At 40.1% G+C, this 72,089-nt stretch overlaps 2 protein-coding genes, 1 long non-coding RNA gene and 1 other non-coding gene across 4 annotated transcripts in view; all 4 read left to right on the forward strand.

Annotated features, from left to right (window-relative positions):
• Positions 1-1,611: 1,611 nt before the first annotated feature.
• trnav-aac (transfer RNA valine (anticodon AAC)) lies at positions 1,612-1,684 on the forward strand. The gene has a single exon. It is a non-coding gene; the product is annotated as a tRNA-Val (tRNA).
• Positions 1,685-9,490: 7,806 nt separating this feature from the next.
• On the forward strand, positions 9,491-29,721 carry zfand3 (zinc finger, AN1-type domain 3). Its single transcript, XM_058385922.1, has 6 exons — positions 9,491-9,868; positions 21,893-21,933; positions 22,968-23,132; positions 23,836-23,901; positions 26,862-27,023; positions 27,954-29,721. The coding sequence occupies exons 1-6, from the start codon at positions 9,792-9,794 to the stop codon at positions 28,106-28,108; spliced, it is 666 nt and encodes a 221-aa protein (XP_058241905.1). The 5' UTR covers positions 9,491-9,791; the 3' UTR covers positions 28,109-29,721.
• A 15,384-nt stretch (positions 29,722-45,105) lies between these two features.
• LOC131345486 (uncharacterized) lies at positions 45,106-61,551 on the forward strand. The gene is made up of 2 exons (XR_009203485.1): positions 45,106-45,666; positions 59,032-61,551. It is a non-coding gene; the product is annotated as an uncharacterized LOC131345486 (long non-coding RNA).
• Positions 61,552-65,050: 3,499 nt separating this feature from the next.
• Positions 65,051-72,089, forward strand: part of LOC131351081 (MAM domain-containing glycosylphosphatidylinositol anchor protein 1) — a 200,064-nt gene continuing 193,025 nt past the window's right edge. The window contains exons 1-2 of the mRNA XM_058386253.1: positions 65,051-65,744; positions 66,587-66,676. Of these exons, the coding sequence (XP_058242236.1) occupies positions 66,610-66,676 (67 nt within the window). The 5' untranslated portion in view covers positions 65,051-65,744; positions 66,587-66,609. The remainder of the gene's footprint in view (positions 65,745-66,586; positions 66,677-72,089) is intronic.

Genomic DNA, 72,089 nt, shown 5'->3' on the forward strand with positions numbered 1-72,089 from the left:
TTCTTCTTCTTCTTCTTCTTCTTCTTCTTCTTCTTATTATTATTATTATTAAACATAAATGGTAAAGAATGAAGAAAAGACAGATCGGGTCTAGTCACGAGTCATAAACAGGGGTGTAACGGGGGAAAATAGGATTCAGAAAACAGTGTAACATTGATTTATAAGACAACATCTGAATTTATTTAAAAAGGAAATTGGTTAAACAGTAATACTGGTGTTGAAATTCTATGCAGATCCCTGGGAGTGTGTGTGTGTGTGTGGGAGAGAGAGAGATGGGATTAAAAATTAGCTTTTTTACGTTTGATCAGTTTGTAGTCACGTTTAATGTTGTGGAAATGTGAAACTACTACTTCCTGTTTAATGTCATATTTCCTGTTATCAGTTAAGTTATAGAAATTATAGTCTATGTAATTTCTATTATTAAAAATGGGGACAGTATTATTAAAAAAGGACAGTTATTTAGCATTTTCAAACGGACTTTACATCGTCTGTGCTTTGTAACAGTTTACAGAGGTAAAGCTGTAAAGAAGGAAATAAGAAAAGAATGTTTATAGCTGTTCTGTCATACACTATATTGCCAAAGGTTTTGGGACACCCCTCCAAATTATTGAATTCAGGTGTTGGGCTTAATGGGCTCGTAATGCTTTAGTATACCAAGACATTTTGGACAATTTCATGCTCCCTTCTTTATGGGAACAGTTTGGGGATGACCCCTTCCTGTTCCAACATGACTGCACACCAGTGCACAAAGCAAGGTCCATAAAGACATGGATGAGTGAGTTTGGTGTGGAGGAACCTGACTGTCCTGCACAGAGTCCTGACCTCAACCTGATGGAACACCTTTGGGATGAATTAGAGAGGAGACTGCGAGCCAGACCTTCTCGTCCAACATCAGTGCCTGACCTCACAAATGCGCTTCTAGAGGAATGGTCAAAAATTCCCATAATCACATAATCACTCTCCTAATCCTTGTGGAAAGCCTTCCCAGAAGAGTTGAAGCTGTTATAGCTGTAAAGTGCTGACCAACTCCATATTACGTTAAAGGCAGACCCAAAATTTTTTAGTAATATAGTGTAAGTGATATTGTAACTATTGTCTAGAAGACTCTGGAAAGTCGTGAAAATAATTAACCCCTAGTATTGTTTTAACCATTTTTATCCGTTCATCACACCCCTATTTCCTTTTCGTTTATAATTAGGGATTAAAATGAGGTTCATGTGCGAGGACGTGAGCTAATAATTACAATTCTGATCCGATTCATTTGCTGAATCCTGAATCATTCTGTAACGTATAGAAAGAATTATAAAGCGATTCCTTTAGGCTTTTGGACCTTTTTGTACAGTAATGATGGTAAAATCCGACTGTATTTTTAAGCCTGTCTGGTGATTCGGTGAACTGGTTCAGATGACTTGAATTTTTTGACAAGAACAGGAAAGGTTCAGCCTCTACTTTTTAAAGAATGTGTTTAAGCTTGTATGTTTAAACAACAACTATAAATAAATCAACAAAAACAGTATAGTAAAACAAATAAATAATAGCACTATAAAAATTTTAATAAATAATAATAATAATGTGTATATTTGTTGTTGTATGGAACCCCCTTACTCATAGGTTTCCGTAGTGTAGTGGTTATCACGTTCGCCTAACACGCGAAAGGTCCCCGGTTCGAAACCGGGCGGAAACACGCTTTTCTTTTTTCTTTTCTTAAATACATGTTATAAATTTGTCATTAATAAAACATTGTAGTGGATGTACGAACTGTACAAAGATAGGGCGGAAATGTAATCACCGTTCTGGACTTTTGCATTATAGGTTGTATTTAAAATAATTGAGATTGTAGTACCAGGTTTATAAAAAGTATAAAAATTATTATTAGTTATTATTTTTAACTTCCAAACAAAAAAAGTATATTCCCTTGTGAACAGACTATCTGCTGAATAACTCAAAACAAAGACAACAACCCGGGTCTGGTAAAACTGTTGTTTTTTTATTCATTATAAATCCACAAGATGGCGCACAAAACTGCAGCTGGGATTTTCTCCACGCTTCCCAATTCAATTCAATTCAATTCAAGTCTTTCAATTTCAGATTTCAGAGGTTCATAACTTTGAGCAAACATGATCAAACTACCCTGGATCTTTTATTTGTTTTTTATATACCACAGCTGAATTCTCAATCCGAATACCGTATCGTTTCCATAGCAACGGTTTATCGACAGAGAACGCACGTATTGCGGCTAATAATAAACAGATTTTAAAAATGTGTTGTTATTTAACAGGATAGTCAGTAAGTGTCAAGATAGAGGGTTTTGCATCTTACTTTTTTTTTGTCTTAATACTTTAAAGAACGAGAAAAAACTGTAGCAGCTCTAACTTAAGTCGAACTAATTTGTCTTGCAGATGTTCAACAACATTAATTGTCACCATAATGAGGTAAAATAAAAATGATGCCATGTTGTTCTTTAATAAATGACGCACATTGTGGAAAGTAAAGACTTTCTGTGGTAACAGTGCCTCAGTAGCATTGATAAATTTCCCATAACCGCATGTCCCTTCTTATATGATACTGAGTTAGACTTTTTTTATCTATTAGTTCCTCTGAGTTCAGCAAGTGACTTTAAATCAACATGGCTGCTCACAGTAAACAAAGTAGCTTTTAACCTGTTTATACTTATTGTATTTGCTTTAGATCAGTCAACAAACAGAAATATTTGTTTGTACGGTTCACTATTTTGAGGTGAAACTGTCTCAATACAATTAGCTGGCTAGCTTCTTGCTATCAATCAATGGAGGCATTCCTCACTTTGTAGCTTGAATGCTCAGATGTGAAAAATAACTTCCTAAACCTAAACCTTCCCACTTCTGAAGTAAGTCGAATGCAGCCCGATCCCATTACTTATTGACAGTAACATGTTGTTGCTAGTTAGGAGCACAACTAAACTGAAGATTATGGCTGCTAATATAATGTGCTAGCTCTCTCCTGGAAAGCACACTTCTCTTTGTGTTTAGTGTTAACGTCTCACATGGACGCACACATTTGTTATGTAAACCTGAGGTAGCTTGTTTAATGAATATATTTTGCTAATGCTGTGGTGCATTTGCTTGTGCAGCAGTTGACTAGCTGACCCAGAACCTTGACATTTTTATTTTATTTATTTATATATATTTTTTTACATGATTAAAAAACGAGAATAACTTGTTCCGCATGCTCCTTTGCTTGCTCTTGTATTTTTAGAATTAGCAGAAAAGCTACTTCAATGATAAAGGTAGCTTGAGCCTAGTGAGGATACTCTTGTCATGTAGCTTGTAGTTGGCTTCATTTCTGTGGTAGCTCTAAAGTAGCTGAACTCCATTTTGTAGCATTTTTTTTAGCAGCTCTCCACTTCGCTAACTACAGTTTTTTTAACTGTAGTTTGTAGATCATCACTAACTACGTTTTTTTTTTTTTTTTGTAGTTTGTAGATCTTCGCTAAATACAGTTTTTACTGTACAAAATGTTTACTGATCTAAATTCACAACAACAGATATGACAGCTAGCTACTAGCTTTCAGGTGGTCAGAGTAGTTATGCTAGCTAACTAGACTGTAAATAAACCTGTTGCTAGTTAGCATTATCTACAATTTTCCTTTTTTTATTGTTGGTAAAAATAGACCTTCAATTTTCTGTTGTCAATCTTTCTTCTACTTTTACTTTTAAGTTTAAGAGTTTAGCACATCGAGTTGAGTCGACGCTTCAGCTTTTACCTTTTGTTTTATGATCTATTTAAATAAGTAACTGCATTTTAGGTTGCAGTTTAAGTTCTAAGTGTAGCATCTGGTGAATTTCTCCGTCTTTATTTACACTGAGATTGCTCTATGTATTTGTTATCTTACTTGTTAACCTCTAATAAAATGATGTGATCTTCAGTACAGAAGGCTTGCATCTTTATTAAGGAAAACTGAGAAATACTTCACAATCCATCATGATCATCAAGCAAGCTGCTTAACCTAAACTATTCCTTAATCCAACTCCAGCTTCTGAGATACTGTAACCCTGTAATTTCATTGTTTCTCAGCTCTATACACCTTCCTCTTCTCTTTCTTAGCATTCACAAGGAGGAGAATTCCCTTTTGTGTCGCAGTTACTGGCTCCAGTTTCACTTGCAGTCAAATTCAGGTCCATGGGACAACAAAGATGGGCGCCAGGTCCGTGTCGCACTCCTTCACACGGGCTTGATTTTATCCTCTGTGGAATTTGCGAAGTGAAGCGGAAAAAAAGACGCTCAGCTCTAATTGAGCTGAGTGCACCAGCTTTCTGTAGTTTGTGGTACTTTAGCGATGCTTTGATCAGCGGATTGAGGGATCACAAGCTCACAAGCTACATGAGCTCCAGTCGAGGCGAAACAACTTGTGTTAAACGGGAGAAATTTAACATTTATACAGTTTTTTATTTTGGTTAACAAAACTGCAGTTATAGATTTAAAGACAAGATTGAACATCTGTTAATATAATCATATCTTATACACTGATCAGGCATAACATTAGTGAATGTTATATGAATAAGTGGATTATTATGTGAATTATTCACTTAAAAAGTTAAGTGAATAACACTGCTTATCTCCTCATCATGGCACCTGTTAGTGGGTGGGATATATTAAGCAGCAAGTGAACATTTTGTCCTCAATGTCAATGTGTTAGAAACAGGAAAAATGGACAAGTGTAAGGGAAATTGCAGCTCTTGTGGGGTGTTCCCAGTCTGCAGTGGTCAGTATCTGTTAAAAGGGGTCCAAAGAAGGACAGTGGTGAACCAGCGACAGTCGTCATGGGCGACTAAGGCTCATTGATGCATGTGGGGAGTGAAGGCTGGCCCTTGTGGTCTGATCCAAAAGACGAGCTACTGTTGCCCAAATTGCTGAAGTAGTTAATGCTGGTTCTGATAGAAAGGTGTCAGAATACACAGTGCATCGCAGTTTGATGCCTATGGAGCTGCATAGCCACAGACCAGTCAGGGTGCCCATGCTGACCCCTGTGCACTGCAAAAAGCACCAACGATGGGTATGTGACCATCAGATCTGGACCACGGAGCAATGGAAGAAAGTGACCTGACCTTATGAATCACGTTTTTTTACATCACGTGGATGGCTGGGTGTATGTGTGTCGCTTACCTGGCGAACACATGGCACCAGGATGCACTCTGGGAAGAAGACAAGCCGGTGTTATGCTTTGGGCAATGTTCAGCTGGGAAACCTTGGGTCCTGCCATTCATGTGGATGTTACTTTGACACGTACCACCTACCTAAGCATTGTTACAGACCATGTACACCCTTCCATGGAAACGGTATTCCCTGATGGCTGTGGCCTCTTTCAGCAGGATAACGTGCCCCAAAGAAAAAATGGTTCAGGAATGGTATGATGAGCACAACAGTGAGTTTGAGGTGTTGACTTGGCCCCAGATCCCCAGATCTCAATCCAATTGAGCATGTGTGGGATGTGCTGGACAAACAAGTCCGATCCATGGAGGTCTCGCAACATACAGAACTTAAAGGATCTGCTGCTAAAAATCTTGGTGCCAGATACCACACACCTTCAGGGATCTAGCGGAGTTCATGCCTCGATGTTTCAGGGCTGTTTTGGCAGCAAATGGGGGACCAACACAATATTAGGCAGGTGGTCATAATGTTATGCCAGATCAGTGTATTTTACTTTTCAGCCTCCTGTAAAAGCCGTAGTTAATGCAGACATGATCAGTGGAATTAGGATTATTATACTTTTAGGTCTGTGAAAAAATGAAATTTCTGAATTTCTGAGGATTCTCCCATATGATTTGTTAAAATTTTCTCCTTTCTCCTTTCTAGGGAAATAAAAAGGTATGAACTCAAAAAATGAATGATAAAGAGAAATACTGGATTCTCATTCACTTTTAGAATTTTTATTTAGCAATTTTTTAAAATACCATAAGTGTGGTAGTGGTGGGTGTGGGGGATGAGGTGTTAGCTTGGTAGCATGGTAGCTTGGTGGTTTCTCTCTTTCTCCTCTGACACTCTGACAGGTTTTGTGTTTCAGTTTCTGCCTGTACCCTATGTGCTTCCTCTGAGTGGTCTGGTTTCCTTCCTCAGTCCAAAGACGTGTTCTGTAGGCTAATTCGTATCTCCAAATTGTTGTTAGCGGTTGAATCAGTGTGTGTGTGTGAATGTGCCCTCTGATGATTTGCCACCCAGTCCAGGGTGTCCCCCATCTTGGTGTGCCCTGGGATAGGCTCCAAGTTCATTGCGACCCTGTGTCGGATAAGCGGAACAGAAAATAAATGGAATTTTACAGAATAATTTGCTTGCAGAATTGGTCGATCTTATCTAATGTGCACAAAATTACCTCCATATGGATGGCTTTGAGTGCAAAACAAGCAGCTTGCGAGGGCGAGTCGGGTGGCCTGCTTTTTTATGCAGTGTGTCCTGATTTTTATCATGTAGCAGTAGTCTGGTGAATTTCTGACTCGAACACTGCATTCACACACGCTATTCTGTATTATTTTCATTAACATCTCATTTAGTTTTTTGTAGCACTTTTTTTTTTTACAATTATTAAATCAGGTGAGATTAAATTGGATTGGGATTAGTTGGAAATTTGTTTGCTTACATCAAACGACAGCTCAGACATATCGGTTGTGGGAACTTTTTTGGCAGGCTGAAGAAAGAAAACACAGAATAGATAGTTTACATAGTTTTGTTCTCTACACACTGTATATTAGCTAGATAGCTAGATTTAGCACAATAACTCCAACACTGAGCATCTCAGAAATAATAATAATAATAATAATAATAATAATAATAATAATAATAATTCCACAATATATCTATATTTTGAACATAATCCAACTCTTTGAAAATTAAACTTACTGTTTAAATTTGTGCAAAAATATTCTGGCTATTTATTAGAGAGTTACAGAGAAAACATTTAGCAATTTATTTATTTTAAAAATGTTATATGTAGGCCAACATGTGTTTGAGTCACTGTGCCTTGCATTAAAGCCTTTCCATTCAACATAATATTTAATATTTAATAATCATTTTTAAAAACGCTGACCCTTAGGTCAAATGCTTTCTTGAATTTCTGTTTGTGCCCCTGGAGAAACATGTACAGGTTTTATGTCAAAATAGAGTTTCATTTAGTAAAAGTTTATTTAACAGTTTATTTCTGTGAGTGTTATTATTCACTTTAAGAATAAGGATTTTATGCTATTCATAGGTAAAATTGGATTTTCTCAATGCAGCAATCTGTTTTTCATAAAACAATGTGCGCCAGACATTTTTATAAATCTCCATATGTGTGTGTGTGTGTGTGTGTTTATTGCACTGCTTCTGAGAGGCCTTCACACTCTACTGCCTGATATCTTCCCTTCATATTAATCAAATCTCCTTCGTGCTGCTATTTCAGTCTTTGCTGTTTGAACACAATATCTAATTAATTCCTTAATTCATTGAGGTTATAGCCGTGTGTGTATATATGTGTGTTGCATTGCATGAAGGGCAAAAATATATTTGAAGTTGCTTGGTGTAGTCTCAAGAGGCTCCTAGGCCTGAACCTGGACTAGGCAACTAATGCAAAGAAAAGCTACGCACTGAAAACTAATCGCTCTATTTGTATGCATATAACCAGTGGTCACTTTATCAGGCACATCTAGCTCAATGCGCAATATGCAAAACCTCATATACAAATGGATCACTTCTGACCAGGTGTTATTTGGATGAACATATAATTCTTGGCACATTTAGACATTCATTAGGAGAGGAATAAAACAATTGGGAATGCTACATTAAAGAAAATGAATTAATAACATAGTGGTATGATTCAGCATGATGCAAAGCATTTTATTTCTATTACACCACATAGACCTTTCATCAGTTTCTATTTACATTTAATGTTGAAATCAGGTAGTTCCTATGATTACTTATGTATAGCTGCTATAAACAATCACTCCATCATCATCACGTCATAATCATTCATTACTTCCTTTTCTTTCTTGAAATTAATAAGACAAAAAAGCAGCTTCTCAAGCTTCCAAGAAACCGGAGAGTGCAAATCCACGTGTTCCCCAGGTAATCCCTCCATCCTGAAGAATTTCTCAGTTTCTGTTACTAGAGACTCCTAACAAAAATGTTAAATAAACATCTCCATACAGAAAACATCACAGCAACAACAATTATATGTTTGTCTTTGTAAAATAACAGCACTCCACAATCAGATTCCTATTACAATAGAAAAGGTAGTGTATCAGAAAAAGTACATTCATGTAAACCTTTGATTTGCCTTCCATCTGGAACTGGAGTTGCTGTTGTATATAACAATGTGGAAATTTCCCTACTGTGGGACGAATAAAGGTTTATCTTATAATAAAGACCTTCTGACCAACAAGATTCAAGAATTCGATAGCGCTGTGTTATAAAATGTCTTTGTTAGATAAACTAATAATGGTCATGAGTCTAATAAAGTGGCCTGAATGAATATGGTGTTTAAAACCATGTCGGTTTCAATGCTCTGTCTTGAGAATAATGTTTTCTAGTGTGGTCACTTATCACTGAGGGATCGGACAAAAAGCAGCTAATGGACAATGACTTAAAAGTATTCAACCCTTTAATGATTCCGCATTTTGTAGTACTAAAAGCCGGAACTGAAACAGAGTTACCTGGGATTTTATTACATTAATCTAAACAAAATTAAAACAAACACAATAAGGAATAAAAATAATTTATTTAAAAGTTTTGATTGCATAATCATCATACATCTGTATGGAACCCATAAACTAGTTCCGTGGCAAACAGTTACCATTTGAAGTCACATAATTAGTTGAACATTGTCCAGTGTGCAATTACAGTGTCACTATATCATCATTATGAACACCGTGAAGCATGGTGATGGTAGCGTCACACTGAGAGTGACTTATTTATGGCACTGTATTGCTTCGAAGTGTCCCTGGACAGTAGGTTTGTCTGATAAACTATTAAAACTGAAACTAAGTACCTATTTATGTGAAACGAGCAAATAATATAATAGGATGATTTTTTTAAGGTAACCAAGTACACAGTAAGGAACAATGGGATAACAGCAGAACAGCTCGTTCCTGGGACAAAAAATATAAAGAAATGAATCAAATATTCACGGCTTGTGTTTTATTCTACATTCCTGCATTAATATCATGGAAAAGGTTAAACCCAAAGGTATGGTTAAGCTTTAAAAACTACATGTGAGGATGAGAAGCCATGAGCAGAGCTTTTCTAAAAGATCTTCTCAATCACAAATCGCTTTACAAACAAGGAATACAGCTTGGGCTGTTCCACTTTATTCCGGGGGGGACAAAGGAATTGTTGCGATCAAAATGTCATTTAGGATTAATCTCTGTGTATATAGACTTGTGGATTTTTAAATGTATTAAAAGTGCAAGCTTGGAGATATGTTCGATCTTCAAATACAGCGGAATTTCAATTTTCTAAACTTTTTCCACAAGAAGCAAGGAACCCTGTAAATGTCTTGGTAGCGCTCACACTCCAGCTGATCGGCCTCGGCTCCCGGTGCGGTCCGACGGACTGTACGCGGCTGTTAATAAATTCTCGAGTTATTTTTGCCCGTTAATCTGAAAACATAATATCAGCCCGTGCTCTCGGTGACGTGAGCGTCGTGTGTTGAGTTCTTTGAACCGAGGATTATATTATAAAGCGCACTTGGGGAAACGGCTGGCTGAGGAATTTCCCCCACAACAAACAGGCCGCTAGCTCATCCCCGGTCTTTCTTTAGAGGAGGTCGCCGATTTTCACACTTCGCCATGGGGGACACAGGGAGCGAACGGAGCAAGCCACCGAGTAACGTTATACCTCCGCGGTGTCCTTGTGGATTTTGGGGGTAGGTCCAGTGTTTTTTTTGGAAAACGCTGTCTCTATGGAGCCCTAATGCAAGAGCACTGAATAAAACTTGGTCAAAATGGGAGAAGGAAATCCGTCCTGTTAGCAAAACTAGCTAACCGTTAGCTCCAGGGGCTACTGTCAGTTGGTGCCCATTGTTTGAGTAGGCCAGGATGGGGGTGGGGAGGCTTGTCTGTTTTTTCAGCTGTCCCTTTTCACTTTTATCTCAATGTACACAAAACGTTTCAAAACCAACACGTTTTCTCGAAGCAGAATATTCACACCGGCCTGAATTGAATCGATTGATTTAATTAGCTTAGGCTAGCTAGCAAGCAAGTTGACAGGTTATATATCCAGCTCAACACTGTGGGGCTCAGTGGCACAGCTGCTGGCTTTTCAACATAATAGTACGATCTCTAGGGAAACGAGCGAGCCTGAAGCATCCGTTAGATAATAATTATAATGGGAAAAAAATGACAAAGTACTGGTTTATTTGTCCACTCTGGCCATCATTGATCACAAGCTGTCAGTTGCACAGGTGGAGTCCTTTTGCGCAACGCTGTAAAAGCCCATCAGATAGGGATGGGGGAGGGTAAAGCACTCAGCCTCTTTCTCCATTAGACACAAGAAAAATGTATTAGACTTATATTCCTGCTAATAGTGTATTGTCTACTCTGTCTGATATACATATGAACTGTGAGTACAGATTGATCATGGTAGGTAATAGTGAATTCTTCACTGCAGAGTTCATCATCAGAGGTCCTCTGGTTTGGTGTCTGTTATAAAGGAATTAAGTAATCCTCAAGACATGTAGGAAAGGACATTTTGGGTACAACAATAATGGCTGATCAAAACTCAACAGGAAAATTCAAGTTCATTGCGCTCGGTTTTAGTGCTTTCAAGCTTTTGAAACTTTCCGGGAGTATATGCAAACGTACATACATCTGCTTATGTCGTGGAGCCACCCGGAAGACGCTCAAGACGTGTTCCTCTAGTTACATGTGAGTCAACTGGCTTTTCACTCTCTTGAAGTTAAACCAAGCTTGTCACGTCACCAAGAAACCACAAAGCACATCCTGAAAACTTTCCCATGGTGGAAAACCTGACCCCGACATTGGAGACTCCTTCCCTGAACGTAAAGAAAACATATCAACGGTTATGCATTTGTTTTTGTTACACAACAGCGTTGTTATTGCTACTAAAGAAACATTAAAATGAGAGAAATTAGACTAGAGCGAGTGTGTTAATATAAACCTGTCAGTTTGAATTATTGTCAGTGCATCTGGCCAGTTTGCAATGGTATAAGTGAATTAATACGTAGTTAATAGTGATTTATAATTTCGCCTGACTAGAGCGTAAATACAAATCCCGCTTATTTTATAAACTGAACTAAAAATGTTTTTTTGAAATTTTCAGCAATAAAAAAAAATTTGCACGCTAATTCCTATTTTAAATATTACAGAATTTCACAAGTTTAAAAAAATTAAGTATTTTAAACCTAACAGTGTGAAAAGACTAGGTTTATTATTATTATTACCGGTATTAATAATAATAATAATAATAATAATAATAATAATAATAATAATAATATTCACACAGGTTTACTCCAGACAGAGCTTTATATGCATAAAGAAATGTAAATGTTTTCCTTGTAATAACATTAGCAGCTGATTGACTGGGAGATCATTTTGTTACCAAATTAACCTGTTCATTTGTAAAGTTTTAACATAGAGTTGCGTTGTTACTTAGAGAAAACTCGAAAAAAGTTCCAGTGGTCTATATATATATATATATATATATATATATATATATATATATATATATATATATATATATATATATATCTCAGCTATGGCCAATATAATAAAAGTAGTTTGGCTCCAGATAAAGTCCATGTGAAGTCTTCGTGATCTGCAATAAATTTATCATTTTAGGAAAAAAAAAATGCTAGTGTTTCTAAACATTTGGTCCAATAATTTATAGCTTTAGTGACTTTGTTGACACAGTAACACTAACGTTGGGTCTCGGATGATAAGCAGAACACCTTGTGCTTCTCTGATGGGTCTTTATGCCGCTAAAAAGGTTGCCTAGAATTACATTTCTACTTTGGCAGAGTTTTAAACAGAAAAGCTTTAATTACCCAGTGCCAGGTATCCGCTGTCTACGTTACAGGTCACAGAGAAAACCTCTTTCAACACTAGAAACGCTTTGTTCTGGTTTCCTTCGTGACGAATTTGCGGTCATTTTAAGTTACTAAATGAAACATGTCCACAAACTGAACAATGTCTGGTGATGATTCAGCTCTTTAACCAATGATAACACGAGCCGCTTTGTAAGAAGCCTTGCCATTGGGTTACCTGAGAGGAAATGCTTTGACTGAAGGACTGGGCAGAATGACCGTATGCCATATGTTATTATTGCTAAATGACTTCACAGTAACTGTAGCATGAGCAACTCGCTAAAAATGTGGAAGTATTTTATGCATGAGGACAGAAGGATGAATGTTATAGCTGTAAATGTGGACTTGCTGACAGTTTATCACGAAATGCTGTGTTAGATGAAGAGATCTGTTGAAGAGAACAGTAATCATAAGCATGTTTGTTTCTCCTGTCGGTTTTCCAAATCTCACCATGTGTTATTACTTTCTAGTAGTTTTCAGGCAGCTTAAAAACATGGGCAGCACTCTGAAGCTCATTCATCCGACAGGCTCAGTGAGAAACGTATGATTTGTTTGGACTCCCGAGTCGTCCTTTGTACAGCGGTGTTAAAAAGTTTTTTTCCCTGCACAGAAACGTACAGAATCCGACCTCAGATTTGAGCTGTGGCTAGAAGATGTAGGAAAAGCACATGCGGTATCCAGCTAGCTCACTTATTTACATAAGAACAAACCCAGATCACAGTCCCAGCTGTACATGAAAGGCATGTTGGTACATGGCATATCAGCTGTAGGCGTATCGAGCGGAACGGAGATTGTTTGTATAGCACATAGCACAAGGGAATTTTCATAGACCTGACGGTTAAGATATTTTTGGCCTTATTTCAGTTTTCTCTGAACTGGTTGGATGGCTAGAGCTCAGCACTCACAGACCTCTCTCTCCTCTAGTCCAAAAAGTAAAATTAGATACTATGTCTATTATTTACTGAAAAGCCTGTTAAAGGGAACAACTTTATACAATATATGTCTTTATATTTTATAATGCACCTCTCACTGATGTATTGTTCATCCCCATATGATGGCACGCTCCTCTCCCAATTTAAAGCTGACATCCTGCACCTGGGAATTTACATCCATTGTTTCATTCATGAGCCGCAGCTCGTTACTGCGGCTTTTTAAAGATCCAGAAGTTTCCAAATTGCAATCCTATCATCAATATCAGCTCTCGCAGTCTAATGAGACCGAGTTCTGCTTGGAAATTGGCTCAGCCTAGCGCAATTATTATGAAAATATGGAACTTCGTTCACGGCTTATCGAGTTCTGAAGAAAATTGCCAATGCTCTCCATTTGGTTTCAGGGCTGCGTTCAAGCACATTCGAGTATCACTTCTGACCACACAGGTTTCTAAAGATTCGTGCGACAATTTCCTGCATTTCCTTGACTGAAAGAAAGTTTAATGTGGCCTAAATGTTAGACAAGCTAGACTCCATTTTACACGTGTGTTACATACATACATTTCACTGTGTATAAGTTTAGAGGTTAAAACTTAGTGTAATGAGTTCTTTATGTGGGAAGTGTTTTTTCTTTATCTTCAAGTATCTTTTACTTCCACCTTGCTGAAATCAATCCGCTAATTATCATTATTTTTAAAACTATTATACACATCATTGTGTCTAACTCAGCTAGCGCAGAATTATTGGCAACCTTCCTCACACAATATATAAAACATTTTACCGTTAACATGGTTATTTTATTCATTCTGTCACTGCAAGATGATCTTTGAAGCCGCTTTATCTTGTGGTTTGCTACTAAAATGCTGCTTTGTTTCCGCACATGAGATATGAACAGTTTGAGTTTTTTTTTTTTTACTAAAGCAGTGAACTATAGAGGCAGACCTTGCTAACCGCTTCTTCATCACGGGTTTAGTTCTTCGTTTTTCCACGCGCATCTCGTCACAGTTTTCAAACCCTTGACTAATTTTAGCTACAGGACGTATGGATTAGGTTCGATGTTAGCTTGTTCGAGTTCGAGTTGAGCGAAAGCTACTGGCTGCAGATGCAAAGCACAGAGCCGCTGTAAACTGTTTGTCTACGTTACGTTCTAACATATTGTCATTGTTCTAGTGGTGCTGAAACAATGGAAATGATTCCTTTCTCGCCCATCGTTGAAATGGGAACAATTAGTATCTGGCAGTAGAGTTAAATAATACATCGAATTAAGTCAGTCATGTATGTTTCCTAACATTTGGTGTTAAACCTCGTAAGCCAGCAGTCTTGTTCCTTTCTTACCTGCCTCAGTGTTTTGTTAGGAATTGAACCACTTGTAGCATGTGCCTGGCATTTTGTAATGTTGTCTTGAATGTATTAGATAATATTCATGAACCTAATTAATATAATATTAATAAGTCCTCCATCTGACAAGAGGAAACAGCCTGGGGTTTGTTTTACAACTTGTATTATTCTGTTCATAACCACAATTCAGATGTTAAACAAGTTTGTACTGATAATTTTGGAGATAAATAGTGCTTGAGCAAGTAACAGTGCTTATAAACTCTGCTATTGTTGCCTTAATGGAGCAGTTTGTAATTTACAGCACTCCCTGCTGCATGTGAAATGAATTGCACTTGTAATGAAAACACTGCCAGAGCTTCTCCGTCTCTCCACCTGAGCCCACTCCAGCATATAGCTTCCGTACCAGTGCAGGAAAAAAACAAAACAAAACAATGCACAGAGCCGAGCTCCTGTGGTCCAGCTGGGGCATGGCACTGATTTCCAAGCTGAAAAATGTAAACAGAAGCCTGCAATAAGGAACCTGAGCAAAAACCTCGAATGCATGTGTTTTGAATTATGGTTCCTGAAAGGCATTTTTGAAATTGTATGAAAATTTCCATGGCTTTATTTCCATAGCATTACATGTTGTACCTTTTACAGGAAGTCAGGTATGTGTGTGTAAGAGAGAGAGAGACAGAGAAAGCACACAAACATACATGTATGTATACATACACTGACCAGGCATAACATTATGACCACCTGGCGACTATGGTCCACCTTTTTCTGCCAAAACGGCCCTGATCCGTCATGCACTGTGTATTCTAACACCTTTCTATCAGAACCAGCATTAACTTCTTCAGCAGACTGAGAAACAGTAGCTCATCTGTTGGATCAGACCACACTTCTGTGCATCAATGAGCCTTGGCCACCCATGACCCTGTCGCTGGTTCACCACTGTTCCTTCCTTGGACAGATAGATACTGACCACTGCAGACCGGGAACACCCCACAAGAGCTGCAGTTTTGGAGATGCTCTGATCCAGTGGTCTAGCCATCACAATTTAGCCCTTCGTCAAACTCACTCAAATCCTTACACTTGGCCATGTTTCCTGCTTCTAACACATCAACTTTGAGGACAAAATGTTCACTTGCTGCCTAATATATCCCACCCACTAACAGGTGCCATGATGAGGAGATCATCAGTGTTATTCACCTCACCTGTCAGTAGTCATAATGTTATGCCTGATTGGTGTATATACTAAAAAAATGCATCCTGTGAGAAATTATAGTATTTTTATTGCTGAATTTTTGTAAAGATCAACAAATTGTTACTTATAGACTGACACCTGAGCTATTTCCTGTACTTTGGATGTGTTTTTTTTTTCTTTCCTGTCTCGGTACAAAGCTGCAACTTCCAAAAACATGAAACGTACTGAACACAAAAATTTCTGCCATAGTGTAACTACTATGAAAATGATCCCGGCCGCAAAGATTAGTCGACGTAATCGCTTATGTCAGTTACAAAAGTGACGAGTGTTTACTTTACACACAAACGAGCCTCGATAGGTGCAGAGGCGACACTGCTGCTGTTGCACCACATAGAGCTGTGCACAAAGCTGTTATCAGGTGCATACATGATCCCAAACCTAATACACACACCTGCAGCACCACAAGATGAAATAAAATCACACAATGCCGACAGACTGATGATGGCAGCAGCAAGAGAACAGCTACACTTGTTCATTTCATGCCAGGAAACAAAAGTAAACAATGCCGAGCGCTGATACAGAGCAGCAAACGGTCTGCTTAGAGTAATGATGTTTTGTACAGTTTTAATACAAGCATTAGAATAGAAAGTCAGCAAAACAACAAGATTTGACTAACACGAGTTTTAAAAAGATGTGGTCCGGCCCTTCTGATGTTTAATTCGTTGAAGTAGGAAAAGATCCAGCAGAATAAATAGCAGAAAATGTTGAGAAACCTGTTGATTAAACAATAACAAAATGAGCATAAATGCATTCAGACGTTTTTATAAGTTCGAGTTTTATATTAATGTTCAGTTTCATTAATGCGTTCGTCATGCTGAGAAAATGATTTTTATATTTATTTTGTTGGGATAAAAAAGTGTAAAATAGGGCTGAACAATTAATTAAGGATTTTATCTCCTGTTTAATTTCTGGGAAATAAAAGCCTTTAAACTCCATTAGTCGCTTAGCAGCAGAGCGAGGGCCATACACTGGACTTTTGTGTTTGTGAAGGTAGATAAGGTCATCAGGGCAGAACAGAGAGAGAGAGAGCGTGGTGAAGTGTTTTGTATAAAACATGTCTGAATGATGTGTCTCTGTTTATTGAAATAAATATAGATTTTCAAGATTAGTTTTAACGCTTGGTTGAGTAAATGTCTTAAGGTGCACATGATCAAGGTAGAGAGAACAGGCCAATGTTAAAATTGTATGTAGGAATGGGGAAAACTGTGATGGTGTGGTTGTTCATGCCAGGTTATTGCTGTTTGGGTATTTCAGAAATCTCCTGGCATGTTCACAAAAACATCCACAGTGTTGATGAGAGAGATGAGAAGACCAGATGTCACAGGAAGGCTACAGTGACTTTAACCACTCTTTGCAGCCGTGCTGAGCAGAAAACAGTCTCCGAATGCACAACATGAGCTAGATGGTCGTTCAGCCAAACACTGTGCTGTGGGTACGGGATAGGGCTGTCGCATTTTAACCGATATTCAAGCATGATGTGAAAATATCATATTCGTGAACGAATGTTAATATTACAGCCTTAGTGCATTAGACAGCTTGTTGTTCAGCATCTAATCCAGCAGGGGGCGCCCTATAAGTATCGAATGCTCTCTTGACCCATCAGTAAATTAAGCTAATGATACAAAAATGGAAGATAATAGCTAGCAAGCAGTTATGACCTCAAATCATCGAAAAAGCAGCGTGTGGATGTATTTTAGGTTACGGTTAGAGATAAGGCTGTTTGTTGTATTGTCCACCACGGCGAGGCAGTAGAAAGTCGGACAGAGGCACAGATGAGCAGTGCCAACCTTTTATGACTGCATGTTATTCTGTGACGTAGTACAGGGTGTTGACAATTTACTGTAAAGAATGTTTGTGGCGTTTTTCTTTTCTGAGATGGAGACATTTGAACATATTCTAACAAATTGCGTGACATTTGAAATAGTACGGAAAGATTGTGTGGAGTGGGGTAGGATTCTTGTTCAGTTGTTCAGCTCTGTGTAATTTGGTCTCCAGTACAACCTTTCAGAGGTTGCATTTCAGTGATGGAGACATCCGGGACGTCTGGGGGTGTGTGTGTGAGAGAGAGAGAGAGAGAGAGAGAGCGAGAGAGCGTGAGCACATAGCTAGACGGTACTCCTTTGCTCTTCTCACAGATCGACTGGCAGATTGTTTTGTCCTCATTGCTTGTCTCCGGGGTGATATTTGCGTTCCCCTCCGCCTCCTGTTCGGTTCTCGCCTTTTCCCTTGATTTCGCCCCGCAGAAGGTAAAGGTTTGTGTCTTGATTGGTGCTCTCGCTTTCCTTCATAAGTTAATTGCAGCTGACATTTAACAGGAGATGTCAAATTAATCCTCTTCCTGTCTGTGCATGCCCCCGGAGACCTTGATTGGCTCAGAGTGATGTGAGGGAGAAAGTGGAGAGAAGTGCGCAAGAGAGGCTGCGCTACAACACACACACATACACACACACACACACACACACACAGCAACTTTTTTGTTTACTATTTCTCACTCCACCCGTCTGTCAGGATAGAAAAACTTTCTTGCTTGAACTGTCACACCGGGTTTTTTTTGGTTTTGTTTACAATTTCCGACAGAAAATTTCTTCTTAATTGACCAAAAAAACAAAACGCTAAAATTATCTTAACCGTTAAAGCGAGGGCTCATTACCGCACACAGACCCACGATTGACTCGAAGTAGCTAAATTTAATAGAAATCTCATGGCTTCATGTTCCAGACGAACAATAGCAGCTACGTAGCCGCACTTTGTCGACACATCACGTCTCACTCTGAATTAAAATAAACTCCAGATGCCGTGATGTGTCGTGGTTAAAGGTTGGCCTGTGTTAATTAGGTCCACACAGACAGAATGTGTTAACGTATTTATACACCACAGCGCCGGCGAGTTCTCCATTCCGATTGGTCAGATGATGTCGATTCATTTTGTTTCACACAAGCTCTACAAGTTCCAGCTCCAGGTTCTCCAAAACCTCAACGCGAGCTTTGAGAGATCAAGTTGAGTATTAAATGTAATATTGTCATTGTTGTTGATTTTGATGAATAAAATTTCAGGATGTCTGTGTATTCAGAAGTTTTTTAGTTGGCTAAATACACTATATTGCCAAAAGTATTCGCTCACCCATCCAAATAATCAGAATTGGGTGTTCCAATCACTTCCATGGCCACGGCATGCAGACTGTTTTTACAAACATTTGTGAAAGAATGGGTCGCTCTCAGGAGCTCAGTGAATTCCAGCGTGGAACTGTGATAGGATGCCACCTGTGCAACAAATCCAGTCGTGAAATTTCCTCGCTCCTAAATATTCCACAGTCAACTGTCAGCTGTATTATAAGAACGTGGAAGTGTTTGGGAACGACAGCAACTCAGCCACGAAGTGGTAGGCCACGTAAACTGACGGAGCGGGGTCAGCGGATGCTGAGGCGAATAGTGCGAAGAGGTCGCCATCTTTCTGCAGAGTCAATCGCTACAGACCTCCAAACTTCATGTGGCCTTCAGATTAGCTCAAGAACAGTGCGCAGAGAGCTTCATGGAATGGGTTTCCATGGCCGAGCAGCTGCATCCAACCCATGCATCACCAAGTGCAATGCAAAGCGTCGGATGCAGTGGTGTAAAGCACGCCGCCACTGGACTCTAGAGCAGTGGAGACGCGTTCTCTGGAGTGACGAATCGCGCTTCTCCATCTGGCAATCTGATGGACGAGTCTGGGTTTGGCGGTTGCCAGGAGAACGGTACTTGTCTGACTGCATTGTGCCAAGTGTAAAGTTTGGTGGAGGGGGGATTATGGTGTGGGGTTGTTTTTCAGGAGCTGGGCTTGGCCCCTTAGTTCCAGTGAAAGGAACTCTGAATGCTTCAGCATACCAAGACATTTTGGACAATTCCATGCTCCCAACATTGTGGGAACAGTTTGGAGCTGGCCCCTTCCTCTTCCAACATGACTGTGCACCAGTGCACAAAGCAAGGTCCATAAAGACATGGATGACAGAGTCTGGTGTGGATGAACTTGACTGGCCTGCACAGAGTCCTGACCTCAACCCGATAGAACACCTTTGGGATGAATTAGAGCGGAGACTGAGAGCCAGGCCTTCTCGTCCAACATCAGTGTGTGACCTCACAAATGCGCTTCTGGAAGAATGGTCAAAAATTCCCATAAACACACTCCTAAACCTTGTGGACAGCCTTCCCAGAAGAGTTGAAGCTGTTATAGCTGCAAAGGGTGGACTGACGTCATATTGAACCCTATGGATTAGGAATGGGATGTCACTTAAGTTCATATGTGAGTCAAGGCAGGTGAGCGAATACTTTTGGCAGTATAGTGTATCAAGGATTTCAAGTTCTGAGTAAGAAAGAAGACTAAATGTACTGAGAAATGTTTGCATTTTTATTTTGTTGGAAAGGGAAAAAAAAAATCTAATTAGAGCTTGAGAAGGATCTTAATGCCGACTAATATCGTCTTGACTAAACGTCGAAAATCAATCCTTCATTTCAAATCTCTTTACAGTGTGAGAGTGGACAAAGAATCGGCCCTTACCACAAGGATTTGTGCGTTTGATGGAAAACAGCCTCCTCAGTGGTTTGCTATTGCTGGTGTATCAGGGTTGAATTGCAATTAGGAGTAAAGACAACCTCAAATCAAAGCTGACCTTTATTCCCCGCGAGCATTTCGTCGAGTGCATGATTCATCCGTACTAATCGCTTTAAAAGATAAAATGAATTTCTTTTTCCTTTCTTTCTTTCCTGTGATCTTCAGCTGAAGTGCAGCAATGTTTTCTCATTTCTAAACCTTGTCCTTGTAATTGTAAAAAGAAATATCACTCAGCAGAGATGCTCCAAGTTTACTCCAGGTCCATGCAGACGTGGTGTTGTACTCAGAAATGTGTCGGAAAAATGGTCACTTTGTCTTTGTAAATGTTATCTGCTGTTGGATTACTGTGCTGCATAAATAAAAACAATTTTTATTCGATGCTTTTGAAAAAGATTATTGTTTCCCCTGTTTAAATTTCCTCCAACGTGTCCAGAGCAAATCATCCCTTCAGCTGCCCGAAGGCTCAGTTTAATAGGAATAAAAGCTAAATGTCCCTTAATGTCACCGAAAGCATTTTGTGCTTTCAATTCAATGTATTTGTATAGGGTATAGGTATAGAAGCAAAATAAACGATAAAGTTTTAAGTTAAATAACTATTTTATCCCTAATGAGAAAGCCTGAGGTGACGGTGGCAATGGAGGAAAAACTCCTTGATTAATGATAAGAGGAAAAAACCTTGAGAGGATCCAGACTCAGAAGAGAACCTCAATCCTCATTTGGGTGACACTGGACAGTAAATTGTGACAGCTGTCCCCTGCTCACAGGCTGTCCACACACCACCAAGCAACGAGACTCCAACCAGGGGTAGAGCGCCAGGATGGATCAGGCAGGTCCGGAAAGAAGAAATGGTCACACTGGAATCCCAGAACACTGGGAGCTCGGGAGTGAGACGTCTTCATGAAGCATATCAATACTCTGTTCAGGGTTTTCATACTGCCAGTTTAATCCAAATCAGAGCAGTGTTCACATGAATAATCGGGTTAGAGTTATTCCCATATTCGTGTTCAAGGAAGTAAAGTAACCTGCGTATGCGTTTTAGCCGATGACAACTTCACGTGAGCGGAACACAGAAGAGGTGACGTGATTTATTCTTACTGTGTATAATAGCACCAAAATTATGATTAAAAGAAAATATGCTGAGTCATGTGTTCTCGATGTGTTTTCGGTGATGTAAGATAAACACAAATGCATCAGGGTTCAGTAAAATCAAGAGATCAACGATGTAGGAGCCACTGGGAACAATCACACACTCGGATTCAGTAACACACTTCATCGTAACTAGGCACGTTCCACAGGCGTGTGCTTGATTTGTATTCTTTTGAATGAAAATGTATTCCAGTATGCACCTGTCTATAGGAAGTTTTCCCAATCACACACACAGTGTCTTACTTCTTACTTGTACTACCCACTTAATATGCATTATTTGTCCCCAGAAAGCCGTTATCTCTCTACGCGCCATCATCCGCCTTCTTGATTGGGTGGTGATTATGATTGCGGTTGATTATGATGAGGGCCGATCGTCTGTGTTATGTTTGGTCGCTGTTTGTGCCTTGCTCTCCGAGGAACTTAAAGAGCATGGGAGAAAGACAGAGACGGCGAAGGGAAGAAGAAGGGAGTCTGTGAGACAGAACGTCGTTTAGTTTAACGAAACCTTTTCATTTGACACAAACTGAATGTCGGCTTGAAGAGTAGAAAATGTTCAGAAATAGCAAGACGCTGTTATTTACCTGTCTGTGTTTCTGTTTTTAGGTCGAGCAAAACCATGAACCTCTGCTCCAAATGTTTTGCAGGTAAGAAAATGTGTGAATGCAGATCTGGTTTCATTAAAATCCAAGCACAATGGTGTGACCTTTCAGTGACACCTCGAAGAGATCCCCAGCATGCACGTCCTCCTGCCAGGTTTAATAAGTGGGCCAGAAAAGGGAAATGACTCAAGTGTGATTCAGTCTAGAGATCAGACGAGTGATATGAAAATGAAAAACTTACAGCTAAACATTTCTTCTTTAACTTAATAGTCTGTGCTATCTGCGCGCCAAAGTGATTACAATTCCAAATAACCATTGTGGATCTGTTCATCTTGCCCCTTTATAAGCTTACTCTGTTTTAAATCTTTAAACAGAATTGACAAATACTCGGATTTGCAGGCTGCAGAGAGTTTAGTGTTCTCCAAGCTCATTTTTGCAAGCCCTCAATGTTGTTTTTCATGCAGGTAATTAGGCGATTATATAAACAACAGCTTGAAATATTGTGTCTCATCCAGCGTATATCTTCTTAATTCTACACTCTGTCTAACAGCTCGTATCTACCCGAAATCCACAGCACCACTAGGGTTCGCTTCCTGTAGTCGTGTTGTTTTCTCCCTGCAATAGACCCATGCTAGACTTCTCCTCACCTCACACCTTCTGTGTGGTGGTTGTTGCGTGCTTAAAGGAAATGCATGCAAGGGGAAAACCCAGCAGGGAGCAATTCCAACTGACTAAACGCTGCATATGTGAAAGTGTCGTTCAGGCAATTAACCAACGATGGATATTTGTAGGAAGTTAAAATACCATTAAGCACAATCTGAGCCAAAACACTTTAAAAGTCTGGAACAGTTGCCAGAGAAAGAAGAATACGCATGAGATTATAGGCACCTCTTTAAAATGGCTTTCTCCTATGTCAAAGGTGTGTGTGTGTGTGTGTGTGTGTGTGTGTGTGCTGGCATGTAAGAGAAAAGCTCCATCACTCTTTGCTACTTTAAGCCTTCTTTAGACTTCCTTTTTTTCTATGGCTCACTTGATCTTTCCCCTCTCGCATGCTCACCCTCTCTCACTCTCTCGATCAGACATCCAGAAGAAGCAACCAGACTGCGCTTCAGAGCCCACCCCCAGCTCCAGCAATAGCCAATCAGCCGTCTTCTGTAACGAGACAAGCAGCAGCAGTAGCCAAACCATGTCCTCCGGCTCCGAGGGGCCGTCCACAGATGCCACGCCTCTCTCCAAACAGGAAGGTGAGCGATGGAAATATTATTTTCTACTCCACATGCTGTAGTATTTCATAGCTTGTTTACTATATTACAGGGAATACAGGAAGAGGTGACATGTGGTATATCACACCAGACCATTGTTGTTTATTTTCCAATAAACTGCTTGGTGCCTTGGTGTGCTGGGCTTGGGGTTGTTATAGCATATCCATAAAAAACACAAACACATTTTGAAGCTTTAATTAAGCAAAGGAGAGCACACCAAACAAGTAAATGTGATCATTAAGAGCTCCGTCATGCAGGGAGCTAGGGCTCATGCATTTCTGTATTACATCATTAAACAGACATATAGCCAAGGTGTGAGGTATTTATTGACCATAACAAATTGGTCATTTGAAAGGAATATCAGCTACTAAATTATTAACAACATGCGCACGGGTCATTTTATGTGTCCAGAGCACCCAGATCTAAATTTACTTGGAGATGCACTTAATGTGCACCAGTTACAGTAATTTGTAGCACTGTGTGCCTGGACATATAAAGCCACCAGATGTTCTCTCTCTCTCTCTCTCTCTCTCTCTCTCTCTCTCCCATGAGGCAATACTGTTCCTCTTCAGATGGCCCAGCACTTTTCCACACTCATTTCTGTGCATTTTTTCTAGTTTTATGAGGATTTGGACCTAATGGTTTAATATTTTTCCCCGTGTGTTTTTCCTCCCCTCTCCTGCAGAAGTCTCGAGTACAGACACAGCCCGAGGCACGCTATCTACTCCCACGAAACGGCCCTGTGATACAGGTACACTTCATGTCCTGGCCTTTTCAAGGTTGTCTGTGTGTGTGCATTAATGTACATGTTCATTCGTTTAATGGGCTAGAATGTCTAAAAAGGATTTTCAGGATGGAGTCAACACCACTATTGATTAGGTGTTTTCAATTTGCTGCTACTTCTTGACATGAGAATCTGGAATATCTGCACTTTGAAGATTGTTCTGAATTCATAAGCTGACCAATATCGTCTAGACATTTTATCATATTTATATCTCTGTATACTTGTATAAATATGAGAATGAAAAGAATAGAAAAATGCACTGATTGAAGGCCTGCTCACATGGAACATAATGCATAATCTGAATAAATATGCAGGAAAGTGTATATATACTTACCGATCAGGCATAACAATATGACCACCTGCCTAATATTGTGTTGGTCTCCATTTTGCTGCCAACATGGCCCTGACCCATCATGCTCTGTGTATTCTGACACCTTTCTATCAGAACCAACATTAACTTCTTTAGCAATTTGAGCAACAGTGGCTTGTCTGTTGGATTGGACCGCACGGGCCAGCCTTCACTCCCCACGTGCATCAACGTGTCTTGGTTTCCCATGACTCTGTCACCGGTTCACCACTGTTCCTTCCTTGGACCACATTTGATAGATACTGACCACTGCAGACCAGGAACACCCCACAAGAGCTGCAGTTTTGGAGATGCTCTGATCCAGTAATCTAGCTATCACAATTTGGCCCTTGTCAAACTCGCTCAAATCTTTACACTTGCCCATTTTTTCTGCTTCTTCTTCTTTCGGCCTTTCCCTTCAGGGGTCGCCATAGCAAATCATCTCTCTCCACCCATCCCTATCTTCTGCATCCTCAACACTTGCACCAACTAGCTTCATATCCTCATTTATTACATCCATATACCTCCTCTTTGGCCTTCCTCTTTGCCTCCTGCCTGGCAGCCCCATGTCCAACATTCTCCTACCAATATACTCACTCTCCCTCCTCTGAACATGTCCAAACCATCTTAATCTGACCTCCCTAACTTTGTCCCCCAAACGTACAACATGAGTTGTCCCTCTGATGTGCTCGTTCCTGATCCTGTCCAACCGTGTCACTCCCAAAGAGAACCTCAACATCTTCAGCTCTGCTACCTCTAGCTCTGACTCTTGTCTCTTCCTCAGTGACACTGTCTCTAAACCATACAGCCTGGCTGGTCTCACCACTGTCCTGTACACCTTCACCTCGATTCTCGCTGATATTTTTCCATCACACAGAACTCCCGACACCTTTCTCCACCCATTCCAACCTGCCTGCACTCGCTTCTTTACCTCTTTCCCACACTCTCCATTACTCTGGACTGTTGACCCCAAGTACTTAAACTCCTGTACCTTCTTCACCTCTTCACCCTGTAATCTTACTGTTCCACTTCCCTCCCTGTCATTCACACACATGTACTCAGTCTTACTACGACTGACTTTCATTCCTCTTCTCTCCAGCGCAAACCTCCACCTCTCCAGGTTTTCCTCCACCTGCTCCCTGCTCTCACTACAGATCACAATGTCATCTGCAAACATCATTGTCCAAGGAGACTCCTGTCTGACCTCCTCTGACAACTGGTCCATCACCATAGCAAGTAGGAAGGGGCTCAGAGCCGATCCCTGATGCAGTCCCACCTCCACTTTGAACTCCTCTGTCTGACCTACAGCACACCTCCCCACTGTCCTGCACCACTCTGACATACTTCTCTGCTACTCCTGACTTCCTCATACAGTACCACAGCTCTTTTCTTGGCACCCTGTCATACGCTTTCTCCAAGTCTACAAACACACAGTGCAACTCTCTCTGACCATCCCTGTGCTTCTTCATCAAAATTCTCAGAGCAAAAATTGCATCTGTTGTGTTCTTTCTGGGCATGAAGCCATACTGCTGCTAACAGATTTTCACTACCTTCCTTAACCTAGCTTCCACTACTCTTTCCCATAGCTTCATTGTATGGCTCCTCAACTGTATCCCCCTATAGTTGCTGCAACTCTGCACATCACCCTTATTCTTAAAGAATGGCACTAATACACCACTTCTCCATTCCTCAGGCATCTTCTCACTCTCTAAAACCCTGTTACATTTTACCCTCTTACCTTTCCTCTTCTCTCTCTGTCTACGCACTCTCCTCCCTTCTCTACTTCTTCGACCAACAGTAGCCCAATTTTCACCTGCGCCCTGTAGGTCAACGGCACCGATGGCGGTTGTTGTTAACCCGGCCCTCGACCGATCCGGTATGAAATTCAGAGTTCTGACAATTTGCATGATTAAATTTGGCAATGCTTTACCCCGGATGCCCTTCCTGAAGCAACCCTCTCTATTTACCCGGGCTTGGGACCGGCACAGAAGTCACTTGACTGTGACCCCCATGGCTAGAGTGCCCATTTTTCCTGCTTCTAGCACATCAATTTTGAGGACATAATGTTCAACTGCTGCCTAATATATCCCACCCACTAACTGGTGCCATGATGAGGAGATATATTGTTATTCACTTCACCTGAGTGCTCATAATGTTATGGCTGATCGCTATTTATATATATTTATATTTTGCAGTCTTTTAAACTGAGCTTGACAGGGCAAGAACTATTTCAAAGTTCAGTTCAGGTTCAAATCAATGAAAGAGCATGGGATGAGCATTCAGCTCATCAGTATTAATAACAGCCATGCTTAATTAGTTGAAGCAGGCAAAGTTTAATTAAGTTTTTTTTTTTTTTTCCCCCAAACGTGAAAAATTATAATAAATAAATAAATTAATCTTGTTTTTTTGGTGATATTAAAGAACACACATTTCATCAGCTTTCATTTTTAACTGAAATGCTCAGGATTACTCCCTGTAGACTGTGCCACTGCTCATGAAATGAATGAAAGGAAAAGAAATGCTCATGCTCAATGCCCGTCATCATCATTGTAAATAATTTAAATATTTTTTCCTTTGTCAGCCTCAGGTTCAGAGAGCGAGGCCTCCCCGGAGAAGCGGGTGCGTGTCGGCGAGTCCTCTGAAGAATCCCAGCGAGGGCCTAAGCAGAAGAACCGCAGACGTTGCCATCGCTGCCAAACCAAACTCGAGCTTGTACAGCAGGAGCTGGGATCATGCCGCTGTGGTCAGTGTTTGCTTTGTGGTGTTATGAAATGCATTGTTTTCTTGCACTCTCTAGCCGCCTAGCCAGGCTCTGGCCAACCGCATATTGATATGAAATATCACTTAGAAATACTTTGCTTTATTTCTTATGTTAACGGACACCCTGGTAGCCCCGCCCCTTTACCAGTGCTATCCAATATGTCTGATGTTACTAACATTATGTAACTGATGATAACTAGTTATTTATTAGGGAACTGATGAGTGGAAATTTTTGCCCATTCTAAGAATATAATGTAGTCATTTCACCTAGCTGTAGCATGAGATTAAATGCGGTTAAACAAATTTGCACGTTTACCATCAGGATCCAGTAGACGATGTCATTACCGGTTTGAATTGTAGCCTATTAAACAGCATTCCCAGCGCTAGTGAACAGTGGCAGCCATCACTTTAATGGCAGATCCTGCTGTTTTGCTAATGCTCTTACGCTGATCCTTCATCAGTTCAGGTCTGAGTGGAGATTATCTCTCTATGCTCGTTCTACGAAATGACTCCTATTGTTAGTCATCGCTCTTCAGTCGCCTCTTTTATCCTCATAATAGTGCTTTTATCTCCATAAGAGTGCAAGTGTGTGTTCCTGCGCAAGTGTGTGTGCATGCGCGTGTGCTTGTGTGGGCTCCGTGTGTGTATACTGGTGACGTTCCAGCTGCATTGCCGCACAGCCCATAATTGCGAAGCTGTAATTGAAGCATGCTGAGCTTTTAATCATCACTCACTCTGGTTAAGAACAGCGTACATATTAAGTGTGATAAGCTCCTTAACAAGCCCGTGTGTGTAATGAGTCTCAGCTCTAAATGGATTGTTTCACAGTTTCACTCACTCTTTTGTAAATATACTTGTGTGTGTGTGTGTGTGTGTGTGTGTGTGTGTTTTTTTTTTTTTTTTTTGTTGAAAGGATACGTATTCTGCATGCTGCACCGGCTGCCCGAGCAGCACGACTGCCTGTTTGACCACTTGGGTCGCGGGAGAGAGGAAGCTGTACTCAAGATGGTCAAGCTGGACCGTAAGGTGGGCCGATCCTGCCAGCGCATTGGAGAGGAGTGTTCCTGAACACGCACACCTGCATACACACGCATACACACACACACACACACACACACACATAATGTATTCTCCCCTTCCAGTCTTATGTCCCCTGATTCAACTGAGGCCAGTGGTGCTTAGATCCTCAGTGCTGAACAATGCAACACACACACACACACACCACTCACTTAGCACTGCTCTCTCTCTCTCTCTCTCTCTCTCTCTCTCTCTCTCTCATTCTCTTACATACACACACACACACGCAAACTCATGGCCGTGACACTCCTCAAAACTGTCTTAATCTCCTTCCTATGGATCTTGTTGGAAGAACACCATCCCAAAAAAAAGAATGGAGAATCATCTACTGGCGTTTTGGCATGCTGCCATCGTCTGTTTTTTTTTTTTTTTTATCCCCCGTTGCCAGTTTCAATTCTGCAGTTCAAAACTTTGTTCAAAAATTATTGTTATCTCAATTTAGGTTGTCATATATAGATCACTAGGTCATTGGTCATTCCCAACATGAAAATCTTCATCAGGCCACAAAGCTGAGGAAAGCGTGATCTGTGATCAGGACCAACCTTCGACCTCACGAGAGGAATCAGGTTTCACCTGCTAACCTCCCGACACCCTGACCACCGTTCATCCTCAACCTCCTTCGGTCCATTTTGCCTCCAGATGCTGTTACTGATATTCATCCTGATTTTACGACTTCCTCCCAATTGGTTTTTGAATCGGAAATGGAGTTTGACGTGGATGACGCACCCTCACGTCCTTTTATGACCTTGCCCTTTGCTGTCACTTTAGTGGCAGTGCTATGCCTCTATTACTCATACTCTTTCCCCCGCACACAAACACACACTCACACAAGTTATTTTATGTTCATATACACACAAACCACATGTGGTCTGTGTGTGCCCAGCACACGGACAGAAGCTAAATCGGTACCCTTCGGACCGGGTTCATTCGGGATTGTGCGCCCCAGGGCTTTATGGGAACTGTAGTTCAGGTCTACATTACACTTCTGTATACTTACAGCTCCACTCAGACCCCATATGATGTATTTAGTGATGCTCTGCCTCCAGAAAGCTGCAGTTCTCAACATGATTCGTTCCTTCATTCACATCTTTCCTCCCCTTCCTCCTGTTCTGGCCCTTCTTTCCATTCATCCTTCACTTTTCTTCTCACTTCCAGTTTTGCACTTTCCCTCTCGTTTTTCCCCCCGAACACAGCCATCTTGTTTGTCACGTTTTCCAAGTGGCTTTAGGAGGGACTGGCTTTTGAAGGTTGGAGGCAGAGTGCTGAATATACCAATCTTTTTTTTTCTTTTTTTTTTTTTTCCCTTTTTTTAAAAGCTGTTTTATTTTTTTCTGTTGAAAGGACAGAGCCGAAGACAATAAGTGAATATCCTGTATCTTAAAGAAATCCTTATTTAACCATCTTTGTGTTTCTGATTAACTCGCACTAGCATAGAGCTGCGTTTTTTTTCCCTCTTTAGGTTAACATTGTTAAAGAGATAAAAAGCAGTATGGATAAGATAATTCTGTAGCCTTTCTTTGGGTTTATTTGTTTTTTTGTTTTTTTTTCTCCTTTTTTTCTCCTTTCCTTCTTTTTGCTGAAAAAGAATAAACTGGATTAGTGAAGTGTGTTGTGGTTTTCTGGTGCTTTTAAATTCTTAATCAAAAAAGTATGTGTGTGTGTTTTCCTTAACAGACTTCGGTGCCATTACTCAATTCTTATTCATTTCTATTCAAAATGAAGTCATCTGATACAGTGTTAATATCTTGAGCAGGCCAATCCACTGTTAAACGATTTGAGATTTTTATAGATGTTCACATGAGGGAAAAAAAGTATGCTTTAATCTCTCTCCAGGAAGTCATTTCATTCATCTTATTCCAGCAGCTTTATTATCTGTGTTTCCATATTTAGGGCAGTTCTTTTCAATCTTTTCCCCCCAGAATGTTGGACGGGATCAGATGGGAACAAATCTTTTTTTCCAATTTTGGTATTTCCATCGACAAGCGATCGTAGGATACATAATTATCCTTGCTGAATTTGTTTTTGGCCAGAATACGAAGAGTACTGAAGAAGGATGTATACATAGCAAATTGGTGGAATTTGTGCAAGGCAAGTGGACGTTTTCAATAAACACAATCACTGCTAGTCAAACAGCTGCCGTTTTGAAAAATCATCTATTACCTGGAATCATTTTTTTCCCCTAAACTGTACAGAAATTTTACTGCTTGATTACATTCCTGATAGAAGACCCACACAGTTCTGTTTGATTGGATTATGAATTCCAGGATCTGGAGTCCAGTGTATGAAATCTTTTGAATATGTAATGAATCAGTGGTGTCCTTCAATCACAGAGAGCCAAACTATTATATTGTAAATATATGCTTTGTGTGTGTGTTTGTATTCATGCTTCAGTGAATGAAATTGTTCTTTGGAGGTTTCCCTCCCAGCCCATGCCATTTCCTTTGTTTCAGCCATCTGAAGATAGCGACACACAGATGTGTTCATGCTTCATGCCTAACATCTACCTTGTTTGGAAGTGCGAGCTCGCTGCTCTTCAAATGAGGATTCTAGCAAAGATAAAGCCATCAGCCAGCGTCTCCAGAGATCGTTCTGCATGCCAAGCCAGTCCGATCTGAGCCAGGGAGTACACGCATCGAGTACACGCATCAACCACACTCATGCAGATGGACTCAAATATTCTTGATGATTTGCACCAGTACAGCAGATGAGCACTTTGTTCTGACCCATACACACAGTATAACTTTCAAACAGTAGCATACACAGATCAGGCATAACATTCTGAGCACTGAGAGGTGAATTGTACAACACTGATGATCTCCTCATCATGGCACCTGTTAGTGGGTGGGATATATTAGGCAGCAAGTGAACATTTTGTCCTCAAAGTTGATGTGTTAGAAGCAGGAAAAATGGGCAAGTGTAAGGATTTGAGCGAGTTTGTAAAGGGCCAAGTTGTGATGGATAGACAACTGGATCAGAGCATCTCCAAAACTGCAGCTCTTGTGGGGTGTTCATGGTTTGTAGTGGTCAGTATCTTTTTAAAGTGGTCCAAGGAAGGAACAGTGGTGACCCGGCGACAGGGTCATGGGCAGCTGAGACTCGTTGATGCACATGGGGAGCGAAGGCTGGCGTGTGATCCGATCCAACAGACGAGCTACTGTTGCTCAAACTGCTGAAGAAGTTAATGCTGGTTCTGATAGAAAGGTGTCAGAATACACAGTGCATGACGGGTCAGTGCTGTTTTGGCAGCAAAAGGTGGACATAATGTCATGCCAGTTGGTGTATATTAATGTTATTTACATACTAAAACTCCACCCTCGAGCACTTATTTATTTCCTAATCCCATCTTTGTCAACTGACCGTTGATACACATGGCTGTGCTGTAGTTTTTTTCCCCACGTTTTAACTGAAAGCATGCTGTCTGAAGTACGTGTGCAACACAATACCATTATTGGTATTTCAATTTGTTTTAGTTTGAAACATTTGTATTTAAACGGAAGTTGAAGTGGTATATCTCGCTGCAGTCTTTTCTTTTGTCCTGCGAGTTTCATGTTCAAGCACGCTTATGCTGGCAGCACATCGAAGTAAACTCCCGCTGCTTGTCTCATGTGACTTTCTCAGTGCTTCTCGTAGGATTTAGTCTCAAATAGATGCCATTGCTGGTAAGCTTTCTTTCAAGCGAAAGTGGTGCTCAACGGTTATGGCTCTGGGTTACTGATCAGAAGGTCAGTGGTTCAAGCTCCAGCTCCAGCCTCCAGCCAAGCTGCCACTGTTGAGCAAGACCCTTAACCCTCTCTGCTTCAGGGCTGCCATATCATAACTGACCCTGCACTCTGACCTCGGCTTCCTAACAAACGGAGATGTGCGAAGAAAAGAATTTCACGGTTCTGTAATGTACGTGTGCCAAAATAAACCCCATTTTATCCTTTTCCAGACTTGATCTGACGGCTGCTAAGTCTTGATTTTGATGGTTTTGTTCTCTAACAACCTCTGGGGCCTTCCAGGAACAGGTGTATCAAAGATCATGTGACACTAATTTCAGATCCATTTACTTAGTTATATTTGTGAATACGCCATAGCTTTAAATCAATATTTACATACTGCTTTGTAGATTTATCCTGTTATTCTCTCAAATCAATGCCAGTTTAGTCCATACAGACTACAGTCTGTGCAAAAGTTCATACTTCTCATAACTACTTAACCAAGGAATGTGAGTACACTGAGTTATGAGTCAGAGGCAGAATTATAATTTATTACTTCTATAATGTAAGCTGCTAAATGATTCTCGCTGGATGTGCACTGGATTTTAGATTCGGCTAGTGAATAATGATGATGTTATGTTGATGCTTATTGTATTACAGTTCAGCCTCAGTACTTTTTAAGTGTAGACTTGGACCGCCTTTCAGATACCAAATTCAAACATCCACCATAAGTCAAACAGGTGAGTGCACCTTTTTCACTTTATAATGGATCGTAGTGTTTCCACCTTCCCCAGAAGCCGAAAAGTGGAATTTGTGCCTGTTTGGTTGTGTCCATATTCAGCATTGAATGTCTTTGTCACGTCACACTCTACAGTGGTGGGTAATATGAAGCTCATATGAAAGTAGACACTTGGTTTTTTTTTTCCACAGAAATGGTTCTATCTTCAAAGTAACTGATGATATCAAAACCCATTTCTGCTCTCTGAGGTGCCCCAAGTGTTTGTCCATAAGCATCTAATATTTGAAGGTGTTTGTCTTGAACCACTAAAATTCTGTGTAAGGTTATCCAACACTTGAAAACCACACATCTCACTCACAGGCAACAGAGTCCTGTGACTTTTTATATTGGACTTGTGTCCAGAAAATCATCCATTTGTTTACACTCACTGAAAATGTGCCATAAGTCGATTCAGCACCAATGTGCTGATGAAAAGGGTTAAGGGTTTCTGTTTTTATCCTGATCTCAGGTTACACTCTGTGTGGAGGTTGTCATGTATTTCCTGTGACTTCATGGATTTTCCCCTAGGATCAGCATTTTTTTTACCTTACTGATGATGTGTGATTTGTTAGAGACAGAAACATTCAGGGATTCGGGACCAGTAGAAAGGAAATGGCCCAATCCATGTTAGATATGCTTACTTCTGAAAAATCTGCTGGTTGATGTCCACTCCCACTTTTTCCTAAAAAGAGTTGAAACCGAGCAGTGGGAAATGGAGTTATAGGAAATAGCTAGAATTAGAATACAAGTTCTTGGTGTTTTTTTTGTTGTTGTTCAGATCAGGCCACGCCCACGCCGGTTACAGATAATGGAGCACTAAAGGCATATAAATAGTGCTATTGAATTACCAGACTATACATCACAGCAGCCTCACTGTAATTCTTACAAACATTGAAGGATACGAATCAAATATCCTGTAACAAAATAAAACTGTAACATGTATCAATATTGAGACTAATGCTATTACGGTCCAGCCTCTAGTTCCTACTAGAAACAAGCGTATAGTTGGATTATCCATGCAAATAAAATTTGTTCAGATACCGGATCTCCTTTTTAGTGTTCAACAACACTCTCCTAATGTGTCTCTTATCGACCAATTAGTCTAATATTTCTTCAGTCCTTCTGCAAGTCTGTTACTGCAACAGAACAATTTGCACCAGCTGACGGTAAGAGAGGGCTGAATTAATGGTTCAAGTGCTGGAGTGTGTGTGTGTGTGTGTGTGTGTGTGAGAGAGAGAGAGGGTGTGTATCAGCATTTGCATTGCTTCAGTGGATGTGTTTAATAGCAGTTGTGATTGCCAGTAGATGACATGCTAGTGGTGCAATGATTCATTTGCTAATGTAATGGAAGTCAGATATCTGAGACAGGAGAGATCAGGAGGCGTCTGACGAGATTGGCCGTAATTATCCCTAAGAGCCGGGATGGAATTACAAACGCATCAATGTGTTAATACTTACAGGCTCCACTTAGTGTTTAATCAGGGCTCGATTATGCACTGGTAGTGTTCACAATCTTATTTTCCTCCCGCCGGTTTAGAAAGGGGCTACTCTTCTTTCTCTCTCTGTTCATAGGCTCCATTATTTCTTTTACATTCGCACATATTCTTTGTACTTTCTCACACTTTTCTGTCTGTTGCATGCCTGGCCTTTGGGTCCTGTGGGATCCAGAGTGGATAGGCAAATAGGTCAGACTCGCTCTCATCTCTTCAGCTGTTTGCAGCTCACCTATTCTGTGTTGTTCTGGAGGAAATTGCTGTGGCTCAGTTATTTTGTAAGGCAAGACACAACAAGTGAACAGTGACAGAGTTAGTTATATATATAATTAATATAGTTTTATATTTAATATAGTTAAATATATATATAATTTATATATATTTATGTTGGAATATTCCCCCCCAAAATTTGACTTTTAGTTAAGCAAATAAAGCTTAATCCAATTTACTTTCCATAAATTTTCGTACTGAATTTAATAAAACAAAATTCAAAATAAAATGTTTATTTCCCTGTTAACACTTATCTTGAAAAAAATAATATAAATATAATTTCTTTCCTGTTTAATTCAGAAAATGTGAACGTCAGCTCCAGTATTTTGAGAAATTAATTGGCAATATCCTTGGAAAGAAATGTAAGAACAGACCTGTGAAATTTCATGAATGTTGTATCTAGAAACAGGTTTATCTAATGTTTCAGATCATTTGGTGCTTGGAAGTATTCAAATTCAAAGTAGCATATGCTGTAGTTTGGGCCTTCATCATCATCATCATCATCATCATCATCAGGAAATCAGTTTTCTTGCTTATAATACACTGTAACTGTAAAATCCTGAAGCAGTAGAGTCCTTAAAAATCTTTTTTTTTTTCCCTTCATCCGAGGCAGGTCCCCTCTTCATCCAGAGGATCGTTTGCACCTGAGCCGGTAGGAAGTGTTTTTCCATCTCCCCTTAAACTTGGGGAAAATGTTCAGGAGGCCATGAATATCAGGATCTCTGCAGGTTATTTTACATCATGATTTCTTCGATTTTGCTCCAGTACTTTGTACCTTCAGTAAATTCTGAATAATTTGGGACCAGCAACATTTCCTCCAATCCATTCAACTCTTCACTTCTAAGAAAGAGCATTAAAAAGTAGCCGCTTCTTCCGAAAGAGTAAGTGAAAAATTATGAATAGCCTATAGTGCCAGGGATTTATTCGATCTCCTCCAGCATCATTGCTATTCAGCAGGTGTACACCTGTTTTTTGGAGGCGAACGCTTAAATCAGCATATCGGCAGCTATTAATGATCTCTTCTGCCTTGTCGATGGGGTTTGTGATGTATGTTGGGATCCTGAACCTAGAAATGAAGCCGCAGTCCCCATTACCTCATATTAAAGTGGCGAATTAGTCAGTCGCGCTCTCGCTTTGTATCATTTGACCTTTCCAAAAAAGGTGCTGACTGTCAGGTTCTTCTGATGGCTCGGAGATACACCAACGGTGCGGATGAATTTTTAATGATCACAGGGTGATTTTGTTCGCCTGTAGCTGGTGCGAGGAGTGAGGTCTCATAAGAGGCTGCCGAAAACGAGCGATGAATGAATAACGATGAAAAATTTGCACCAGAGGAGGAGAAGATGGCGTCCTTTGGTTCTTCAAAAGCACTACAGACGTGGGCTGGGATCTTAAACCGGTTTTACACAGCGGGCTTTCGGAATTATTATGTACCACACTTTATAACGTGATCCCAATCTCGTGAATGAATTGTGTATGATGATGTGTTCCATGCCAGGTAATACGATGAATGTCTGCTAATAATAGACCTGTGATTAAGGAAAACGACTACGTTCTGAATATGCTAGCAAATGGTGTGATCCAGGCGAATGCATGAGTTTGGGTATTTGTTGCAACCAGCTTGAAATTCATGGTCTACATGGTATAAATTAATCTCGAAAAATATATAATGTTGGGCATTGGTCTTACTCTCATGAGTCTTTAAAATTAATTATGCAGGTTGACAATACAGCCATACAAATTTATTTCGTTCTGTGGGTGAATTCTTAAGGCGAAAATATGTATTGAAAAACAAATTTTCCCATAAGAAATAATGTAAATGTAGATAATCCGTTCCAGCCACTTTTGCTGACAGAAAAAAAAAATTGTAATCTTGCTACAGTTGGCTTCGCTTGGCTTTCCATTGATGCGAGCGAGTTTTGAATGGCTCTGGGTTCGTATGCTGAAAATGCTTCGTATGTTGACGCAAATTTCTTGCAAAATTTCAATTCTTATGGCAAAAATCTTTATAGGAGGGCATTCATATGCTGTGGTTCCTCTGTATTTGTGTTTGGGATGCATTTATTTATTTGTATTGGCTACTTATTGTTATTATTATTATAAATATTATTCATCAATCTATTTTCTGCAATGCTTATCCCACATAGGGTCACTGGGACCATGGTGTCTATCTCAGGGGACTTAAGGAGAAAAAACTGGGCCAACCTGGACACATCACACCCATTCCTACAATATGAACAATTTAAAGATGCCCCTCATCCTCAGTGCATGTCTTTGGACTGGGGAGGAAACCCCTGAAACACAGGGAGAATGTGGGAATCGAATCCCCAACCTTGGAGGTGTGAGACAAACATGCTAGTTATTATAGCATGAAAATTATTTATTAGGTCTTTATTAGATATTAGATTTATTAGATAGAGAAAGTAAATAGAGTTTACTTTAAGTGTTTCAAGTGTAACTCTGCTAGAAGTCTAACTCTAAATCGATATATATATATAAATTTTATTCTAGGAGTATATTTTGTATTATTTAGCTAGCATAAGACAGTAATCAATGTTATGCATTTTTATTCCGCTGCTGCATGTCCTCCTCCTGCCCATTAACTTTAATCTAATCTATTCTCTGAAAGATTGGGAAAGAAAGATCACTGTATGTAAGTCTGGAAGGTTCTACGTTAACACCTAGTGATATTTTGCCGAGAGAGAGAGAGACTACTTATTTTAAAAAAAAAAAAAAAACTCTTTAGCTAAGGTGGGTGTTAAGTGTCTATTGGACAGGAAAATCAATAATGGCAGCCACCCAGACAGAAGCAAGGATGATGAGGGAGACAAAAAAGAGAGGTGAAATTCCAATGCGTCTCTGCCGCGCTGCATAAATGATGGAGCTCTGGATCGAGATCGTGAAGGACATTTTAAAGACGGGAAGGAAAGGAAAAGTTTAGACAATATAGTGGTTGTAATCATGTTGTATAATGGGTAGAAATTTCAGTTCCTTCACAGACTGGGATCCTACAGGACACAATAAATAAGTTGGTAGGGTTAGGATTATTACCTTCATGTGGGAGGGGAAAAAGCCATTGCTAATCTCCTCCATGCCACCAGGGGGCCCTGTAGGAATACAGGACGTTGATATTCTATATGTTTTAGAACATGTATGTTTTCTTGACCCCAAAGTTTCAGAAACAATCCTGCTGATTAACAGAGGAGTACTGGATGTAGCAGGTTAAAGCAGGACTGTGTTTTACACCTTTCATTCATTCATTCATTCACTTAATCATTCGTTTTTCAGTAAGGGTTTACTTTACTTTCACAGGTTTACTTTCATTAAGAAATTTCATTGAAGTTGAATACTTTTACTTATATTTCCTACTAATATATATATTTTATATATATTATAAAATATATATTTTAAAATATATTTTATATATTTTATTATTATATATAAATATAATAATATTATTTGTCCTTAACATTACTTTTTTTTTTTTTTTTTTTTACAAATAACAAGAACGTCTAGCCAATGACTGGGTGCTATATGTAAATGTAAACTTTTGGCCAAATGTTTTATTCTGATTGGGCAAATCACTAAAAAATTTTTTTTGTTTTTCTTTAAATTAATTTTTTTTTTTAAATTAAACTTTTGACCAAATGATTTATTCTGATGGGGCAAATAACACACACAAAAAAGTTTATTATTATTATTATTATTACTATTATTATTACTATTATTATTATTATTATTATTATTATTATTATTTATGTATTCTTTATGTATTCTTTTATTATTTATTTATTATAAACAAAAAAAAACATACCTTTGTCCAAATGATTTATTCCGATGGGGCAAATCACTAAAAAAGTTTTTATTTATTTATTTATTTTAATTTATTCATTCTTTTAAATCAAACCTTTGTCCAAATGATTTATTCTTATGGGGCAAGTCACTAAAAAAGGTTTTTATTGTTTTTTTTTTTTTTTTAATCAAACCTTTGTCCAAATGATTTATTTATCCTGATTGCTTAAGTTACTAGTCTGTTTTTTTTTCTTTTCTCAAACCAGCTACACTCATTCGAAAATAAATGGTACAAACAAATAAATGGCAGAGGGATGGGATTGGTGAGAATTTCTTCAGGAGTAGGAAGGACTGGGTTAACAAAAGTCCTGCACACTTCATGCATTTACCTACTTTATGCTCTCTTTAATGCTTGTATATTAGGCTAAACATGCACCTAGACAGGAAGCTACCAGGAAGCACCATCCATCCATCCATCCATCCATTTTCTATACCCACTAATTAGGGTCACGGGGGTCTGCTGGAGCCTATCCCAGTGCACATAGGGCGAAAGGCAGGGGTACACCCTGGACATGTCGCCAGTCCATTACAGGGCCACATATAGACAACCACACACACTCACTCCTATGGGCAATTTAGAATTACCAATCAACCTGATGTACATGTTTTGGGACTGTGGGAGTAAACCCACTCAGGCACCGGGGAGAACATGCAAACTCCACACAGAAAGGCCCCTGCCTGTTCGAACCCGGGACTCATTTGTCTGTTGTCTTATATATACGGGATTCACTCAATTTAATTACTTTTTTTCTGTTTGTTTGCAAAATGACATCCATACCAGTGGAATCCGTCACGTCACAGATTACCTGTGCGAATAAATTTAGCCTGAACGCACACGGCTTGTCATTGTAGAACTGTCGCACCACTGCTTTGGCTGCGATGACCTCTGAAAAGGTCGTCCTTTTGTATTGCAGAGCACTAATTTTAGCACCGCACAGAAATGGGTTTTTATATAACACTTCCTGACCTGAATATGAATTATTCTGTATAAAGAGCCACTATGGAATGCATGTGGTGGGTGATTTGGGGTGGAGCCAAAAAAACCTAGAAACATTGAAATTGGATGTAGGACTAATTTAGGACATGTAGTATTTAAAAAAAACAAGAAAACATAGAATGCAATCTGCACCGAAATGGACTTGTTTTGATCAACATGATTTGTCAGGGACATGCGGATGAAAAAATGCACTTGGTCATTGCGATGGAGCGCTCCAACAAACATGTCCAAAACTCTTCTCTCTCTCTCTCTTGTTTGTTTGTTTCTTTTTAAAAAAACAAACAAACAAACACAAAAACCTCCATCTTTTTCATCATACCCTCCACCATAGAGAATTTGATATAGTCATTGTGATGGAGCTGAAACAAACATGCCCAAAACTCTTTTTTCCTTTGACATCAATCTGGCCTCTCTCTCTCTCTGTCTCTCGCTCTCTCTCTCTCTCTCTCTCTCTCTCTCTCTCTCTCTCTCTCTCTCTCTCTGTCTGCGCTAATGGATTCATGTGTCACTCATGCTCAAGCTGCTCTCATCCTCTAGCCCTTATAAAAACCATCTGAACATTAACGACCCCGGGACACCTAGGTGTGTATGTGTACACCTGTGTGTGTTTGTGTACACATGCATTAATATCCTTATCTTCTCCCCAGCCTTGCAGCTGTGACTTGGCAAATGGAAACCCGTCTGCTGGAATGATGCGCATCTGCCCATCTCTTCCTCTCATTTGGGTGGGTTGCGAGGGATCTCGTGTGTCTGTGCGTTATATATATATTTGTGTTTGTGTTGTAACATGAGATGCGCCACCTTGCATAGTGTAATGGTCGGTGTCAGCCTGTGTAATGATTTCAAATGACCCCTGCTTTGCGTGCGAGCTCCTTCTCCATTTAAAGCTGCATTCATATGTCAGAGGCCGTTCTCTGACAATACAATCTCTAAGCTCTGCTGGATTCCATTACCGCACTACAGATATCATTTCCTACTGACACACAGCATGATCTGCTCTTCTGCACCATCTCTAACACACACACACACGCACGCACACCAAACTTACTAATTGCTCCATTCTCACATTTCAAGCAACTAGCAAACAGTGTTGGCAAGGAGAAGTAACGATTATCCGTCTTCACCAAAAAGGAAATGTTTGACACCCTGAATGCTAATTGCACAATTCGTCTAGGCAACATGCTGACAAGTTGTGATACTGATGACATGCAGACTGCATCAACTACCAGGACATCGTTTTGTTTAGTCAGTTGTCAAAAACTGAAACAAACACTATTTTGAGAAATGTCTCTAGATAATACGGAAGACAAAAAACCATCCAAATGGCGTGCTCATATGAGATAACACAACATGTGTGGTTGAATTTCGGCAAAAATTAGATGACATTCAGCCAAACGCCAAAAAAAGCCCTTTTCTGTCTAACTTCAGTCCAGGTATATCATTATAGACAGATCAAGCATAACATTATGACCACGGACAGGTGAAGTGACATTGATCATCATGGCACCTGTTAGTGGGTGGGATATATTAGACAGCAAGTGAACATTTTGTCCTCAAAGTTGATGTGTTAGAAGCAGGAAAAATGGACAAGCGCAAGGATTTGAGCGAATTTGACAAGGGCTAAATTGTGATGGCTAGACGACTGGATCAGAGCCTCTCCAAAACTGCAGCTCTTGTGGGGTGTTCCCGGTCTGCAGTGGTCAGTATCTATCAAAAGTGGTCCAAGGAAGGAACAGTGGTGAACCGGAGACAGGGTCATGGGCGGCCAAGGCTCATTGATGCAAGTGGGGAGTGAAGGCTAGCCCGTGTGATCCGATCCAACAGACGAGCTACTGTTGCTGAAACTGCTGAAGAAGTTAATGCTGGTTCTGATAGAAAGGGGTCAGAATACACAGTGTACGACGGGTTTCAGGGCTGTTTTGGCAGCAAAAGGGGGACCAACACAATATTAGGCAGGTGGTCATAATGTTATGCCTGACCGGTGTAGACTATGTGAGCAAGAGATGGGAATTCATAAAAGTTAGCTAGAAGATATAGTCTTCTTTTTTCAAGGCTGGAAGCAGAGGATGCAAACAAAGCCATGCAATGATGCTAGAAGTAATTAAAGAAGCACCGAGAACAAATTTCTTTTCTTTTTTTTTTTTTTGATTATGAAGTTTCCCCAGATTAATGTTTTACTTAACTCTAACTTTAACGTTCCACTGAGTTTATTATTCAGTTCAGGTTCAGGTAAATTAGGCCAGTCAAATATTTCTAAAATGGTCTCCTTTATTTTTAAGGCTTCCAAAATGCATGCCAAACTGAGACCCAGGAAGTGTGCAAACGAGACACAGAGACTGTGTTTGGATTTTTTTTTTTTTCCCCCAGTAACCTTTCTAACAATAGTGAGATGTCTCTTCTCACTTCCCAGTTCTAACTGGGACATGACATCTAACTGGAGGAATATCATTGGCTGTAGGCCTACTCTTCTCCTCTCCAGGAGATTGAAAGAATGTAGCAGAAAAATAGTGCATACATTTTGTGTGTGTGAGAGAGAGGAATAAAGAAAGAGGTGGTCTGGTATCCAGTTGTAATCTCTTTTTCTCCAGCAAAGGTGATAAGGGCATTAGTCATCCTTCACCTGACAGTGAGTGGATTTGAAACACTACCTGTCCCACCACCAGCACCACCACCACCTGGCTTTCCCTGTAGTACACCAAGGTCAAGCGCGTGAAGGTGGAATCGGTTATGCCGCCAGGCAATACCTCAGTACAGCTAGCACCCTGCAGCGTCTCTGATTGATTTTTGACACATCTCTACCTTACATTCTGCCCAGCTTCACCAGAGCAGGTTGGGTCATGCTGATGAAATGTTAAAGTAAATTAAATGTTTAAGGTTAAGGTGTCATTTTAGGGGCCTGATTGGTAAATGCTGTCTTACCAAAAGGGCATCCAAAAGGACTACTAGGGAATGCAATTTTATTTTATTTTTCAATTCAATTTAATTTAATTTGTGTTTGGCGGTTTTTACAATGGACATTGTCTCAGCGCAGCTTTACAGAACATAAGAAATATAGTGCAAAAAGATTAATATTAAACTTGTATTACAATTTAATTTGTATTTATACCAAATGAGCAAGCCTGAGGTGACTGTGGTGAGGAAAAACTCTTAGATGGTAAGAGGAAGAAACCTTGAGAGGAACCAGACTCAGAAGGGAACCCATCCTCATTTGGGTGAGTGTGATTATAAATAATACAGTCATATACAGTCAGTTGAAGTTGTATAATTGGAATTGTGGAACAGAATGTAAACCTCTAGCACTGAATCATCATGATTTAAATCAGTTTCTTTGTAATGCCGTCACTCAAGGCTTTACAATTTTTCCATTTTTGCTTGACCAAAAGTACTACTCGACTACTCTCTTGCTGCCTGATATATCCCATTTCTTTACAGATCCCATTTTACTGAGATAATTCAAATATAAGTTATTGATATATTCTTATAGAGTAACAGATGGAACTTGGAACTACATGGAATTACTTGGCAAGACCTTCAGTGGAATGTCTGAGTGTTTGGCAACCCACCAGACCCAGTACCAGAATGTCCTCTATGTGGCCAAAGGTTTGTAGACACCTGACCATCACAACCATCTGTTCTTTTTCAACATCCCATTCCCTGCTTCTGCTGTGATGATAACCTCCACTCTTTTGAGAAGGATTTCTACTAGATGTTGGAGTGTGGCTGTGGGATTTGGGCTCAAGAGCACAAGAGCATTAGTGAGGTCAGGCATTGATGTTGTATGATGTTCAGTTCATCCCAAAGATGTACAGTGGGGTGGAGATCAGGACACTCACTCCAAACTTGGTGTACCATGTGTTCATGGAGCTTGCTTTGTGCACAGGGGACATGTTGGGACATGTTTGGTCCTCTTAGTTCCAGGGAAGGGGAATTGTAACGTTAAAGCATACAAAGGCATTATATTCTATCTTTTTGGCAGGATTTTGGAGAAGAGCCACATATGGATGTGATGTCAGGTGCCTCCAAACCTTAGGCCTCATAGTTTACAAAGTTTTTTGATTTAAGTGTCACTACCATTCAGCAAACTTGGCTGCACGGTATTTTTAGTTTCTATCTGTCACAACCTTTAGCTATAATTTACTAAAAAAAAACCATGACAAACCATTAATTTATTTCCTCTGAGACAAGAAGGCCATCGCAGACACGCATGCTTTTAACTTTTCTCTTAATGACTTCTCTTTAAGGACCAGGCTGACTAATTGGCTGCGTTTGAGAAAATGCCAGATGCACATCCACAGCTCAGTCGATTTGTCAATGCAGGATGTTTAATTATACACACTCAAATATGAGCTTGTGTTATTGACTAGGGTTTAACAAACTAGAAGCTGTTCTTCATCTGAGGTTCAATTCTGGGCTCTGTTAGGGCTTTTTTTGATGTTCTTTAGTTTTTTCCCAGTTCCCAAAAACATTTCAGCTGCTGAATAGACTTCTCTAAATTATCCCTAGATGTGAAGTAACATGTGAATAAATGTCACTACCGTAGACATATTGCTTTTGCATGTGTGTATTTTTTTGCATAGTCGACCGTTGTTGCGCTTTGCCAAACGGAAGTCATTTGCCTTGCATCTAATGTGTCAACGGTTGGCTTTCTAATTACACTTAATGCCTGACAAAAGCTCAGTTGAGGTAATCTGTAATGGAGAAATTGGTGGTTGCTACTAATTGTGCATTACATTAGCGTAGCACATTACATGAACCTAATGTAGGGGCGCTTTGCTTCAGCCTGTTAGTCCTTCATTGCTTATTAACACATTAACACTTACAGATACATTTTCCTCAAGCACATCCCCTGCTAAATTATCACAGCACAGGCATTGCTTCGTGATCTATGCGGCTTTTTGCATCCTAATGAATCCAATTATGCTTTATGAACAAAATATATACATGCTGGTACAGGCTCCGAGTTGTGAAAATGTGTTGGAGAGAAACAGGCTGATGTTAGAGCTGTTAATTGATCTTGTTCTTTTTTCTAGGCATCTTTTAATGTCACTTCATTTGGCATTACTGTAGGAAAAAAAAAAAAAGTATGGCTGCATGAAGGATTATGTAACACTTTTTTATATTACTTTTTTTTATTAAACAATTATAATTAAATGGCATATATAAATGATGCAATATCTCCTAAAAACCTTATTTATTTATTTATTTATTTAGTCGTTTTCAAATATTTTATATTACTTTACAATAATTGAATGGCAATTATAAAACAAAAGAATTGTCTGTAAATATTCTGAATTTACTTTTAATGCAACTCATAGTTAGTTAATTCTTATAATTCTTATTTATTAGAAGGAACAAAGAAACTAGCTATAGTTTAAACTATATGATTTACCAAAAGGCCATATAATCTCAGAATTACCTTGTATTTACCAACAGGAACATTTGTAAAATCTCTCTCTTTTTTTTTTTTTATAGTAATAACATTTTGGATGCCGTTTTGCTAGCACAAAAAAATAAAAGTAGAAATCCAATTTATTAAAGGGTTACAGATACTGAACAAGAAAGATGTGCTTAGTCCTGAAGCTTGGTTTTTGAGTCAAAAGTAAAAAATAAATAAATAGAAATTGGGCCTGTAAATTTTTTGTTTACTTCAGTTCAGTTTTTCTCACATCTTCTTGGGTCACATGGAAAAAAATATATAAAGTATAGCTAGCTAATGTTATCTCTACGCTCTCTTTGAAATGACATGCCATTAAGACTGCATCAGATGAGGAAAAATCCAGTGTGGAAGTTCTTCAGTCCGTCAGAACTAACGCTATAATGCATGCAGCTTGATGCAAGGTAAAATTTTGCTTTCAAAAATTCTCTCTGGTTGCTAGAATTTTCTTGATAGCAAAGTCGATATCTCTTACATCACCAGTGCTGGTGTTAATACCGTGTGTATCTTTATCAGTGTATTTTTAATGCAGAACCACTGTTCACAAATTGCCCTTTTCTATCAGTTTTTGTCTCACGCATCTTCAAAATCAGTCAAGAAAACATGTTAATAGTGAAACTGTTAATAAATCAGTGATTTGCTAGACAACTTTTCTGAAAAGTGTTTAAAGTGATGTCCAGGAAAATACAGTGGTGCATGTATTGAATTTACACCAAATGCTTTTTCAGTAGAGTAGAAGTAGCAACGCTCCAGGGGGAAGCCTCTGTATCCTGGCAACAGTGGTCTAGAGAAACCAGTGCAGAAGGGCAGAAAGTGACTTAATGGAGACAGCACAAGCGCAACAATAGGCAGCTACACAGTCTTACAAAACTCTACTTTGTTTGCATCAAGTCAAAGACAGACAGAGAGAAAATGTCGAGAATGTGGACGTTTAGCTTAGGGGATTTTCAGAAATCAGATTAACAGTGATCCAGTACATTTGTCTGGTATTTCCACTTCCATGTGCTGACTTTGGTTACCTTTCCAGGTAAGATACCTCGTGATCTGAGCCACACGCTAGAAATAGTGAATGGTAAATAGATTCAGATAAGTTTGTAGGAAGTACGTCAAGCAGTCTTAAATTTACTTACAGTATGGAAGTCGTTGTAGAAGAAGAAGTCACATGATTATATTGGTTCCTGGTGCTAGTGCTTCTTTAACCATTAGCCAAGGCTAACTAGCAGCTAATATCTGTTAAAAATGTTGCCACACATGCTAGCTGAATCCTAATAGCTAGCCGTTGCAATTACAGAGATGGATCTGACTGTTCTGGATGACTCAAGTTGTCCAGTTTAGATTTATTAGGATTGTTAGAAACTTTTTGACGCTGTACAGTCAAGTCACATTATATCTTCACATATACATAATTACAGGAAAATGTGCTGAGTAAAAACTAGGAAGCTTTTTCTTCTGAAATGTAAAGCCTGACTTATTCGATTAGTGCTTACTTATTAGATGAGTGCTTACACATATAGCTCTGGTATAGTCCTCAATTATCTTTCCATTACTGTTATTATATATAATATAATAACGATGGTATGATGTGAAGGTACGGTTTCATCCTGGACTGTTTATTCTGCTAACACTACAGCGATTTGGTGAATAATCTCTCTCTCTCTCTCTTTATTTTTTTATCTCTCTTGAAGTTAATAGATAGTAATAGATACACAGTTGTTTGTGTTACAGAGAAACCAAAGCACAATCTCATCTGTCTTGAAGACTTTCCCATGGTGGAAAAGCACTCTCAATACATTATACACAGCATCCTTAATACAAATCCTTGTGTAGTTGTAACTAAAGAAATGCTAACCAATTAGTATGATTTAGTACAAGTTAATACTTTCCGACCACTTTTTTTGTCCAATGCACTTTTTCCTAATGAGCCAATTACAGCTCAAATACTCTGATAACACATTGAGGTGAATATTCTGCTTATCTGTTGGTAAAAAAAGAAATAAGTGTGACTTATATGAGCGTATAACCTACAGAATATAGGGTCAGGAAGTGTAATAATACGGATAAGCAGGTTGAGGAAGAGAAAATAGATGAGTGAGGTAGGGGATCAGTGCAGTGTTGACATAAGCAATCACCATAGTCTTAAGAGATTACGGGGAGAGGGAATGGGAATAGGTGGATACGGATATAGACTGGAGAAAAGATGACACCAGGCACCTATTAAACGGTATTGAGTGTGCATGAGAAGCTCTCTGAAGTGTATAAGCATATATGAGAAATTTGGCAAGGATACACCAATAAATATCTGTCTGATTTTATACAGCTAGCCATAAAATTGCATTAAAATGAATTTAATGTATATATGAGGCTGTAAGTCATTGCAGTGATGGTGCTGCTTGGTGATTTGCTCATCTCATGATGGTGCTTTATGGGTTCAGGGTAGATGCTTGTATACCTAGGAAGAAAAAGGCAGCTTTAAATCAGGGATTGATTATTGACTGGACTTGTGTGATGTAAAAATCACATAATCTGATATAAGTTGGGAAATGAATTTGCAACCAAAATGCTGTCTATTAGAATTCAATTGAAGTGGCCATGAATAAGCAAATAAAAAAAAAGATTTTAATAATTGTAAAGTGTGTCACTGGGGTAAAAAAACAAAACAAAAACAAAACTGAGAATATTCCCTATTTCCAACAAACTCTGAAGCAATGATGATTCAACATGCTGTCACTGCTGGCCATGGAGTTTACTTTGATGATCAAATACTCATAACAGCTGTGGAAATTATTAATATGTCCGCTCTATCAGGTTCTGTATTGTTTCACACGTAGCATGCTTAGGTTCCTGCCCAGTGGCCAAAGACTTTAATCCATCCCTGCCTAAAAGAGAAACATCTAATAGATAATATAGCAAAAGTTATAAGCTAGTAGTGCTTATAGGAAGGGAATAAGCGTTCATTATGAAATGTAGCAAGTAAACATGCTGAAAAGGACAATAGCAAATTAGCCAACATTTGGAATTATTTTCTGGTTCGTCTTCCACCTGATAGGATAATGGCTAGTCACTTAACAGTGAGCTCTACGTTTAGTAGAGCAGAAAGAGAACACTGTTTCTGTTCAGATAAGGAACAGGACCTTTTTTTTTCTTTCTTTTCCACTTTAATGAGCCAGTCACGAATACACCATGGCAGCAACACAAAGCCTCTTCCCTAAAGACTAAAAGGGTTACAAGGCACACATTAAGTCCAACAAATGGCCTAGTAATTAGTTTCAAATGCTAAGTAAGGTATAAAACACTTGAGGGTGTGCTGTTATAGGGAAATAATCTACAGCGGGGTGATGTGATGCAAAACTGTTATTAACCTGAAGTGTTTATTACTGTATCCTGTTGTTGCTTGGCTTATAACACCATCAGAGTTGAGAATTCAGCAGTGCTTTAATACTCACCGCATGTACACTGACAGCTAGCTGTTACAATACAAAATGATTTGATGAATGAAAAGCATACGTAGCAGCAGACAGAATACAGTGTTAAGATTTTGGTAAGATGTCGGATATTTAAAAAATTATTCTCTTCATAACTTTACAAATACATAATTATAGAGAAATGTGAGCAAATATAAAGTCAAACTTATTAGATTAGTCTAAAAATTTTCACAATACCTTCCAAAGTTTACTAAGAAAGAAACTAAATCATGAAGGATTTCTGTGCGGTCGTGACGTAATAATGATGCTGTAATGTGAAGAATTCAGCAGTTTTATGATATAAATCTGTCTAGAGTGTATCAGAATTAGTCTGTGATATTCATACTGCCAGCTGAGGAGTGTTGTGCTTTTATTCCTCTCTGTTGTGTTACACGAGTAATAGCAATTTTAAAAACTCTGATTGTGAATGCACAAGGATGTTGTTCCTTGTTACAACGGTTTCTTTTCTTTTTCTACCACAATATGTCATATTAATGAAGTTTCATGTGCATTTTTTTTTTCATTTTGGATCCTTTCACAGTGCCATATGGACGTGTTCGGCCACATTTTGGCGTGATTCCTGTCAGCCTGTAAGAGGCTATCTAATGAACGTCGACTAATAAGATATTGGAACGGCGCTAAAAATGGCATCCGAGAAAGTACGTTTTCTCGCCTCCTTGATGTCCTTCTTTCTAAGCAAGACACGTCAGTAAAGAAGTCCCTATATACCTGTTCCTTTCCACGCTTTTCAGTATGCTTGTCTGGCGTGAGGAGTTGCTCATGTGTATAATCTCTCTGTACACACTGTTTGATGGGATGTTCATTAGCAGGCTGCATAGTGACCATCTGTAGACACACATACAGACTCATTACACTCACACCCATGCCTCTGTAATCCTCTGAGGCTGTGTTCTCTAATTAACTCCAGTACATGCTCTAATAGGGCTGGGAGCTTTCTGATAAGGAAAGTAATTGAAAGGCTAGATCCAGAGCAGGAGTGTCAAGAGGACCGTTTAGAGGGTGTGTATTTTTGGAGCTCGGGTACTTTCACAGAGAAAGTGTTGGTTTTCGGTTGGGGTGTGAGTGTAATCTGTGTTCTAATACAGCTGGTTATATTTCCTATTTCCACTGCAGACAGCAATTTATAGAAACATTATATTGTCAAAGGTTTTTGGACACCCCTCCAAATCATTGAATTCAGGTGTTGTTTTTCAGTGGTTGGGCTTCACCCATTAGTTCCAGTGAAAGGAACTCTTAATGCTTCAACATACCAAGACATTTTGGACAATTTCATGCTTCCAACTTTGTGGGGACGGTTTGGGGATGACCCCTTCATGTTCCAACATGAGTGCACAGAGCAAGTTCCATAAAGAGCAGAGACTGCGACCCGGGGCAAAACTGGTATGTCTGCCTTTACATGCACATGAATGTAATATGGAGTTGGCCCGCCCTAGGCAGCTATAACAGCTTCACCTCTTCTGGGAAGGCTTTTCACAAGTGTTTATGGGAATTTTTGACCATTCCACTAGAAGCGCATTTGTGAGGTCAGGCACTGATGTTGGACAAGAAGGCCTGGCTCGCAGTCTCCGCACTAATTTATCCCAAAGGTGTTCTATCGGGTTAAGGTCAGGACTCTGCCAATCAAGTTCCTCCACACCAAACTCACTCATCCATGTCTTTATGGACCTTGATTTGTGTTCTGGTGTCCAGTCATGTTGGAACAGGAAGGGGTCATCCCCAAAGCCCAAGCCCAACCCCTGAAAAACAACACCTGAATTCAATGATTTGGAGGAGTGTTCCAAAACTTTTGGCAATATAGTGTATCATTGAGTTTTTCACTGCATCGATATGTATCATGGAGTTGTGTACAAAAGTTTGCATTCCCCATGCTTATTGAATAGACGAAAAAGCAACCTTTTGTTGTACAATTCATGAGAACGTTCTAAAATGCTAGAAAACCAAAAACCTTAAAGCATTGGACGTTTTGCTCTGACCCTCTTGCTCTCCAAACCTGATTTGAACTGAACAGATTTAAAAGTTTACACATGAAAGGTGGAAAGTAACGAATGCTAGGTGAATATTACAGTTTCGAAGATTCAAAAGATGCACAGAGAACACTAAAGACACAACAGAGCAGAGGTTGTCCTCTGGTGGACTTCGGTCCAGATGAGGATACAGTAGAGTTTTTCAGTGGAGTGAACAAAGAACGCAAAATGTATTACAGCAGAAATAAAAAAAAAAGTCATAGATCATTGACTCTAGGTGTTTTATCCTGGACGACATTTAATAAAAGCATGTATTTGAAATGTAGCTCATTGAGAAGGTGAAGTTTTCGCTGAAAAACAGTGACACCTGGAAAGAGAAGCATGGGTTATTATTTTGCCTTGTGGACTGTATGTATTTAATATGTGAAGTAGCTTATTCAGGACCGAATGAACTAAAAACAAAAACTTTGATTTATAAAATCCCTTTTATTTCCATTAAATTATTAACATTTTGTGGATTCAGCAAGTAGGATGTAAACATATGAAGTCAGCGGTAGAGTGCTACTGCAGTACAAAACACCATAACCATTCTGACAAATTAATTAATAGTTAAGCTTTTAAAATGTAATTGTTTCCAGTGTTCAGTTATGCTAGTTGCTTATTTTATGCAGAATTTTTGTAGCTCAACCATGAATACTCCTAATTAGATTAGTTATACACTTAATTAGAGAAAATGTCCATCACACTGAGAAAGGGAAATTAAAACCTATATAACAACAGCAATTATTATGCAAATATTATGATTATTATTAAAACAAAGAATTAGGCTTCATTTATGAAGATCGAGTTAAAAAAAAAAAAAACCTGCTGAGATTTTTGGTACTCATGAAAATCCAGCTCATTTGGAAAAACCTTTCGTATCCCGAGTTTGTGTAAATTTACTCTAAAGGTGAGCTCGATAATGTGAACCTCCATTGATCAGCTTCAGAGCGTATCATTTGCCTGAGTTGATTGTTGCTTTCTACACAGATTACATTGTCGAATTTAAATTTCCACCGCATGAACAAATTTTATGGACACTTTCTATTAAATAAATCCACCAGTAAAGACAAGTAGTGTGTGTGATGAGCTTTTTTTTATAGGAGCAAAGAAATGAGAAATGAGTTAGTGTATGCATATACACTATATTGCCAAAAGTTTTGGGACATCCCTCCAAATCACTGAATTCAGGGGTTGGGCTCAGCCTCTTAGTTCCGGTGAAAAGAACTCTAATGCTTCAGCATACCAAGACATTTTGGACAATTTAATGCACATAACTTTGTGGGAACAGTTTAGGGATGAACCCCTTCCTGTTCCAACATGACTGCACACCAGTGCACAAAGCAAGGTCCATAAAGACATGGATGAGCGAGTTTGGTGTGGAGGAACATGACTGACCTCCTGACCTCAACCCGATATAACACCTTTGGGATGAATTAGAGTGGAGACTGTGAGCCAGGCCAAAACTTCATACATCTGCCTTTACATACACTTGAATTTAATATGGAGTTGGCCCGTCCTTTGCATCTAAAACAACTTCAACTCTTCTGGGTAGGCTTTCCAAAAGGTGTGTTTAGGAGTGTGTTTTATATAATGTTTGACCATTCTGAAGCGCATTTGTGAGGTCAGGCACTGATATTGGACGAGAAGGTCTGGCTCGCAGTCTCCACTCTATTTCATCCCAAAGTTGTTCTATCAGGTTGAGGTCAGGACTCTGTGCAGACCTGTCAAGTTCCTCCACACCAAACTCGCTCATCCATGTCTTTAAGGACCTTACATTGTGCACTGGTGTGCAGTCATGTTGGAACAGGAAGGGGTTCATCCCCAAACTGTTCCCACAAAGTTAAGAGCATGAAATTCTCCAAATGTCTTGGTATGCTGAAGCGTTAAGTGTTCATTTCACTGGAAGGAAGGGGTCAAGCCCAACCCCTGAAAAACAACACCTGAATTCAATGATTTGGAGCGGTGTCCCAAAACTTTTGGCAATATAGTGTATTTGCAGGAAGGAATTAGTGCAATAATGAACTCAGAAACTACGCTGACCTTCTAGTTCTTCAAGAGTGTCACCCAAATGAGGATGAGGTTCCCTTCTGAGTCTGGTTCCTCTCAGGATTTCTTCCACAAATCATCTCATTGACTTTTTCCTTACCACCTTCACCTCAGGCTTGCTCATTAGGGATAAAATAGGGATAAAATAGTAACTTAACTTTAAACTTCATAATTTTTTTCTGTATTTCTATACTTCTTTAAAGCTGCTTTGAGACAGTGTCCATTGCTGAAAGTGCTATACAAATAAATTGAATTGAACTGAGTATATATGCTATCTGACAGGTTGCAATGGCTGAGCTGGAGGACTTCAGCTCTCTATGAGAGTTTTCAGGCATTATATTTTGGTTTCTCCTGGACAAACACTCGACTTTAGAACTTCATAAACAACGTGTTGACTCAATGCACTCGAATGGAATTTTTGATTTTCTCTCCTAGCGTTTGCATGGAAGTGGAAGATTGCAGTCTTTCTTTATTATAAAGAGACAAGATAAACATCTCTTCACTTCAGGCATAACCAATAATGCACTCTGTATATATTTCTATCTACATTCGCACGCTTTAAAGCATTATTATATGCCCTGAGTGAACTCAGTACCTCCAGATGTAGACGCTCAGATCTCCGATCAGTGAGATATTGGTTTGGAAGGCAGGCCTGAGGTGAGATTGTCAGTGGTGTCTCTGTCCCAGGACCAGCTCTATTGACATTATCCCTTCAAGAGCTTCTTTAATCCTCACTGGTTCAGAGTAGAGTCTCTTATCTTGGCGATGCACAAAGACCTCTGTACTCAGCTTATTTAAAGCAGGACCGTCACGGACTGCTCTGAACTAGAGGGAGGGATGTGTGTGTGTGTGTGTGTGCTTGTCTGTCTGTCAACCTGTGGATGAGTCTTTGGGAAATGGAATTTTCCACAGGGATATGGTGAAGTAGTTGTGTGTGTGTGTGTGTCTGTCTGTCTGTGAGCCACATTTTTATCTCTTTATAACTGGTGAGGTTGGCAACACACAAGTCATTGGAAGATTTATAAACATTGTGTGTGTGTTTGTCTCTCTGTGTCTGTTTCCCTGTGTGTGTCTCTCTCCGTGTGTGTGTGTGTCTGTCTCTCTCTGAGTGTGTGTGTGTGTTTGCGCCTGTCTTTCGCTGAATGTGTGTGTCTGTGTGTTTGCGTCTGTCTTTCGCTGAGTGTGTGTGTGTCTGTGTGTTTGTGTCTGTCTCTCTCTGAGTGTGTTTGCGTCTGTCTTTCGCTGAATGTGTGTGTGTCTGTGTGTTTGTGTCTGTATCTCTCTGAGTGTGTGTGTGTGTCTCTGTGTGTGTGCATCTGTATTTCTCTGATTGTGTGTGTGTTTGTATGTTTACATCTGTCTTTCTCTGAGTGTGTGTGTGTGTCTGTGCCTGTCTGTGTGTCTGTTTGCATCTGTATTTCTCTGATTGTGTGTGTTTGTGTCTGTCTTTCTGTGAGTGTGTGTGTGTCTGTCTCTCTCAGAGTGTGTGTTTGTGTGTGTCTGTCTCTCGCTATGATTGTGTGTGTTTGTGTCTGTCTTCCTCTGAGTGGGCGTGTCTGTCCCTCTCTGTGAGTGTTTGTGTCTGTCTTCCTCTGAGTGGGCGTGTCTGTCCCTCTCTGTGAGTGTTTGTGTCTGTCTTTCTCTGAGTGTGTGTGTGTCTGTCTCTTTCTGTGTGTGTGTTTGCATCTGTATTTCTCTGTGTGTGTGTGTGTTTGCATCTGTATTTTTCTGTGTGTGCATGTCTGTCTCTCTGTGTGTGTGTGTGTATCTGTCTTTCTCTGAGTGTGTGTGTCTATCTGTCTGTCTCTTTCTGTGTGTGTATGTGTGTTTGCATCTGTATTTCTCCGAGTGTGTGTATGTGTCTCTCTCTCTGAGTGTGTTTGTGTGTATGTGTTTGTCTCTCTCCCTCTTGATTGTCTGTCTGTCTCTCTCTGTGTGTGTGTGTATCTGTCTTTCTCTGAGTGTGTGTGTCTATCTGTCTGTCTCTTTCTGTGTGTGTATGTGTGTTTGCATCTGTATTTCTCCGAGTGTGTGTATGTGTCTCTCTCTCTGAGTGTGTTTGTGTGTATGTGTTTGTCTCTCTCCCTCTTGATTGTCTGTCTGTCTCTCTGTCTCTCTCTGTGAGTGTGTGTGTTTCTGTGTGTGTGTGTCTCTCTCTCTCTCTCTCTCTCTCTCTCTCTCTGAAAGTGTGTGTGTCTGTTTCTCTCTGTGTGTGTGTGTGTGTGTGTGTTTTGAGAGTGTGAGGATATTCACACAGGGATAGAGCAGATTTATTTGTCTGTTTACTAAAATTTTTAAAAAACAAAAACGAACTAATTGGTTGCATGAATAATTATGTCAGTGGAAGGTGTGTACAAGGTTAGTGAGGTGTGTGTGTGTGTGTATGTGAGATTGAGTTGTCCATGCTCTGCTGCCACTGCAGCCTCCTTGAATGCTGCCTCACATCTTCTACTTTGATGAGGCCATTGGATCGATATCATGCTGAACTACCAAACACCTGCTTCCTAATGAGAGGAGAAAAGAGAAGAGATAGATAGAGAGAGAAGGAGAGAAAGACAAATTTATCGCTGATTATAGATTTTTATCCAAGAGTCTCTCTGGTGTCTCTGAATACAATCAAGGGGTTTAAAATGTGCTCTGAAATGTTGGAGAAAATGGGTAAAGTTTTAAGGCTCTGAATGCAAAAAGGAAGAAACAGTTAATATATTTAAGACTGCTTGACTTTTTATTCATTTCTTTAAAACAAAAAAACATTGAGTAAGGTGGGCAAGGTGGGATACAGAGATTAATGTGGGGTGGCCGGTTAGGGGTGGGACAAAGAGTTAATATGGTGTAGGGATATGGGAGGGATACAGAGTTAATGTGGGGGTAGCAAGTTGTGAGAAGGGCTGAGTGTTAATGTGGAGTGGCCAGCTGTGGGTGAAATATTGAGTTTAATATGGGGTGGCCAGTTGGTTTGAGGTACAGAAATAATGTGGGGTGGCCAGTTGGGGTGGGACACAGAGTTAATGTGTGGTGGCCAGTTGGGGTGGGATACAGAGTTAATGTGGAGTGGCCAGTTGTGGGTGAAATATTGAGTTTAATATGGGGTGGCCAGTTGGTTTGAGGTACAGAAATAATGTGGGGTGGCCAGTTGGGGTGGGACACAGAGTTAATGTGTGGTGGCCAGTTGGGGTGGGATACAGAGTTAATGTGGAGTGGCCAGTTGTGGGTGAAATATTGAGTTTAATATGGGGTGGCCAGTTGGTTTGAGGTACAGAAATAATGTGGGGTGGCCAGTTGGGGTGGGACACAGAGTTAATGTGGGGTGGCCAGTTGGGGTGGGATACAGAGTTAATGTGGGGTGGCCAGTTGAGGTAAGGTACAGAGTTAATGTGGGGTAGCCGGTTGTGGGTGGGATATAGAGTTAATGTGAGGTGGCCAGTTGTGGTTGGATACAGAGTTATTGTGGGATGGCCAGTTGCGAGTGAAATATAGAGTTAATATGAGGTGGCCAGTTGGGGTGGGATGCAGAGTTAATGTGGGGTGGCCAGTTGTGGGTGAAATATTGAGTTTAATATGGGGTGGCCAGTTGGTGCGAGGTACAGAGTTAATGTGGGGTGGCCAGTTGGGGGTGGGATACAGAGTTAATGTGAGGTGACCAGTTGTGGGTGAGACAAAGAGTTAATGTGTGGTGGCAAGTTTTGGGTGGGATACATAGTTAATGTGAGGTGAAAGGAAGGACTGATGATGATTATCATGCCTCATGCTTTTTTCTTCTTCAAGAAAATCCACTGCTTTTTTGTCACTCCATGTTTTTTGCTTTGTGCAAAAGCAAAATAATCAACAAATTGTTTTCCATATACATGTGACTAACGGTTCTAGTGCTGTATTAAGGAGAGACCAACTTACTCAGCAGCTCTGCTTTATACCACAGGGGAGGGAAAAAAAACAGCTGAATAAGTAATTATAATCAATGTAGGGAAGGCATGAAGTTTCTAGAAGCTTCCTCAGTGAATTCAGTGAATACGTGAATAGTACCAAAAAAAAAAATTTATTTATAATGGGCTAAATTGTGCATATCCAGGCCTAGCAGTAAAGCCCACAAATTTACAGATACCCAGCCAATCAAAGTGAAGATTACCAGTATTTAAAAAAAACAACACCACTTGTCTGTTTCAGAAGTTTGGTCCAGTCTGTTGCTTACAGCAAACAGCTTTGGTGGAAAATAAGCGGGGATTTCACTTCACGGTCCCAACATGGTTTCAAACATTATGTTGAATGCACGCTAATGAGAAACCGCCTCTGCAGTGAAGTCAGGAAGTACGTGTACCCGCTGCCCTTGCAATACAATGCCGCTTTGTCACAACTGAGACGAAGGGTTGATAATATGCGTTTTCTGACCCACATCTAGCTCCGGCTTCAGTGACCCGTGGGTCCGATTAGTCACTGCCGAAGCCTTCAGTGATCACACGAGATAAACGCTGCGGTTTGACTTTTCTCCTCTTCTTCACTTATTTTCCAAATTCCGACAAATTTCCCATTCAAGATTGTTAACTAGCATGAAGAAGGCGTTAGCAGAACGAATCGCCTATATGTGATCTCAAACTCTTCTACTTCTTACTGGTGTCTTCTGCGTATTAGCTAACCTTGAAGCAAGGATATCCAAACATATTGATGGAGAGCTTTAGATTTTTAATCAAATAGCATTAAAATTTGTAAATAGTTTGCTGCTGCGAAATTAAGATGCTTCGTATGTCCTGTGGTTTGTTTCAAGGGTTGAGCTTTGAAAGGTAAACTGTTCAAATTGTTCCACTAATTAAAATTTAATTAAAGCAGGATGGTAAACAAGTTGAAAGCTGAAAATCCAAAACAGGACCTCCCTCTCTCTTTCAGGAAAATAATGGCTTAACATGGTTGACAGGGAACACAGAGCAAGCCCCTCCCACCCAGAGAATGTGGCCTGTTTTGCTCTTTTGGACACCCTTGCCAATGATAGCTGTGGTCCATCAGAATTCGGCTTGTGAACCTTTCTGACAAGCTTTCTTAAAAAATAGTAGTCCAGTGGCAGGATCCTGTGCTCTCATTGCCACAGCCTGGGTTTGATTCCTGGGCACTGGACCTCTAGGCCACTGAAGACTTAGCTCTCAGTGCCGTTCCCAATCCTGGATGAAATGGGAGGGTTGTGTCAGGAAGAGCATCCGGTGTTAAACCTGTGCCAAATCAAAATATTCTGACCAAATGATCCGCTGTGGTGACTCCGAACAGGGAGCAGCCGAAAGTACCACAACAATGTCCATATTTCTATCTAGATAGACCACATTATGTGTTTGTTCTGAATATCGTATTCATATTCTATTCCACACGCTGCAGTCCAGGCTTAATGGCTGTACATGTCATTTTGTGTGCTTGTGTGTTGAATGATTTCTTTAAACAATTCAATTAGTAAATAGTACAAAAAATTTAATTAGTAATACCTGAAATGTCCAAACCAGGGCTGAAAGTGTAGCACTGGCGGAGGTCCAGGAGCAGAAATGATCAGTAGGTCCTGCACATTGTATACACGGAGATATGGTGTGTTTGGTTTGAGCGACAAAAACATGGATAGCATCACTGCTGCAGAAAACTTACAGCATATATGAGAAACAGAAAAAAGGAGAGAGAAACTGATCTGATTTGAAAATGTCTGATTACATGCAAAAGCTTAGCTTAAAACAGACTAAATAACTAAATAAATATTCAAGACTCAAATGATTTTCGAAACGCAGCCATGTTGGCACACGGCAGTACAGCTGAGCTTTTTATTCATGCTTACGTCCTTGGAAGGGTAATCCATCAATAAAACAACAAATCTCTTTGTAAAGCTGCAACGTTGTTTGCTTTTCTTCTCGTTCACTGTCTTCTTTGCGAGCGAGGTTTGTCCTCGCTCTGCTTACAGTAACACACACACACACACACACACACACATGCTCAACTCACTGCTCAGGGCAAGAGGAAAACAGTGAGAGATCACATAAATATAATTGGGACAACAGGGCTCAGGTGTGCTGTTGGTCATTACCTCTCAAGCTCAAACCTCAAACACTTTTTTTTTTCATAGGATAGACTCTTGCTAAACTCCACCTGCTACACCAATCAGGTGACCAGACGTAAGTGGAAGATAATCAAGAATAGTGAATGAGAAAGATTTGCATTGAATTCTCATGCACTGTAAAAAAAAAAAAAAAAAAAAATTGCTGTAAATTTTTACTCAAGTTTTAAATGCAACATGGGTAAAATTTACATTAAACGGCTAGGAAAGTAGTATAATATCCTAATGTTAATATCCTAGTTGTTGTGGCTCAGATGTTAAGGGTTTAATTCACAGATACAGCTGTGTTCAGCATCAAACTTTTTGGGTCCTTGAGCAAAGGTCAGCTGTATCCTGTGTTGAGAAAATGTACTCGATTATAAGTTTATACTATGTAAGATATTCAAGTTCTTTATTGTAAATATGTTTTACGATTGTTTACTGTAGATTTTTACAGATTATTATTATTATTATTATTATTATTATTATTATTATTGGCAACCCAGGTTGCCAGTAAATTATGGTAAAATATTTTATTTTATTTTATTTTTTCACTGTAGTGTAATTTTCAGCCTCTTTGACTGGTTCCATGAACTGAATAAGATTTCACTAAATAAAAAAGTAGAGTTTCACCTTGTTTAAATGTATAAATGTCAACTTAGACCTAATGTCTTCATTCAGAAGAAGGTTAGGGATCGGTGTGTTCTCTTTCTCCAATATATTGACAAAACATTTCTTTTAAAAAATGGTGTTAAAATGAATTTCAAGTGCAGAGGGGGATAGTGGAAGGAATTGATTTTATTTTACAGGCAGAGGTCCCTGGCTGCAGAATGTTCGGGAAACCTCTGGGCTATCGGGTATATTTTTGTTTGTTCTATGGTAGAAATTTTCAGTTTAATAGAAGATAACAGAAGCCACAATGAACACAAGGTTTCATTTTTCTGCTTTAAAAATAATTAAATACATAAACAACATCAGCAACAGTAGAAAAAAAAAATCATTACTTTGGATCATCTCACAAATATTGGCACCCCAACCCCTCTCCCCATCCTCTGCCATTTTTTTTAATGACCATTAATAGTCACCTTAACTAAATGAAAAAGACATAAAAAAAGTCCTAGAAGTCAAGAAGACTAACTTGAAATACAGTCTCCATTACATGGCACAAGCATTCGTCTCTCTTTCCACTCCACTCTTATCTTCCAGCATGTCCTTGCCCCCGATGGCTGCCTGCCTAATGAGGATTGGTGCTGTTTTAAACATGAAATTGGAATCCCAGCTGAGAGCAATCGATATGCTTCCATTATCTCTCCATGTAATGATGCAGGCACTCTTCCTCAATCCTCCCCTACACACACACAAACACACACACACACACACCTCTTGTCTCAGCACATTTTCTGATTCCTGATATTAGCAGCAAAGGAGTTTATGAAGTATTGCTTCCCAGGGGTTTCTCAGCATGTTCACCTTACACTTCAGGTAGGGAATTGAGACACTGTTTCATGCACCTCTGCTCCTGATCAGGTGAAAAATATTGCCATGTACACTGACCAGGCATAACATTATGGCCACCTGCCTAATATTGTGTTGGTCCCCCTTTTGCTGCCAAAACAGCCCTGACCCATCATGCACTGTGTATTCTGACACCTTTCTATCAGAACCAGCATTAACTTCCTCAGCAGTTTCAGCAACAGTAGCTCGTCTGTTGGATCGGATCACACGGGCCAGCCTTCACTCTCATCAATGAGCCTTGACCACCCATGACCCTGTCGCCAGTTCACCACTGTCCCTTCCTTGGACCACTTTTGATAGATACTGACCACTGCAGACCGGGAACACCCCACAAGAGCTGCAGTTTTGGAGATGTCCTGATCCAGTGGTCTAGCCATCACAATTTGGCCCTTCATCAAACTCGCTCAAATCCTTACGTCTGTCCATTTTTCCTGCTTCTAACACATCAACTTTGAGGAGAAAATGTTCACTTGCTGCCTAATATATCCCACCCACTAACAGGTGCCATGATGAGGAGATGAGTTATTCACCTTACCTGGCAGTGCTTATAATGTTATGTCTGATCAGTGTATAAACATGTAAGTATTACGTTTATAGAGTTACAGTTTATAGACTTAGCTGTATATTGTTGTTTACTGTAACTGTATATGGTCACAAACTGGTTTTCTGCCACCAAAGGAGTCAAGTTCTAAGTTGATATTAACATTTCTGGCATTCGGCAGATGCCCTTATCCAGAGTGACTAACATTTGATCTTATTTTATACAACTGAGCAATTGAGGGTTAAGGGCCTTGCTAAAGGGCCCAGCAGTGGCAGCTTAGTGGACCTGGAATCTAAACTCACAGTAGTAGTATCAGTAGTCCAACACCTTAAACACTGAGCTACCACATCTGTGATGTTTTTCTTCTATATCAAGATGAAAACCACATCATAAACACATCTAGATATAGATGAAAATATCAGAAAGCGATATTTTTGAAATATCAAAGTGTAATTCTGATCTATAGTTTCATGGTCGTCATTTGATCTCAAACCTAAATCTCTTCAGTGGGTAGCAAAAAAAACCAAAAACATCCAACCAAACAAACCAAACCATAGAACTGACCTTGTAGTTCCCAGAATATCAAAGTCCACCAAAGGGGGCAGAGCGTTTTCGTATTTAGCTCCAAAACTTTTGAATAGTCTTCCTGACAGTGTTCGGGGCTCAGACACAGACTCCCAGTTTAAATGTAGACTAAAGACTTATCTCTTTAGCCTGGCATACTTTTAATACATCCCATAACCTTGTACTCCAGTACATCGGATTAAATGCACATTCATCTAGTACTGCTAATATTATGAACAGCAGCTACGCTAATGCTGTTCCATTGTTTCTCTTCTTCTACCCATCCCGAGACATACAGAGACTGTGCCGGCTCCAGTGGCATCCGGAGATGGACCATCTCCAGCCGGGTTCTGCTTGTGAGGATTGGGATATTCAAGCAGTGCCATGGACAACAACCTCCTCATTGATCTACATAACACTATACACATGCTGTATCTGCATCACACAGTTGTCACCCAAATGAGGATGGGTTCCCTTTTGAGTCTGGTTCCTCTCAAGGTTTCTTCCTCTTACCACCTAAGGGAGTTTTTCCTTGCCACAGTCGCCTCAGTCACCTCAGGCTTGCTCACTTGGGATAACATCTAGGACTGTCTGTCTGTTTGTCTGTTTATATGTTTGTTGTTTTCTTATGTTGTTTCTCATGTAAAGCTGCTTTGAGACAATGCTCTTTGTTAAAAGCGCTATACAAATAAATCTGAATTGAATTGAATTGTCCCAATAGTTTTGAAAGAGTCTGTATATTGTCTGATATTCATTTGTAACACATATGATTATTATTCCTCTGTGGTGAGGTGTTTACCACACATCTACACTTTTAGGGTTTTGCATACAGTCAAAAACTGACCAGTTCTATTTTAGCTGAGGAAGCAGCATGAAGAGGCTCATGGTGACGGTGAAGTTGGGGTCAGTGTTGCGTATTGTGGTATTAAAAATAATCTTTAAGAGAAAATTTAGCTGTAAGTAGTACGTAAGAAACCATTTTCCACTCAGTCTTGAATTCAATAATATAACATGGTTTAAGCTTGCTATTACAGGCGGGATGAGAAATATGAGCTCATGCATAATGACAAAATTGTAGCCATGAACGAATTACTGATGATTAAGCATTAATTGTCACCTTTGTAAGTAAAGAATTTTATATAAATGGACATTTACAAATGTTAGTTAAATAATAGCTTATATACACCAATCAGGCATAACATTATGACCACCTGCCTAATATTGTATTGGTCCCCCTTTTGCTGCCAAAACAGCCCTGACCCGTCCTGCACTGTGTATTCTGACACCTTTCTATCAGAACCAGCATTAACTTCCTAAGCAATTTGAGCAACAGTAGCTCGTCTGTTGGATCGGATCACATGGGCCAGCCTTCTCTCTCATCAATGTGCCTTGGCTGCCCATGACCCTGTTACTGGCTCACCACTGTTCCTTCCTTGGACTACTTTCTATAGATACTGACCACTGCAGACCGGGAACACCCCACAAGAACTGCAGTTTTGGAGATGCTCTGATCCAGTCATCTAGCCATCACAATTTGGCCCTTCGTCAAACTCCCTCAAATCCTTACTCTTGTCCATTTTTCCTGCTTCTAACACATCAACTTTGAGGACAAAATGTCCCACTAACAGGTGCCATGATGAGGAGATAATCAGTGTTAATCAGTGTTAATGTTATACCTGATCGTTATACACACACACACACACACACACACACATATATATATATATATATATATATATATATATATATATATATATATATAATCTTTTAGTTCTTTATTAGCAGCTCAGTGTAATGGATAGGTGATGTCATTGTCATTGATAAGTCACTGTATGTACACAGTTCAGCTCAGATTATTACAACCAGAGACATGTGTTGCTCATGTGTTCCACTTGGCACCATAAATTCTTGCTGCTCACTGTGAGCAAGCGGTCATAAGGAATGACGAGAGAGAGTCACCAAAAACAAAGGCTGCCAGCCTCTCGCACACATTTTTGCTATGATGAACTACTCCATGCTCACATGATGCTATTCTGGTTTAAGAGGCTGGCTCAGCCCCAAAACAGGATATATGACAGAGAGAGTGAGGTAATTGCCTCATATTTTCTGAACGACTAATTAAAAACTTATATTCTAATTCCTTACTTGTTCATCAGCAGATACTGTCTTTTTTGCTGTTCTGTATCAAGGTCATGGATTTGAGGATGTAATTTGTGCTGGTACATTGCCCAAAAGGGTGTGCAGTTCTGCTCCAATTCACCAGGCACAGAAGAGCAGCCATGGAGGTTTTGATCTCAAGAAGTTGTCATGGAAATTGCTGGAAACAGAGGTTCACTATCAAGTGATAACAGCTACCACCTTCACAAGACTACAACCTTCACTGTAAGAACTCTGATGGATTCAGGCTTGTAAAGATTAAAATAAATAAATAAATAAATACGGAAAGCATTTTTTTTTTACTGTTGCATAATCGTCACAAATAAAGAAGAAAAATGATTGTAAGGGCTGTATAGTAAAATATAATGCAATTTCAGCCGTTTGTAAAGAAACAACTGATATACATGTAGGTACAACGTGAGATTTGATTACTTTTTAGCAAATAAAAGTGCAGTGCTTGGGGGAGCTTAGTACAGTCATCTCAGGTAGAGTCAGAAACTGATTCAGTGTCTGTCTCTTATTCTCTAAGACTGATAAAAACCTCATCACAGTGCTGGAAGTCCAGCGTCAGAGCAACGTGAAGACCAGAGTGTATTCCAGGAGGACAGCACAGTAGCTGCAATGAATTAATCACAGACTGTTGTTAAGGCTTCCTTGACCTAACTAAAGCAAGATCCCAGCCAAAAATGGCTCCAAGCATGTGAGTGTTTTTTTTACAATGAGTGATGGTTTAGTACTTCAATCCACTTCAACTTCAAATTCAACTTTGATGCTACTGATGCCATCATCATCATCATTGCCAAGCGACATCTCTGTCATACCTCAGCACTGTATACTGTGTATATACAAGCTGGGATATTTAAAGAAAAGTTTTTCTCTGTGCTGTAATGTATACACCGATCAGCCATAACATTCAGCTCATCACTCCTCATCATGGCACCTGTTAGTGGGTAGGATATATTAAGGAGCAAGTGAACATTTTGTCCTCAAAGTTGATGTTAGAAGCAGGAAAAATGGACAAGTGTAAGGATTTGAGCGAGTTTGACGAAGGGCCAAATTGTGATGGCTAGACGACTGGATCAGAGCATCTCTAAAACTGCAGATCTTGTGGGGTGTTCACGGTTTGTAGTGGTCAGTATCTATCAAAAGTGCTCCAAGGAAGGAACAGTGGTGAACCGGAGACAGGGTCATGGGTGGCCAAGGCTGATTGATGCACGTGGGGAGAGAAGGCTGGCCCATGTGGTCTTATCCAACAGATGAGCTACTGTTGCTCAAATTGCTGAAGAAGTTAATGCTGGTTCTGATAGAAAGGTGTCAGAATACACAGTGCATGATGGGTCAGGGCTGTTTTGGCAGCAGTAGAGGGGACCAGCATAATATTAGGCAGGTAGTCATAATGTTATGCTCGATTGGTGTATGTGACAAATAAAGGATACTCCTTCTTCTTTGTCCTCATACCTGCACTGCATTCTGAAAGTTTAAGTCCAGTGGTTGCAGTCATCACTATGTTAATGTTGGATTTCTTGCTAATATCTAAAATGTTAAGATAAAATGGTTATTCTTTATTATGCTTGAGGTTGCTGGATTTTCCTCCCTGCTGTAAGTGCACTGAATGTTGAGGAATGAGACTATCCATACCACAAGATCTTGTCACAGACAGAATATAGAGAATGATTAGCTAAAACACGCCGCCTTGTGGCCACTCACAGCACGTGATCTTCTTTTTTCCTTTTTTTTCCCCCCCTTTAACCAGTCGAGTTGAGACAACACACTAGAAGAAATTGATGAGATGGAGTTGGATGGAAAAGTGGAAAAGTGGAGGGCTGACAGAGATAGTGATTTTTTCCTCCCATAACCAACCGACTTTCTTATTTAATTGATCCTCGGGGAACCGGCGCGAGTCCTCCAAGAGCCGCGCGCCTTTAATTGGCTCTCGAGCTCAACTCAGGCAAACAATTAAATCACCGAAAGCTCGCGGACAGCCTTTTTTTTTACACACACGCACACACAAACTGAAAGGCGACACGAAGCAGCTAACTAAAGTGAAGAAGACGGTCCGTGACGGTTTTCCCACTTCAGCAACCTGTTCTGAAAAAAAAGAAGAAGACGTTTCTGGCGTCCGCCCCTTCCTCGCGCACTCACTCAGCGTCGTTTCTCAGTCTGCGCGCGCGCACACACACACACACGCAAACACACGCTCACACACACTCTGTAGCCAACGGAGCGGTAACGCAGTCGCTCCTTCAGACTCGCAGAGAATCTTAATATCCAGCGAGTCGTAACGGCGCGCGCGCGTCGCGTAAATAACACCGAAGACAAGCGCGAGACCAAAAAAAATCTGTCTTTGGCTATAGTATTATCACCACTGCGGGGATTTTTGTGAGAAAAAAAAGAAGAAAAGCGAACTCATCTCGGAGTCGCTGTGATGTGGATGTGACATGCTGGGTGTGTGTTTTTTTTTGAAGACAATAATTAGAATAACAGAAAAATAAACTTTGCGGAAAGAAATGTCTCGGAATCCGGTGTTGCTTTGTTTTTTTCTCTCTCGAGCGCGTGCCTAGGAGAGCCTTGACATTAACGCGCGTTGGACTCTGCACGAGCCAGGATATTTGAGTTACTCTTCACTGCTTGCTTTGGTGTTGAAAGTGGATTTAATTTTATTATTTTCTTCGCGTCGCCTTATTTGAATCGAGTTATACATTGACTAAACTGGAAGCGTCGCGCGGAGCTCCCACACCGGAAAAGGTAAGACCTGTTAGCTTTAATTTAATAATATTTATTATTCAAGTTCCAAAAGTGACAAACATGGACGTGCCTGCATGCACAGCAAACCTAAACAGAAAAAAGTGTGAAAAACTGTAAACAGCCCTCGGGCGTAAAGATGAAATAAAATCCTGAAGAATGATGTCTTTGTTTGTATACAGGCCTGTATAAACATAGTTTAAGCGATTTTAAACAAACATTTTGTTTTCGTTACAGCCAGAAATGTTCATGAAACGGGTGGCGAAGCACGCGCTGTGCACAACCATCTCTCGCGTTCTGTTCAGGCGCGTGCGGAACGGGACGAGCAGGCACGCTGTCAAAAGCGCGCGATGGAAGCCGGCTGAGTGACAGCTCGTGAGAAAAGGCATGCCGCGCGCGCGGTGCTGTAATCGCTCGTAGTTGAAGTTTAGAACGTTGCGTTTCATGCACGAGTTATTTATAATTTATAGCCTTTTAAATCTTCCGTTTTTTTCTGCTGCAGAAAGCAAACTTAACATTGCAAAAGAAATATGACTGGAGATACATTAGACTAGGCATGATTTTTTTTTTTGGATCATCTCCCTCGCGCCAACTTTGGCATCCCTGCTTCCTTACTGCACGAACCTCTCGCACCAATTTCATAAACAATAACCATTTGCTATATTCAATCCGGTCACAGGTTACTAACCGCCTCTGTAATCTTTTAGATAATCCGCGCATTCGAATATGAACGTCCCGCCCTTAAGCTCTGCGGATAAAACCCCGGGAATCACTTGAGATTTCGAGCTCTACTGTATTTGTCCGCGCGCGCGCCTTACTCTTGTGTGCTTGTGGCTTCTCCGCAGGTGATGAGGCATCGCCGCTGAACATGGAGCTTTTCTGGATTTTATTATTCTCCGTCCTGCAGCGCTACACACGAGCACAGGGGGTTTACGGTAAGAACTTTGAAGAGATGACTGGTGCGTGCACGCGCGTGTGCGCAACTGCCTCTTGGAAATTGTAAAATGCGCAAGGGAATGCTATGGGAATGTGATGCAACATAGCCTAGTGGAAGTGATATTGAAAATGAAAAAGCTTGAATTTAATTCTAATCACAGCAATCGTGCTTCAGGTGGATTTCAAGCAGACGCTGAGCGCGAGGAAAGTACAGCGCGTGAAGATTGTTTTTGCACGCAGGCTAGTCATGCAACAATGTGTTACGTAATACAGTTAACCGTAAACTTTGACTTGGGAATGAGAAGAAAAGTGAGCCGAAACTCTTCCAAAGCGCACACCTGTGGTATTAACCATTTACTCCAGCTGACCAATGGCGGAAAGTTTCCAGTCAGTCCAGTTTGGAGAGAGAATCTGAGCTAAGCGCGCGCGCTTTACGACTCGTTAGGTTGCACAGCGGAAGTTCTGTTATCTTGTTAAACAATATGAAGAAGTGGCACGAGGGCTTTACGGTAAGAAGTTTGTGTGTGTGCGCGTGCGTGCGAACAGAGAGGTCCTAGACCCAACTTCCAGTAAAAATAGTACTAAACTGTACCGTGATCAGACTTGTTGCGTCTTTTCTTAGCCTCTTTCAGTTAAATGCACGTTTTAATAAAAGCTTTAAGGTTCCTGTAGGCCTGCGTCACCCTGTACGCCTGAGGGTTTCCCCAGCCTTAAGATCCAGAATCCAGAATGATACAATTAAATAGTGTGACATCTAATTCATACTCATACAGAGGTTTTCCACTGTTAAAACGTCGAGTTTTGAAAGTCCAGTCTTTATTTCCTTGACTTTTTACAAGTTTAGAGAGGGATAAAGACAAATAATCCAGCATCACATAGTTTATTTAAGATACGCAGATGTTAAAATAATCTCTATCTTCTATTGAACTAATGGAAAAAGTCACTTGATGTAGGATTGGTAGAATATTGATCCCAAAAGCAACAATAATGGATTCTGAGGTACTGGGACACTAGAGAGTGTGAATGGTTCAGCAGATTCAGAGAGAATGATACAGCATACGAACATCCTACACCAGAAAGCCAAATCATCTCCAGTGTGATTAGCAAGACACCAAATAAAAAGTTATAGCAAATACACACAGCAAGACCCTGAGCAATAACGTACATGACATCCATCACTGAGTCAATATCACTTTTGACTTTTATCACTCGCTAGTTTTTAAGATGTTAGCAAAGAACTGGGTGGAGCGTCTAGCGCTGCTTAGCCAAAATTTTTTACAGATGATTCTTTTTGTTGTGGTCAGCAAGGCTACGATTGACAGCAATCATGTATGATGAGGATATAAACAAGTCTGCATCCCTTGGCATGGAGAATTTTTTTTTTTTTATCATCATAGGGAGTATATCCTCGTCATGGTGACCTTTGGTTTGCTCATTAGGGATAAATTTAAAATGTCTAATTTATATCCTGAATGTATCAGTTTCTGCGTAGCCGCTTTGTTGTAAACGCTATGCAAATAAAATTGAGTCTGCTTTAAGAGGGAAATTGTGACGTCATATCTGTTTACAAAAAGAATTAGGATTTGGAAGTCAGTGGATGATAATAGTCGGAAATGCATTTTCATCAATCATCAACAGAGATGTAAGTGTGTGATCATCCACATGACGACGCTAATCAAAGCACAATGTTTGTTGAACTGAGATGAAATGAGATCATCTGCCATGATTCCGGGATTCTGGGAATTCTGATTCATTGAGCGTATTCTGAAAGCGTGTGCCATTTCATTCGATTCCGTGAAAGAGCTTTGATGAAGGGTGTGCTGGCATAAAATTGACCGTTTTCTTTTGTTCCACGAACGTCGAAGAGGATGGACAGCGTTAACAGCCGTTCCTATCTCAGCTCGGCTTAATAAAGTGCTGCTAGGCTTGCCCCTTAATTTGCTTCTTAATTAATCAAGTAATTGGCCTCTAATGAGCCTAGTGGGCATTACTGCTCCCAAATGGATAGGTCATGCATCCATCAGCCTGGGGGACGAACTCAGATGTCCTTGTCTGAGAGAGAGAGAAGGGAAAGAAAGAGAGGCTGTATAATGTCTCTGATATGCTGGAGGGGGGATTTTGCTGGCACGGTTTGAGTCCACTTGGATCACTACAAATCAATGCAAAGTTCTTTTGCGTGATCACCTTTATCCTTCTATTCTGATGAGAGCGGTCTCTTCCAGGATAACTCGGCCTCATCCGACCACGGCGGGCAAAGCCGTCTGACTCACTGAACGGTTTGATTATATAAATCATATGCTGTGGTCTTCAGTGTCAGCGGCTGAATATCGATGAGGGGATTTTGGAGAGACGTGTTAAACAGCGCTCTCCAACACCACCACCACCACCACCATCATCATCATCATCATCAACATCATCATCACATGAAGTGAGGAGTGTAGATTCAGTGCTCCATTACAACCAGGAGAAATCAAAGGCCTTTTTTACCCTACTGTTGCTTTTATTTACTACTGAGAACATTCAGCAGCGCTGTGGTTAGAGCAGTATAGCACCAGGGTCTGACGATTGATCCTGAGCTCCTGATGTGTTCACTCTGTGTGTATGTGTGTTTCCTCTGCTTTTCACCCATCTCACAAAAATTTCTCATTTTATTCCTTTTCCTCATTTCTTTTCCCTACCAGCTTCTCTTCTGTCCTCCCTCTGAGGAAGTACAGAAAGGAAATGAGGACAGGAAGAAGTGAGAAACCTGGTATTCACCTAATGAGACATTCTTGCTCACAGAGCAGTCACTCTAAAGAGACTTTAGTTAGTTGAAAAGCGACTTACGGTAGCGATGACACATTTCCCAGGTTTATTAAGCGTTTAGTTAATTAAAAACGATTCATTTTGTGTTTATGGGACAGGTGGTGTGTTTTACTCCGTAGGATCCAAAAGCTACTCATTCCTTGATTTCTCAGAGAGCTTTTTAAGAGCCTTATTAAAGATGGCAGATGTTTGTTGATTTCCAGGTCACAGGCTGTAGGATGCAGTATCCAGGAAGGCACTGGGAGACTAATTTGCACTTGGTGTTGGTGTGTATGGACTGGTTTCCTGTCCAGGGTGTGTGTATGTTCTTAGCATGACATCATTAACCAATATAAAACAATCGCTACAATATGTTACCAGAAATCTTTTATCCATCCTAACACACCTGTTTTTCTATTCCTGTCTTGTTCTCCACGTCTGATTCGCGTGCACTGGCTCGTTGCACGTTCCCAGAGAAAGCTGTCACACTACACCGCACTCGTTACCTTTTTGTCGACTACACTTTTCTTGTTTCTTTCCCGAACCGTCATCATACTCGAAATTGAATTTCCTCCCGAAAATCTCTGAAGTCATCGGAGGCGTAGGTGGAGAAAGCAAGAAAGAAAGAAAGAAAACGCCCGAGGAGTTAATTAAAGAGCGGACACCCGCAATCACAAAGTTTCATATTCCCTTGCTTTGTTCTTTTCACATTACTTTTCATTTACAGCAGGAGTTTTCTAGCACGCACGCCAAATAGTCTTATTTCCGGCTGCCAATATTTATGTCCTTATCATACACAGGTGGAGTTTTTTAAGTCAGCTATTTATACAGATCTTTAAAAATGGAATGGATTCTTACTCCCTCTTCCATCACAGCCCACTTTTTATTCACTGGTTTAGTACTTTTCACGATTTTGGTTGTTAAATCCAGTCTTAAACTAAATACTAGGTTGTGTCGGAGTCTTACAGCTCCAGGGTCCTTGGTACAACCCTAAGCTTGGGCTAATATGTATCTAGGGTTCCACATGTTCTCCATGTCTTTGTGGGGTTCTTAAAGGTTCTCTGGGGTCCTGCAAGCTCTAAGAAACATGCCAATAAGTGTATTGGTGACTCTAAATTGCCCCGAGGTGTGAGTGACTGAAAGATGGACATCTGTATGAAGTCTATTCCCACCTCATGCATAGTTTTCCCCGGATCAGCTCCTCAGGATGAAGACGAATGACTGACTGATGGATCAGTTGTAGCCTGTAACCCTGTAGCATCCCCTGCACTCCGTTTAACCGTGATCGGACCGCATTTTAACTGTGTGTATTTTGTATCTTCGTCTAAAAGCATGCTCCCATCCCATCCGTCTCGCTTCCTTTTCAAGGCGGAACAAAAACCCGAGGAGCGCTTTCAAGTCGCTAACCTTTTAAAAAGAAGTTTCGCAGGAGAAAGGCCACTGCTGAGGTTTTAGCTAGTGATGAGTGGTTACCTACAAGTGCTGACCTTTTCATTGAACTCTGGTTAAAGCGAATCCTTTCTTGCGCTTGAGTCCGGCTGGCATTATGGAATGGAACAGCATTGTGTGTGTGTGTGTGTGTGTAAAGAGCCGTGTCCAAGAACAGTTGGCATGCTATGACTAATGCATGAGGATGAGAGAGGCACATAAACTCTACTACACACATCCCTTTCTCTCTTCACTCTCTCACTTTCTCACTCTCACTTACTCATTCTTAATTCCCAGCCGTTCATCTCGCGTCCTCATTGCTCGCTTGTTTTCATGTAATTAGTTTCTCCGTGCCAAGCTCTCTCCATTACGCTCGCCCTCGTATCTTATCGTCCTTTTTTCCATTCTACTTGCGTCCTCTCGCTCTCGCGCTCTACTCACATGCTGGTGGAAGGACAGCGTGTGCTCACTGTGTTCTCTAGCACAGGTGGGATCTAATATTTTTGGATAGCTTTATAATTGACCAAAACCATAGGGAAGCACTGCACTGCTTTCAGCTGTGGACTGACAGAAAGCAGGTTTCCACTACACCAGGCTTCAATTACTCTGGGTAATTTAAAACAGCTAAAAGTTGATGAGCTGGAACACTCTTAGCACTACTGCAGCGCTCTTCTGGATTGTTCCGCTTTGTCGAAAGCTTTGCTCAATAACTCCAGCATAGATTGGCAGATTAAAATAGAAACCTGTTCACAATATTCCCGCACCTCGCCATGCCTTACGTATGCAGCGCTTTATTTCGACCCAGCATCTCTAACTGTACAGTTTCCATCTAGAACCCTCTGTGGAACTCTAGAAAGGACAGAGAAACTGTCTTGTCGTAAAAGTACGAGTCGGATGATTTGAATGAATTTATATACACTTAAACATAATCAAGAAAAAGCACTTTTTTGGCAAAACAAAAATAATTCTTTTTAATTGTTTCTAATGAATCTGCAAAAAATTAAAACACAAGCTACAATTTGTCTCACGTACCCTTTTGTCAGGATTAGGAATGTACACAAAACTAGCTAGCAAATTTGACAAACTTTAAAGCTATGAATTTGAATGAAAATAACAAACTAATAAACAAAACTTGTTGGCAAATTTAAGCAGAAAACCTCAAGCTATCTAGGAAATTTTAAAGCTATAAATTTGAACGAA

This window comes from Hemibagrus wyckioides, linkage group LG03 (assembly GCF_019097595.1).
Source record: "Hemibagrus wyckioides isolate EC202008001 linkage group LG03, SWU_Hwy_1.0, whole genome shotgun sequence".
In the NCBI taxonomy this organism is placed as follows: Eukaryota; Metazoa; Chordata; class Actinopteri; order Siluriformes; family Bagridae; genus Hemibagrus; species Hemibagrus wyckioides.

Bases quoted from the DNA above. Each gene is read 5' to 3' on its own strand.
- zfand3 (XM_058385922.1), top strand. From the start codon at position 9,792: ATGGGGGACACAGGGAGCGAACGGAGCAAGCCACCGAGTAACGTTATA. The intron at 9,869-21,892 runs GTAGGTCCAGTG...TTCTGTTTTTAG, and splicing joins TGTCCTTGTGGATTTTGGGG to GTCGAGCAAAACCATGAACC. The intron at 27,024-27,953 runs GTCAGTGTTTGC...TTTTGTTGAAAG, and splicing joins GCTGGGATCATGCCGCTGTG to GATACGTATTCTGCATGCTG.